Below are 72,089 nucleotides of genomic sequence, written 5' to 3'. Positions count from 1 at the left end.
CCAACTCTCTCCGAGGGTCCTTGAGTTGCTTAGGATTTATCGAGGATTTTTCAAAATGCAATAAAACATGATATGCAATGATGATCTATGTATAACATTCCAAATTGGAAATTTGGGATTTTACAAACCTACCCCCCTTAAGATGAATCTCGCCCTCGAGATTCGGGTTGGCTAGAAAACAGGTGAGAGTGGTCTTTCCGTAGATCTTCCTCTCGCTCCCAGGTGGCTTCATCCTCCGTGTGGTGACTCCACTGAACTTTGCAAAACTTGATAACCTTGCTGCGGGTAACTCGGCTGGCATACTCGAGAATCTTAACTGGTTTCTCCTCATAAGTCAAATCACTTTCCAACTGTATCGCTTCCAGTGGCACAGTATCTCTCAGCGGTATCTCAGCCATCTCTGCGTGGCACTTCTTCAACTGCGAAACGTGAAATACATCATGTACTCCAGACAATCCTTCGGGTAATTCCAACTTGTATGCAACTTCTCCCATACGTTCCACAACTCTGTATGGTCCGATAAAACGGGGCGCTAACTTTCCCTTAACTCCGAAGCGCTTCACTCCTCGAAGGGGTGATACTCGAAGATACACTCTGTCTCCGACTTCGTGAACGGTCTCCTTTCGTTTAGAATCAGCATAACTCTTCTGCCTGGACTGGGCTACTTTGAGCCTATCGCGAATCAACCTCACTTTCTGTTCAGACTCCTTAATCAAATCTGGTCCAAACAACTGACGGTCTCCAACTTCGTCCCATAACAACGGTCTTCTACACCTCCTTCCGTACAAGGCTTCGAAAGGGGCCATCTTCAAACTAGTTTGATAACTGTTGTTATAAGAAAACTCCGCATATGGCAAATTGTCGTCCCAACTAGATCCATAATCTAGTGCACATGCTCTCAACATGTCCTCCAAAATCTGGTTGACTCTCTCGGTCTGTCCATCTGTCTGCGGGTGAAATGCTGTACTAAATTCCAGCCTGGTTCCCAATGTTTCATGTAACTGCTTCCAAAACTTCGAGGTAAATTGGGTTCCTCTGTCTGATACAATGGTCCTCGGAACTCCATGCAAACATACGATCCTGGTCATGTATATCTTTGCCAATTTAGCACTGGTGTAAGTGGTCTTCACTGGAATGAAATGAGCCACTTTCGTCAAACGGTCGACTACAACCCATATCGAGTCATAGCCTGAACGAGTCCTGGGTAATCCCGTGATAAAATCCATGCCTATTTTATCCCACTTCCATTCGGGTATCGGCAATGGCTGTAGCAATCCTGCTGGCTTCTGATGCTCTGCCTTCACTCTCTGACATACATCACAAACTGCTACATACTCTGCAATATCCTTCTTCATTCCGTCCCATCAGAAAGTATTCTTCAAATCCAAATACATCTTGGTATTCCCTGGGTGAATCGAGTACGGTGAATCATGAGCTTCCTGCAAAATCAACTTCCTGATCTCCGGATCATTTGGCACATATACGCGGTCCTCGAACCATAAGGTATCGTGCTCATCCTCACGAAATCCCTTGGCTTTTCCTTTGCTCATCTTCTCCTTTATCTCTTCAATTTCCTTGTCTGTCTTCTGAGCTTCTCTGATCCTTTCCATCAAGGTAGACTGAATCTCCAATGTCGCTAAATAGCCTCTTGGGACTATCTCCAAACATAGCTCGCGTAGGTCCTCGGCTAACTCCTGAGGTAACTCTCCTGTCATGAGGGTGTTGACATGACTCTTGCGGCTCAACGCGTCTGCTACTACGTTAGCCTTTCCAGGGTGATAATGCAATCTCATATCATAATCCTTAATGAGCTCCAACCATCTCCTCTGTCTAAGATTTAACTCCTTCTGCGTGAAAATGTACTTCAAACTCTTGTGATCCGTGTACACCTCACAATGGTTTCCGATGAGAAAATGTCTCCATGTCTTCAATGCATGCACCACGGCTGCTAATTCCAAATCATGTGTAGCATAATTCTTCTCATGGGGTTTAAGTTGTCGTGAAGCATATGACACAACTCTTCCTTCCTGCATAAGCACTGCTCCAAGTCCTCGACGAGAAGCGTCGCAATAAACTTCATAATCCTTGCGTTGATCTAGCAGAATCAACACTGGTGATGTAACCAATCGTTTCTTCAACTCTTGGAAACTAGCTTCACATTCCTCAGTCCAATTGAATTTGGTGTCCTTCTTCAATAGCTCAGTCATGGGCTTAGCAATCCTTGAGAAATTCTCGATGAATCTCCGGTAGTATCCTGCAAGTCCAAGAAAACTCCGGATTTCTCCAACTGTCGTGGGTGATTCCCAACTTGTCACTGTGTCAACCTTGGCAGGGTCTACTGCTATTCCTTCTCCAGAAATAACATGTCCAAGGAATCCAACTTCCTTCAACCAAAACTCACATTTGCTGAACTTGGCATATAACTGGTGTTCTCTGAGCTTTTCAAGTACCAATCGCAAATGCTCCTCATGCTCTTCCTCATCCTTGGAATAGATTAAAATATCATCAATGAACACTACGACGAACTTATCCAAAAACTCCATAAACACTTTGTTCATCAGGTTCATGAAATAGGCAGGTGCGTTAGTCAGTCCAAATGACATAACGGTATACTCATACAATCCATATCTGGTGGTAAATGCCGTCTTGGGTATATCCTGCTCTTGAATCTTTAACTGATGGTATCCCGATCGTAGATCGATCTTGGAAAATACCTTAGCTCCTAGTAGGCGGTCAAACAAATCACTGATCATCGGCAGTGGGTACTTGTTTTTGATGGTCACTTCATTCAATCCTCGGTAATCAACAACCATCCTCAGCGATCCATCTTTCTTCTCCACTAGAAGTACTGGTGATCCCCAAGGTGACGAACTTGGGCGAATATATCCTTTATCCAGTAACTCCTTGATCTGCTTCTTAATTTCCTCCAAATCCTTTGCGGGCATCCTGTACGGTCTCTTAGATATTGGCCCTGTGCCTGGCAAAAGTTCAATCAAGAACTCAATGTCTCTATCCGGTGGCATGCCTGGCAACTCTTCTGGAAATACATCCGGATAATCTTTCACCACTGGTACTTCCTCCTGTACAACTCCTGATAAGGAATTTACTTGGGTCCTCTTCGGCATATGCCGGGATACATACTTGATCCTTTTTCCTTCCGGGGTGGTAAGCAAAATCGTCTTGCTGGCACAATCGATGTTTCCTCCATACAACGATAGCCAATCCATTCCCAAAATCACATCCAAACCTTGCGATTCCAAAACAATGAGGTCTAAGGGGAAAACATGCCTACCAATGGCCAATGGTATCTGAAAACATCCTTGGGTGGCCATATACTCTGCTCCTGGCGAGGTTACTAACATAGGGTTTCTGAGAACTTTGGTGGACATCTTAAACTTATTCACGAATCCCCTTGATATGTATGAATGCGATGCACCAGTATCGAAAAGAACGGTTGTAGTAAATGACTTAACCAAAAACTTACCTATTACTGCATCAGGCTGAGCTTCAACCTCCTCCACACTCACGTGGTTCACGTGTCCTTTGTTGAACGGGTTCGGCTTCTTCCCAGAGCTTCCATTGCCATTTCCATTTTGGGCTTCAGGACATTCATTGGCATAATGTCCATTCTTCTGGCACTTAAAGCAAGTGACTTGGCTCAGGTCCCTCTTGGCTGGGGTAGATGGGTTGGTGCGGTTCTGTCCGTTGCTTCCTCCATTCCCATTACCATTCTTGGAGCCATTATGGTTGTGCGAACTACCTCCTCCATGGGTATGCTGAAACTGTCCTCCCGGCTTCGGGGTAAATCGAGGCTTCTGCTGAGCTCCTGAGTTATACTTCCCTTGTCCATACTTCCTCTTACGGTTTTCAATCTGCTGTTGCTTCCCTTCAATCATGAGAGCTCTATCTACCAACTCCTGGTAGTTGTTGAAGGTTGCTACCATCAACTGCATACTCAGTTCATCATTCAGTCCTTCCAAAAACTTCTCCTGCTTGGCAGCATCTGTAGCAACGTCATCTGGTGCATAACGTGCTAACTTACTGAATTCCTCCACATACTGGCCTACGGTGCGTCCTCCTTGGCGTAGGTTGCGAAACTCACGCTTCTTCATAGCCATAGCTCCTGCTGAAACATGAGCTGTACGGAAAGCTTGCTGAAACTGGTCCCATGTGACAGTGTCAATGGGGTGCGTGGCTGTATAATTCTCCCACCATGATGTTGCGGGTCCATCAAGCTGATGTGCGGCAAAACGCACTCTTTCCGCATCTGTGCATCCTGCAGTGGTCAACTCCCTTCCAACTTTGCGGAGCCAATCATCTGCAACAATCGGCTCGGTGCTACTGGAAAACACCGGCGGGTTTAGCCTCAGGAAATGGGCTAAGTGATCAACAGGTGGTGGTGGCGGTGGGTTGTTGTTGTTGTTGTTGCCTTGGTTCTGAACTAACACTTGCATTAGGACATTCTGTTGCTGAATCAACTGGGTGATCTCTGGCGGGAAAACAAATCCGGTGTCGCGTCTCGGAGGCATCTGATAGGTTTAGAAAAGATGAGAGTTAAGAATAGAATGAGGTCTAGAGAGAAAACACTACCCATATGCTCATGAGACAATTTCAATCAATATCACTCAATCAATTCAAACAAGGCAAAACAATCGATCTAACTAGCGTTACAAAGTGCTTGAACTATACTATTAAAATGGGGGAAAACTACTACTGATATGGTGGTCTACTAAAAATTCTGATCCGTTGAAGACTCCATGATGTCTGCTCCAGCTTCATCAACCCAGTCGTCTTCACTTGGTTCTGAGTCGGTGTCGTCGATGATGATGTAGTTATCCGGACAAGTGCATTCGTCGACTTCTGCTTTTGGCACTGGATTTCCCATGAATACTCCAATCTTCTTCTCCAGGTCGTCATTCTTCCCTACTAGTGCGTTGATTTCCTCCAAATAATCTTCGCGGGTAGCCTTGAGTTCTTCTTGGAGTTCCTTGATCTTCGTTAATGCCTTCTTCAGTTCTTCCTTGTCCGTGCACATCTGATTCTCCTGGCGTCGAATATGTTGGTTTTGCTCCTGGATGAAAGCTGCAATTGATCCATCCTTCTTGGTTCTGATCATCTCCCATTGCGCGTCTCGACGTCCACAAATCTGATAAATTGTATCCTTAAGCTCCTGGTGGTAGACTTCTCCAATGCGTCCCATGGCGATGTGTGCGGCCATGCTCTTCCCTAAACTCCAAGTTGGTGCTTCGAAAACCAATCTCATGGGTTCGGTAATTGGCACAAACGTCCTTCCTGGGATGATAACTTGAATCTTCCAGCTCTCCTCTTCAGGTAATGTGGCGTTGTAGGTTCCGGTGATGCTTGGTATTCCTATGTTCAAGTACTTGGTGACTTCCTTCAAATGTCGACCAAACGGCGTGTCTTCATCGGGTTGCATGAACTTGCTCCTTGCATTCGCCATTCCTAAAAGAGTAGAAAAAGGAGAGGGGTCAGAAATGAGAAGAGAGAAGCTTTCTAGGGCTTAAGCTTAGTGGTCGTGTCCTACAGTCAGCGTGTGCTCTGATACCAACTTTGTAGCGACCAGACCTCAAATGGTCTGTGCTGCTGTGCACCAGTGTCATCCCTGGATCAGTAATGCTGACACGCACAGTACAAATGGAGGATTTATAACAGAGTAGCAATCACACACTTATTACATCGAATATCTCCGAAGAGATTAAGTATGTTAAACATGGCTTAAAGCCATCTAAAACGATAACAGCGGAAGACTTGGAAGATAAGTGAGTCCATCAACTCCAGCGGCATCACTGAGTATAAGACCACGACCTAAGGCACCTTACTCGTCGTCTGAAAAGTCTGCAACATGAAACGTTGCAGCCCGAAAACGGGTCAGCAGATAGAATATGCTGGCAATATAACACATAGAGAATAATGAACAATAATAATGCTATACTACATGCATATATGGCGGGCGGAAAGCTCTATGGTTACATTTTTGCGAAAAGCCAATTTTATCCTACTTCAAAGGAATAAATTTTATTTAACTATCATGGTGGTTGTGAAACATTGAGATGGTTGACAGCATCTCAATCCCAATTAAAAAGTCATTAATAACCCAACAAAATTAATTAGAAGTAACATAGTGATGAGATTCACATGATAATCCAAGTACTAGATACTCAAGTTGTCCATAACCGGGGACACGGCTAACCATGATTAGATTGTACACTCTGCAGAGGTTTGTGCACTTTTCCCCACAAAACTTGATCTCCTCCGTTGGATTACTCGCACTACATGGTGTTTGAGTAACGGATGACCAAGACACAGTCTTTCGGAAGTGTTTGCACCTTACGTATGGGTAGACAGTTACACCTACTTTCCCCTACATCTGCTAGTCTACCACTGTAAGAGTTCACACAACTTAGTCAACTATGCTAGAGCCCATAATAGCTTGCGGCTGCACACGGAAATTTCTAGCATGAATAATCTCATGATCCCTTTGAACCTGGGTGGCGGCCCAAAAGAAAAACAGGCAATCCTGGAATACCCAGGTACCTCAATCCACCCAGATGTGAGTTCAAGTTGCCACCTTAAGTAAACCATTAATTAACAATCTCACATCTGTCATGAATTTCACTCAAACCCAATCCACGTCTACGAGCATAGCATGGCAATAATAAAGCAACGTAGAAGTAACTCCCAAGGGTTTGAATGGAAACAGGTAATAGGTTCTACCTCAACTACTTCCCAATACCCATAATTTAATTAGATCCTAATCATGCAAGTGTTTGAGGAAAACAGATCTAATGCAATAAAAACTGGGTATGAACGGGATATGATCAAAGTGTTACTTGCCTTGCTGATGATCCGCAAAACCTAGCGATTCGAAGTAACAAGCGGCACACTCCAGATACTCTATCGCAAACAAACAAGCATACAATCAGTACTCATCTAATGCATAGGTAAAACTCGAATGAAAGATCCAACCAGAAAGTCCAGCTTAAGAACTCTGGTTTGCAAAAAGAATCAACTCGAAAGAAGCAACGAAAGTCAAACAGCGAAAGAAAGAAACTTCGTTTACTAATCTGGATCTAGGTCAAATTTTACTGTAGCAAAAACTTGTTTGAGTAGGTTAAACGGAAAGAGAATTTCGAAACGAAACTCTAGGCGCTTGAATCGCCTGATTCCGATAAACGAGCGAGAAGTTAAACAGAATCGAAGATTCGATCAGAAATCGAATCTGAGAAAATAACAAGAAAACTCCGACGAAAAAGAAAAATGGACGAACGGTTAAAGAACGGACGTTCGTTAACAGAGAAAAACCAACGAACGCGTTCGTTAAAACGAACGGTTCGGTGAACGCTCGTAAAATAATAAAACCGAAAAAAAACCGATCTAGGTTTATTATTATTATTTTTTAAACGAAGGGTTTTTTTTAAACGAAAACCGGCAAAGTCAACGGGCGGCGGCAGTACCTCGTCGGGCTCCGGCGAGGGGCTCCGGCGGGGCGGCGAGCTCGGGCGGCGGGGTGCGGGGCTCGACGAGGGGGCGGGCGAGGCGGGGGCGGCGGCTCCCGGTGGCGGCAGCGCGAGGCATGTTGCGGGCGGCGGCGGGGCTCGGCGGTGAGGGCTCCGGCGGCGGCGGTGGTGAGAGAAAGAGAGGGGGCTATATATATAGGAGGGGGTCCGGTGCCTTGGGGAGGGGGCAAGGGCGGCGGGCGGCGTAGCCGGCCGGGACTCGGCGGCGATCCCGTCTCCGGGGCGGAGGCGACGGGGCGGCGGGGCTGGGCCGTCGGCTGGGCCTTTGGCCCAGTCGGCGCGCAGGCGGATTTTTTTTTATAAGTTCCGCGAAAAAAAATTACGTAGAAAAATAAATAAAATTCAGAAAAATATGAAATAAATTTCCCCGTCTAGTTAGAAAATCTAGAATAGGGTGAACATTTTTTTAAATCAAAATAAATATTTTGAAAACATGCAATATTTTTAATGCACTAAAAATTGCAAATAACATCCAAATAAATTCCAAATAATGATTTTAACATTTTTCCTCCAGTATTTCAATTGTTTTGGAGAAGTCATATTTTCTCCTCTCGTTTATTTAAAATGAAATATTTTTCCAGAGAGAAAAATAATTTAAACCAAAATCCTCGTCTTATTATTTGATGAAAATCAAATTTGAAAAATTCAAGAAAATCCCCAACTCTCTCCGAGGGTCCTTGAGTTGCTAAGGATTTATCGAGGATTTGTCAAAATGCAATAAAACATGATATGCAATGATGATCTATGTATAACATTCCAAATTGGAAATTTGGGATGTTACATAAGGTTTGTGATTCCTGAAGCATGCACGTATAGTCTCTCGTTATGCTATGAAGTTGGAGTATGATTTATTATTGATTGTCTTCCTTATGAGTGGCGATCGGGGATGAGCGATGGTCTTTTCCTACCAATCTACCCCCCTAGGGGCATGTGTAGTAGTACTTTGCTTCGAGGGCTAATAAACTTTTGCAATAAGTATATGAGTTCTTTATTACTAATGTGAGTCCATGGATTATATGCACTCTTACCTTTCCGCAGTTTGCTAGCCTCTACGGTACCGTGCATCCAAACCCCGTGATATGATACGCTCTATCACACATAAGCCTTATTATATCTTCCTCAAAACAGCCACCATACCTACCTATTATGGCTTTTCCATGGCCATTCCGAGATACATTGCCATGCAACTTCCATCGCTTCCGTTTGATGACTTGAGCATTCATTGTCATATTGCTTTGCATGATCATATAGCTGACGTAGTAGTTGTGGCTCAGCCACCGTTCATCATTTTTCATACATGTTACGCTAGCTCATTGCCAGAGGCATTCATATAGAGTCATACTTTGTCATAGGTATCGAGTTGTATTTTTTATTTCTTTTGAGTTATAAGTAAATAGAAGTGTGATGATCGTTATTATTCATTTTTAGAGCAGTGCCCCAGTGAAGAAAGGATGATGGAGACTATGATTCCCCCACAAGTCGGGAGAGACTCCGGACAATGAGAGAGAAAATATAAAAAAGGAAAAAATAAACAAAGAGAGAAGGGGCATTGTTAGTATCCTTTACCACACTTGTGCTTCAAAGTAGCACCATGTTTTTCATATGGAGAGTCTCCTATGTTGTCACTTTCATATACTAGTGGGAATTTTTCATTATAGGATTAGATGCACACCCACTTAGTTTCATATTGAGCTTTCATACACTTATAGCTCTTAGTGCATTCGTTGCATGGCAATCCCTACTCCTCACGTTGATATCGATTGATGGGCATCTCCATAGCCCGTTGGTTAGCCGCATCGATGTGAGACTTTCTTGCTTTTTGTCTTCTATATATTTACCTCTATCATCATACTCTATTCCACCTGTAGTGCTATGTCCATGGCTTGCGCTCATGTATTGCGTGAGAGTTGAAAAGGCTGAAGCGCGTTAAAAAGTACGAACCAATTGTTCGGCTTGTCATCGGGGTTGTGCATGATAAATACTTTGTGTTAAGAAGACAGAGCATGACAAGACTATATGATTTTGTAGGGATAACTTTCTTTAGCGTTGATATTTTGAAAGAAATGATTGTTTGTTGGGATGCCTGAGTATTGATGTCTTTATGTCAAATTATAGACTATTGCTTTGAATCACTTATGTCTTAATATTCATGCCATGACTAGACATATGATCAAGTTTATGCTAGGTAGCATTCCACATCAAAAATTATCTTCTTTATCATTTACCTGCTCGAGGACGATTAGTAATTAAGCTTGGGGATGCTGATACTGAAGGAAATATGCCCTAGGGGCAATAATAAAGTTATTATTTTATTTCCTTATATCATGATAAATGTTTATTATTCATGCTAGAATTGTATTAACCGGAAACTTGATACATGTGTGAATACATAGACAAAACAAAGTGTCCCTAGCATGCCTCTACTAGACTAGCTCGTTAATCAAAGATGGTTAAGTTTCCTGACCATAGACATGTGTTGTCATTTGATGAACGGGGTCACATCATTAGGAGAATGATGTGATGGACAACACCCATCCGTTAGCTTAGCATAAATGATCGTTTAGTTTTATTGCTATTGCTTTCTTCATGACTTATACATGTTCCTCTGACTATCAGATTATGAAACTCCCGAATACCGAAGGAACACTTAGTGTGCTATCAAACGTCACAACATAACTGGGTATTATAAAGATGCTCTACAAGTGTCTCCGATGGTGTTTGTTGAGTTGGCATAGATCGAGATTAGGATTTGTCACTCCAATTGTCGGAGAGGTATCTCTGGGCCCTCTCGGTAATGCACATCACTATAAGCCTTGCAAGCAATGTGACTAATGATTTAGTTGCGGGATGATGCATTATGGAATGAGTAAAGATACTTGCCGGTAACGAGATTGAACTAGGTATTGAGATACCGACGATCGAATCTCGGGCAAGTAACATACCGATGACAAAGGGAACAACGTATGTTGTTATGCGGTTTGACCGATAAAGATCTTCGTAGAATATGTGGGAGCCAATATGAACATCCAGGTTCCGCTATTGGTTACTGACCGGAGATGAGTCTCGTTCATGTCTACATAGTTCTCGAACCAGTAGGGTATGCACGCTTAACGTTCGATGACGATCGGTATTATGAGTTTATGTGTTTTGATGTACCGAAGGTTGTTCGGAGTCCCGGATGTGATCACGGACATGACGAGGAGTCTCAAAATGGTCGAGACATAAAGATCGATATATTGGAAGGCTACGTTTGGACACCGGAATGGTTCCAGATGAGTTCTGGCATTTTTCGGAGTACCGGGAGGTTACCGGAACCCCCCAGGGAGTCAATGGGCCTTATTGGGCCTTAGTGGAAGAGAGGAGGAGGCGCCAGGTGGAGGACGCCCCCCCCCCCCAAGCCCAATCCAAATTGGGGTGGGGGGCCGGACCCCCTTTCCTTCTCTCCCTCCCCCTCTTCCTTCTTCTCCTACTCCAACTAGGGAAGGGGGGAAACCTACTCCCACTAGGAGTAGGAATCCCCCTTGGGGCGCGCCATAGAAAGGGCCGGCCCTCCACTCCTTTATATACAGGGAGGGGGGCACCCCATAGACACACAAGTTGATCTTAGCCATGTGCGGTGCCCCCTCCACAGATTTCCACCTCGATCATATCGCTGTAGTGCTTAGGCGAAGCCCTGCGTCGGTAACTTCATCATCACCATCATCACGCCGGTGCTGACGAAACTCTCCCTCGGCCTCAGCTAGATCAAGAGTACGAGGGACGTCACTGAGCTGAACATGTGCAGATCGCGGAGGTGTCGTGCGTTCGGTACTTGATCGGTTGGATCACGAAGACGTTCGACTACATCAACCGCGTTACTTAACGCTTACGCTTTCGGTCTACGATGGTACATGGACACACTCTCCCGCTCGTTGTTATGCATCACATAGATAGATCTTGCGTGATCATAGGTAAATTTTTTAAAATACTACGTTCTCCAACAGTGGTATCAGAGCAGGTCTATGCGTAGATGTTATTTGCACGAGTAGAACACAAATAGTTGTGGGCGATAATAGTCATACTGCTTACCAGCATGTCATACTTTGATTCGGCGGTATTGTTGAATGAAGCGGCCCATACTGACATTACATGACCGCGTTCATGAGACTGTTTCTACCAACGTGCTTCGCACACAGGTGGCTAGTGGGTGTCTGTTTCACCAACTTTACTTGAATCGAGTTTGACTACGCCCGGTCCTTGTTGAAGGTTAAAACATCACACTTGACGAAAAATCATTGTGGTTTTGATGCGTAGGTAAGAACGATTCTTGCTAGAAGCCCGTAGCAGCCACGTAAAAACTTGCAACAACAAAGTAGAGGACGTCTAACTTGTTTTTGCAGGGCTTGCTGTGATGTGATATGGTCAAGACGTGATGATATATAAATTGTTGTATGAGATGATCATGTTTTGTAATAGTTATCGGCAACTAGCAGGAGCCATATGGTTGTCGCTTTATTGTATGAAATGCAATCGCCATGTAATTGCTTTACTTTATCACTAAGCAGTAGCGATAGTCGTAGAAGCAATAGTTGGCGAGACGACAACGATGCTTCAATGGAGATCAAGGTGTCAAGCCGATGACGATGGTGATCATGACGGTGCTTTGGAGATGGAGATCAAAGGCATAAGATGATGATGGCCATATCATATCACTTATATTGATTGCATGTGATGTTTATCCTTTATGCATCTTATTTTTCTTAGTACGGCGGTAGCATTATAAGATGATCTCTCACTAAAATTTCAAGATATAAGTGTTCTCCCCAAGTATGCACCATTGCGACAGTTCTTCGTGCTGAGACACCACATGATGATCGGGTGTGATAAGCTCTACGTTCACATACAACGGGTGCAAGCCAGTTTTGCACACGCAGAATACTCGGGTTAAACTTGACGAGCCTAGCATATGCAGATATGGCCTCGAAACACTGAGACCGAAAGGTTGAGCGTGAATCATATAATAGATATGATCAACATAGTGATGTTCACCATTGGAAACTACTCCATCTCACATGATGATCGGACATGGTTTAGTTGATATGGATCACGTGATCATTTAGATGACTAGACGGATTTCTATCTAAGTGGGAGTTCTTAAGCAATATGATTAATTGAACTTTAATTTATCATGAACTTAGTCCTGATAGTATTTGCATAACTACATTGTAGATCAATAGCTCACGATGTAGCTCCCCGTTTATTTTTGATATGTTCCTAGAGAAAAACTATGTTGAAAGATGATAGTAGCAATGATGCGGACTAGGTCCGTGATCTGAGGATTATCCTCATTGCTGCATAGAAGAATTATGTCCTTGATGCACCGCTAGGTGACAGACCTATTGTAGGAGCAGATACAGACATTATGAACGTTTTGGCAAGCTCTGTATGATAACTACTTGATAGTTTAGTGCACCATGCTTTACGGCTTAGAACCGGGACTTCAAAAATGTTTTGAACGCCACGAAGCATATAAGATGTTCCAAGAGCTGAAATTGGTATTTCAGACTCATGCCCGAGTCGAGAGGTATGAGACCTCTGACAAGTACTTTGCCTACAAGATGGAGGAGAATAGCTCAACCAATGAGCATGTGCTCAGATTGTCTCAGTACTACAATCGCTTGAATCAAGTGGGAGTTAATCTTCCAGATAAAATAGTGATTGACAGAGTTCTCTAGTCACTATCACCAAGTTACTAGAACTTCGTGATGAACTATAATATGCAAGGGATGACGAAAACGATTCCTGAGCTCTTCATGATGCTGAAATCAGCGAAGGTAGAAATCAAGAAAAGCATCAAGTGTTGATGGTTGACAAGACCACTAGTTTCAAGTAAAAGGGCAAGGGAAAGAAAAGGAACTTCAAGAAGAATGGCAAGCAAGTTGCCACTCCCATGAAAAAGCCCAAAGCTAGACCCAAGCCTGAAACTGAGTGCTTCTACTGCGAAGGAAATGGTCACTGAAAGCAGAACTGTCCCAAATACTTGGCGGATAAGAAGGATGGCAAGGTGAACAAAAGTATATATGATATACATGTTATTGATGTGTACTTTACTAGTGTTCATGGTAGCCCCTGGGTATTTGATACTGGTTCAGTTGCTATGATTAGTAACTCGAAACAGGAGTTACAAAATGAACAAAGACTAGTTGAGGGCAAGGTGACGATGTGTGTTGGAAGTGATTCCAAGGTTGATAAGATCACCATCGCACACTCCCTTTACCTTCGGGATTAGTGTTGAACCTAAAATAAATGTTATTTGGTGTTTGCGTTGAGCATTAATATGATTGGATCATGTTTATTGCAATACTGTTATTCATTTAAATCAAAGAATAATTGTTGTTCTATTTACATGAATAAAACCTTCTATGGTCATACACTCAATATAAATGGTTTATTGAATCTCGATCGTAGTGATACACATATTCATAATATTAAAGCCAAAAGATGCAAAGTTAATAATGATAGTGCAACTTATATGTGACACTGCCGTTTAGGTCATATTGGTGTAAAGCGCATGAAGAAACTCCATGCTGATGGACTTTTGGAATCACTTGATTATGAATCACTTGATGCTTGCGAACCATGCCTCATGGGAAAGATGACTAAGACTCCGTTCTCTGGAACAATGGAGCGAGCAACTGACTTATTGGAAATAATACATGCCGATGTATGCGGTCCGATGAGTGTTGAGGCTTGCGGCGGGCATCGTTATTTTCTGAACTTCACAGATGATTTGAGAAGATATGGGTATCCCTGCTTGATGAAACATAGGTCTAAAACATTTGAAAAGTTCAAAGAATTTCAGAGTGAAGTGGAAAATCATCGTAACAAGAAAATAAAGTTGTTGGAAATATGCCCTAGAGGCAATAATAAAATGGTTATTATTATATTTCCTTGTTCATTATAATTGTCTATTGTTCATGCTATAATTATGTTATCCGGAAATCGTAATACATGTGTGAATACATAGACCACAACATGTCCCTAGTGAGCCTCAAGTTGACTAGCTCGTTGATCAACAGATAGTCATGGTTTCCTGACTATGGACATTGGATGTCATTGATAACGGGATCACATCATTAGGAGAATGATGTGATGGACAAGACCCAATCCTAAGCATAGCACAAGATCGTGTAGTTCGTTTGCTAGAGCTTTTCCAAATGTCAAGTATCATTTCCTTAGACCATGAGATTGTGCAACTCCCGGATACCATAGGAGTGCTTTGGGTGTGCCAAATGTCACAACATAACTGGGTGGCTATAAAGGTGCACTACGGGTATCTCCGAAAGTGTCTGTTGGGTTGGCACGAATCGAGACTGGGATTTGTCACTCCGTATGACGGAGAGGTATCTCTGGGCCCACTCGGTAATGCATCATCATAATGAGCTCAATGTGACCAGGTGTTTGGTCACGGGATCATGCATTACGGTACGAGTAAAGTGACTTGCCGGTAACGAGATTGAACAAGGTATTGGGATACCGACGATCGAATCTCGGGCAAGTAACGTACCGATTGACAAAGGGAATTGTATACGGGATTGATTGAATCCTCGACATCATGGTTCATCCGATGAGATCATCGTGGACATGTAGGAGCCAACATGGGTATCCAGATCCCGCTGTTGGTTATTGACCGGAGAGTCGTCTCGGTCATGTCTGCATGTCTCCCGAACCCGTAGGGTCTACACACTTAAGGTTCGGTGATGCTAGGGTTGTAGAGATATTAGTATGCGGAAATCCGAAAGTTGTTCGGAGTCCCGGATGAGATCCCGGACGTCACGAGGAGTTCCGGAATGGTCCGGAGGTGAAGAATTGTATATAGGAAGTCCAGTTTCGGCCACCGGGAAAGTTTCGGGGGTCACCGGTATTGTACCGGGACCACCGGAAGGGTCCCGGGGGGTCCACCGGGTGGGGCCACCTATCCCGGAGGGCCCCATGGGCTGAAGTGGGAGGGAACCAGCCCCTGGTGGGCTGGTGCGCCCCCCTTGGGCCTCCCCCTGCGCCTAGGGTTGGAAACCCTAGGGGTGGGGGCGCCCCACTTGGCTTGGGGGCAAGCCACCCCCTTGGCCGCCGCCCCCCTTGGAGATTGGATCTCCTAGGGCTGGTGCCCCCCCAGGGGCCCTATATAAAGAGGGGGGAGGGAGGGCGGCCGCACCCAAGCCCCTGGCGCCTCCCTCTCCCTCCCGTGACACCTCTCCTTCTCGCTGAGCTTGGCGAAGCCTTGCCGAGATCCCCGCTGCTTCCACCACCACGCCGTCGTGCTGCTGGATCTCCATCAACCTCTCCTCCCCCTTGCTGGATCAAGAAGGAGGAGACGTCTTCCCCAACCGTACGTGTGTTGAACGCAGAGGTGTCGTCCGTTCAGCGTTCGGTCATCGGTGATTTGGATCACGACGAGTACGACTCCATCAACCCCGTTCACTTGAACGCTTCCGCTCGCGATCTACAAGGGTATGTAGATGCACCCTTTTCCCTCTCGTTGCTAGAAGACTCCATAGATTGTTCTTGGTGATGCGTAGAAATTTTTTAATTTCTGCAACGATCTCCAACAGTGGTATGAGAGCCAGGTTTATGCGTAGTTTCTATGCACGAGTAGAACACAAACTTGTTGTGGGCGTAGATGTTGTCAATTTTCTTGACACTACTAGTCTTATCTTGTTTCGGCGGCATCGTGGGATGAAGCGGCCTGGACCGACCTTACACGTACGCTTACGTGAGACAGGTTCCACCGACTGACATGCACTAGTTGCATAAGGTGGCTAGCGGGTGTCTGTCTCTCCCACTTTAGTCGAATCGGATTCGATGAAAAGGGTCCTTATGAAGGGTAAATAGAAGTTGGCATATCACGTTGTGGTTTTACGTAGGTAAGAAACGTTCTTGCTAGAAACCTATAGAAGCCAGGTAAAAACATGCAACAACAATTAGAGGACGTCTAACTTGTTTTTGCAGCATATGCCTTGTGATGTGATATGGCCAAAAGGATGTGATGAATGAAATATATGTGATGTATGAGATTGATCATGTTCTTGTAATAGGAATCACGACTTGCATGTCGATGAGTATGACAACCGGCAGGAGCCATAGGAGTTGTCTTTATTTTTTGTATGACCTGCGTGTCATTGAATAACGCCATGTAAATTACTTTACTTTATTGCTAAACACGTTAGCCATAGAAGTAGAGGTAATCGTTGGCGTGACAACTTCATGAAGACACGATGATGGAGATCATGATGATGGACATCATGGTGTCATGCCGGTGACGAAGATGATCATGGCGCCCCGAAGATGGAGATCAAAGGAGCAATATGATACTGGCCATATCATGTCACTATTTGATTGCATGTGATGTTTATCATGTTTTACATCTTATTTGCTTAGAACGACGGTAGCTTAAATAAGATGATCCCTCGCAATAATTTCAAGAAAGTGTTCCCCCTAACTGTGCACCATTGCGAAGGTTCGTTGTTTCGAAGCACCATGTGATGATCGGGTGTGATAGATTCTAACGTTCGAATACAACGGGTGTAAGCCATATTTGCACACGCAATACACTTAGGTTGACTTGACGAGCCTAGCATGTACAGACATGGCCTCGGAACACGGAAGATCGAAAGGTCGAGCATGAGTCGTATAGAAGATACGATCAACATGAAGATGTTCACCGATGTTGACTAGTCCGTCTCACGTGATGTTCGGACACGGCCTAGTTGACTCGGATCATGTTTCACTTAGATGACTAGAGGGATGTCTATCTGAGTGGGAGTTCTTTGAATAATTTGATTAGATGAACTTAATTATCATGAACTTAGTCTAAAATCTTTACAATATGTCTTGTAGATCAAATGGCCCACGCTAATGTTGCCCTCAACTTCAACGCATTCCTAGAGAAAACCAAGCTGAAAGATGATGGCAGCAACTATACGGACTGGGTCCGGAACCTGAGGATCATCCTCATAGCTGCCAAGAAAGATTATGTCCTAGAAGCACCGCTAGGTGACGCACCCATCCCAGAGAACCAAGACGTTATGAACGCTTGGTAGCAGCGTGCTGATGATTACTCCCTCGTTCAGTGCGGCATGCTTTACAGCTTAGAACCGGGGCTCCAAAAGCGTTTTGAGCAACACGGAGCATATGAGATGTTCGAAGAGCTGAAAATGGTTTTCCAAGCTCATGCCCGGGTCGAGAGATATGAAGTCTCTGACAAGTTCTTCAGTTGTAAGATGGAGGAAAATAGTTCTGTCAGTGAGCACATACTCAAAATGTCTGGGTTACACAACCGCTTGACTCAGCTGGGAGTAAATCTCCCGGATGACGCGGTCATTGACAGAATCCTTCAGTCGCTTCCACCGAGCTACAAGAGCTTTGTGATGAACTTCAATATGCAGGGGATGGAAAAGACCATTCCTGAGGTATATTCAATGCTGAAATCAGCGGAGGTGGAGATCAAAAAGGAACATCAAGTGTTGATGGTGAATAAAACCACTAAGTTCAAGAAAGGCAAGGGTAAGAAGAACTTCAAGAAGGACGGCAAGGGAGTTGCCGTGCCCGGTAAGCCAGTTGCCGGGAAGAAGCCAAAGAATGGACCCAAGCCTGAGACTGAGTGCTTTTATTGCAAGGGAAGTGGTCACTGGAAGCGGAACTGCCCCAAGTACTTGGCGGACAAGAAGGCCGGCAACACCAAAGGTATATGTGATATACATGTTATTGATGTGTACCTTACCAGCACTCGTAGTAGCTCCTGGGTATTTGATACCGGTGCGGTTGCTCATATTTGTAACTCAAAGCAGGAGCTGCGGAATAAACGGAGACTGGCAAAGGACGAGGTGACGATGCGCGTCGGGAATGGTTCCAAGGTCGATGTGATCGCCGTCGGCATGCTACCTCTACATTTACCTACGGGATTAGTTTTAAACCTCAATAATTGTTATTTAGTGCCAGCTTTGAGCATGAACATTGTATCAGGATCTCGTTTAATTCGAGATGGCTACTCATTTAAATCCGAGAATAATGGTTGTTCTATTTATATGAGAGATATGTTTTATGGTCATGCCCCGCTGGTTAATGGTTTATTCTTAATGAATCTCGAACGTAGTGTTACACATATTCATAGTGTGAATACCAAAAGATGTAAGGTTGATAATGATAGTCCCACATACTTGTGGCACTGCCGTCTTGGTCACATTGGTGTCAAACGCATGAAGAAGCTCCATGCAGATGGACTTTTGGAGTCTCTTGATTATGAATCATTTGACACGTGCGAACCATGCCTCATGGGTAAGATGACCAAGACTCCGTTCTCCGGAACAATGGAGCGAGCAACCAACTTATTGGAAATCATACATACTGATGTGTGCGGTCCAATGAGTGTTGAGGCTCGCGGTGGCTATCGTTATGTTCTCACTCTCACTGATGACTTGAGTAGATATGGGTATGTCTACCTAATGAAACACAAGTCTGAGACCTTTGAAAAGTTCAAGGAATTTCAGAGTGAGGTTGAGAATCAACGTGACAGGAAAATAAAGTTCTTACGATCAGATCGTGGAGGGGAATATTTGAGTCACGAATTTGGCACACACTTAAGGAAATGTGGAATAGTTTCACAACTCACGCCGCCTGGAACACCTCAGCAAAATGGTGTGTCCGAACGTCGTAATCGCACTCTATTAGATATGGTGCGATCTATGATGTCTCTTACCGATCTAGCGCTCTCATTTTGGGGCTATGCTTTAGAGACTGCCGCATTCACTTTAAATAGGGCTCCGTCGAAATCCGTTGAGACGACACCGTATGAATTATGGTTTGGGAAGAAACCTAAGCTGTCGTTTCTAAAAGTTCGGGGATGCGATGCTTATGTCAAGAAACTTCAACCTGAAAAGCTCGAACCCAAGTCGGAAAAATGCGTCTTCATAGGATACCCTAAGGAAACCATTGGGTATACCTTCTACCTCAGATCCGAAGGCAAGATCTTTGTTGCCAAGAACGGGTCCTTTCTGGAGAAAGAGTTTCTCTCGAAAGAAGTAAGTGGGAGGAAAGTGGAACTTGATGAAGTACTACCTCTTGAACCAGAAAGTAGCGCAGCTCAGGAAGATGTTCCTGTGGTGCCTGCACTGACTATAGAGGAAGCTAATGATGATGATCAAGGTACTTCGGATCAAGTTACTACTGAACTTCGTAGGTCCACGAGGACACGTTCCACACCAGAGTGGTATGGCAACCCTGTCCTGGAAATCATGTTGTTAGACAATGGTGAACCTTCGAACTATGAAGAAGCAATGGCGGGCCCAGATTCCAACAAATGGCTTGAAGCCATGCAATCCGAGATAGGATCCATGTATGAAAACAAAGTGTGGACTTTGACAGACTTGCCCGATGATCGGCGAGCGATAGAAAACAAATGGATCTTTGAGAAGAAGACAGACGCGGATGGTAATGTTACCATCTATAAAGCTCGACTTGTCGCTAAGGGTTATCGACAAGTTCAAAGGGTTGACTACGATGAGACTTTCTCACCCGTAGCGAAGCTGAAGTCCGTCCGAATCATGTTAGCAATTGTCGCATACTATGATTATGAGATATGGCAAATGGACGTCAAAATGGCATTCCTTAACGGCTTTCTTAAGGAAGAATTGTATATGATGCAGCCGGAAGGTTTTGTCGATCCTAAGAATGCTAACAAGGTATGCAAGCTCCAGCGCTCCATCTATGGGCTGGTGCAAGCATCTCAGAGTTGGAACATTCGATTTGATGAGATGATCAAAGCGTTTGGGTTTACACAGACTTATGGAGAAGCCTGTGTTTACAAGAAAGTGAGTGGGAGCTCTGTAGCATTTCTCATATTATATGTGGATGACATACTGTTGATGGGAAATGATATAGAATTCTTGGGAAGCATAAAGGCCTACTTGAACAAGTGTTTTTCAATGAAGGACCTTGGAGAAGCTGCTTATATATTAGGCATCAAGATCTATAGAGATAGATCAAGACGCCTCATTGGTCTTTCACAAAGTACGTACCTTGACAAGATATTGAAGAAGTTCAATATGGATCAGTCCAAGAAGGGGTTCTTGCCTGTATTGCAAGGTGTGCAATTGAGCACGGCTCAATGCCCGACCACGGCAGAAGATAGAGAAAAGATGAGTGTCGTCCCCTATGCCTCGGCCATAGGGTCTATTATGTATGCCATGCTGTGTACCAGACCTGATGTAAACCTTGCCGTAAGTTTGGTAGGAAGGTACCAAAGTAATCCCGGCATGGAACACTGGACAGCGGTCAAGAATATCCTGAAGTACCTGAAGAGGACTAAGGATATGTTTCTCGTTTATGGAGGTGACGAAGAGCTCGTCGTAAAGGGTTACGTCGATGCTAGCTTCGACACAGATCTGGATGACTCTAAGTCACATACCGGATACGTGTATATTTTGAATGGTGGGGCAGTAAGCTGGTGCAGTTGCAAGCAAAGCGTTGTGGCGGGATCTACATGTGAAGTGGAATACATGGCGGCCTCAGAGGCAGCACAAGAAGCAATCTGGGTGAAGGAGTTCATTACCGACCTAGGAGTTATTCCCAATACGTCGGGCCCGATGACTCTCTTCTGTGACAACACTGGAGCTATTGCCCTTGCCAAGGAGCCCGGGTTTCATAGGAAGACCAGGAATATCAAGCGTCGCTTCAACTCCATTCGTGAAATTGTTCAAAATGGAGACATAGATATTTGTAAAGGACATACGGACCTGAATGTAGCAGATCCGTTGACTAAACCTCTCCCTAGAGCAAAACATGATCAACACCAGAACTCTATGGGTGTTCGATTCATCACAATGTAACTAGATTATTGACTCTAGTGCAAGTGGGAGACTGTTGGAAATATGCCCTAGAGGCAATAATAAAATGGTTATTATTATATTTCCTTGTTCATGATAATTGTCTATTGTTCATGCTATAATTGTGTTATCCGGAAATCGTAATACATGTGTGAATACATAGACCACAACATGTCCCTAGTGAGCCTCTAGTTGACTAGCTCGTTGATCAACAGATAGTCATGGTTTCCTGACTATGGACATTGGATGTCATTGATAACGGGATCACATCATTAGGAGAATGATGTGATGGACAAGACCCAATCCTAAGCATAGCACAAGATCGTGTAGTTCATTTGCTAGAGCTTTTCCAAATGTCAAGTATCATTTCCTTAGACCATGAGATTGTGCAACTCCCGGATACCATAGGAGTGCTTTGGGTGTGCCAAACGTCACAACGTAACTGGGTGGCTATAAAGGTGCACTACGGGTATCTCCGAAAGTGTCTGTTGGGTTGGCACGAATCGAGACTGGGATTTGTCACTCCGTATGACGGAGAGGTATCTCTGGGCCCACTCGGTAATGCATCATCATAATGAGCTCAATGTGACCAGGTGTTTGGTCACGGGATCATGCATTACGGTACGAGTAAAGTGACTTGCCGGTAACGAGATTGAACAAGGTATTGGGATACCGACGATCGAATCTCGGGCAAGTAACGTACCGATTGACAAAGGGAATTGTATACGGGATTGATTGAATCCTCGACATCATGGTTCATCCGATGAGATCATCGTGGACATGTAGGAGCCAACATGGGTATCCAGATCCCGCTGTTGGTTATTGACCGGAGAGTCGTCTCGGTCATGTCTGCATGTCTCCCGAACCCGTAGGGTCTACACACTTAAGGTTCGGTGACGCTAGGGTTGTAGAGATATTAGTATGCGGAAATCCAAAAGTTGTTCGGAGTCCCAGATGAGATCCCAGACGTCACGAGGAGTTCCGGAATGGTCTGGAGGTGAAGAATTGTATATAGGAAGTCCAGTTTCGGCCACCGGGAAAGTTTCAGGGGTCACCGGTATTGTACCGGGACCACCGAAAGGGTCCCGGGGGGTCCACCGGGTGGGGCCACCTATCCCGGAGGCCCCATGGGCTGAAGTGGGAGGGAACCAGCCCCTGGTGGGCTGGTGCGCCCCCCTTGGCCCCCCCTGCGCCTAGGGTTGGAAACCTTAGGGGTGGGGGCGCCCCACTTGGCTTGGGGGGCAAGCCACCCCCTTGGCCGCCGCCCCCCCTTGGAGATTGGATCTCCTAGGGCCGGCGCCCCCCCAGGGGCCCTATATAAAGAGGGGGGAGGGAGGGAAGCCGCACCCAAGCCCCTGGCGCCTCCCTCTCCCTCCCGTGAGACCTCTCCTTCTCGCTGAGCTTGGCGAAGCCCTGCCGAGATCCCCGCTGCTTCCACCACCACGCCGTCGTGCTTCTGGATCTCCATCAACCTCTCCCTCCCCCTTGCTGGATCAAGAAGGAGGAGACGTCTTTCCCAACCGTACGTGTGTTGAACGCGGAGGTGCCGTCCGTTCGGCGCTCGGTCATCGGTGATTTGGATCACGACGAGTACGACTCCATCAACCCCGTTCACTTGAACGCTTCCGCTCGCGATCTACAAGGGTATGTAGATGCACCCTTTTCCCTCTCGTTGCTAGAAGACTCCATAGATTGTTCTTGGTGATGCGTAGAAATTTTTTAATTTCTGCAACGATCTCCAACAAAAGTTTCTACGATCTGATCGCGGAGACGAATATTTGAATTACGAGTTTGGTCTTCATTTGAAATGATGTGGAATAGTTTTGCAACTCATGCCACCTGGAACACCACAGCATAATGGTGTGTCCGAACATCATAACTGTACTTTATTAGATATGGTGCGATCTATGATGTCTCTTACCGATTTATCACTATCGTTTTGGGGTTATGCATTAGAGACAGTTGCATTCACGTTAAATAGGGCACCATCTAAATCCATTGAGATGACACCATATGAACTGTGGTTTGGCAAGAAACCTAAGCTCTCATTTCTTAAAGTTTGGGGTGGTGATGCTTATGTGAAAAAGCTTCAACCTGATAAGCTCGAACCCAAATCGGAGAAATGTGTCTTCATAGGATACCCAAAGGAGACTGTTGGGTACACCTTCTATCACAGATCCGAAGGCAAGATATTCGTTGCTAAGAATGGATCCTTTCTAGAGAAGGAGTTTCTCTCGAAAGAAGTGAGTGGGAGGAAAGTAGAACTTGATGAGGTAATTGTACCTTCTCCCAAATTGGAAAGTAGTTCATCACAGAAATCAGTTCCAGTGATGCCTACACCAAATAGTGAGGAAGTTAATGATGATGATCATGAAACTTCAGATCAACTTACTACCGAACCTCATAGGTCAAACAGAATATGTTCCGCACCAGAGTGGTACGGTAATTCTATTCTGGGAGTCATGTTACCAGACCATGACAAACCTACGAACTATGAGGAAGCGATGATGAGCCCAGATTCCGTGAAATGGTTTGAGGCCTTGAAATCTGAGATGGGATCCATGTATGAGAACAAAGTATGGACTTTGATTGACTTGGCCGATGATCGGTGAGCCATTGAGAATAAATGGATCTTCAAGAGGAAGACGGATGATGATAGTAGTGTTACTATCTGATACTTCTCCAACATATCTATAATTTTTTATTGTTCCATGCTATTATATTATTTGTTTTGGATGTTTAGTGGGCTTTATTATGCTCTTTTATATTATTTTTGGGACTAACCTATTAGTCGAAGGCCCAGTGCAAATTGCTGTTCTTTGCCTATTTCAGTGTTTCGCAGAAAAGGAATATCAAACAAAATCCAAACGGAATGAAACCTTCGCGAGGATCGTTTTTGGAACAAACGCCATCCAGGAGACTTGGAGTGGAAGTCAAGGAAGCAGCAAGGAAGCAACGAGGTAGGAGGGCGCGCCCCTCACCCTCGTGGGCCCCTCGCAGCTCCACCGACCTACTTCTTTCGCCTATATATACTCTTATACCCTGAAAACATCCAGGGGAGCCACGAAACCACTTTTCCACCGCCGCAACCTTCTGTACCCGTGAGATCCCATCTTGGGGCCTTTTCCGGCGCTCCGCCGGAGGGGAAATCAATCACGGAGGGCTTCTAAATCAACACCATAGCCTCTCCGATGATGTGTGAGTAGTTTACCACAGACCTTCGGGTCCATAGTTATTATCTAGATGGCTTCTTCTCTCTCTTTGGATCTCAATACAAAGTTCTCCTCGATATTCTTGGAGATCTATTCGATGTAATACTCTTTTGCGGTGTGTTTGCCGAGATCCGATGAATTGTGGGTTTATGAACTTGATTAACTATGAATAATATTTGATTCTTCTCTGAATTCTTATATGCATGATTTGATATCTTTGCAAGTCTCTTTGAATTATCGGTTTAGTTTGGCCTACTAGATTGATATTTCTTGCAATGGGAGAAGTGCTTAACTTTGGGTTTAATCTTGCGGTGCTCGATCCCAGTGACAGAAAGGGAAACGACACGCATTGTATTGTTGCCATCGAGGACAAAAAGATGGGGTTTATATCATATTGCTTGAGTTTATCCCTCTACATCATGTCATCTTGCCTAATGCGTTACTCCGTTCTTATGAACTTAATACTCTAGATGCATGCTGGATAGCGGTCGATGTGTGGAGTAGCAGTAGTAGATGCAGAATCGTTTCGGTCTACTTGACATGGATGTGATGCCTATATTCATGATCATTGCCTTAGATATCATCATAACTATGCGCTTTTCTATCAATTGCTCAGCAGTAATTTGTTCACCCACCGTAATATATGCTATCTTGAGAGAAGCCACTAGTGAAACCTATGGCCCCCGGGTCTATTTTACATCATATTAGTTTCCCGTCAACTAGCCATTTTTGTCGCCGTTTATTTTGCAATCTTTACTTTTCAATCTATACAACAAAAATACCAAAAATATTTATCTTATTATCTTTATCAGATCTCACTTTTGCAAGTGGCCGTGAAGGGATTGACAACCCCTTTATCGCATTGGTTGCAAGGTTCTTGATTGTTTGTGCAGGTGCTAGGCGATTTGCGTGTAGTCCCCTACTGGATTGATACCTTGGTTCTCAAAAACTGAGGGAAATACTTATGCTACTTTGCTGCATCACCCTTTCCTCTTCAAGGGAAAACTAACGCATGCTCAAGAGGTAGCAAGAAGGATTTATGGCGCCGTTGCCGGGGAGATCTACGCACAAGTCAAGACATACCAAGTACCCATCACAAACTCTTCTCCCTCGCATTACATTATTTGCCATTCGCCTCTCGTTTTCCTCTCCCCCACTTCTAAAACGATTTTCGAAAACCGTTGCCTTTTCTTCGCCCTTCTTCCGTTTGATCTTTTGTTTGCTTGTGTTACCATGTACCTTCTTTTTGCTTGCATCTTCGCTTGCTAAAAGTTTATGGATCCTCATCCACTTGCTAATATCTTTAAGAGATCCAATTATGATGAACCTATTGCTAGTGAGTTGAGTGCACGAGATTATCTTTATGAGGTTTTGCTTGAAATTCGTGAATCTGAAAATTGTGATGAAGTACTTTATGAAGTGATTCACGATAGATCTTTTAATAAAAAGCATGATTGCAATGATTTTACTATAAATTCTCTTGATGTCAATTGTGCTAATAATATGCAAAACCCTAAGCTTGGGGATGCTAGTTTTGCTATGTCTACTACTTGTTGCAATGATCATGATTGGGGTGATTCTTCTTATGATCTTGAAAATTTATTTAAGCTGATGAATATGAGATTGATAATAATGTTTCAATAATATTGAAAGTGGGTTTGGAAGAGTGTCAACTTTAGATCCCACATATTTGGAGAATGTTCAATCTTGTGAAGTGTTTGATAAAAGTGGGTTTGGAGAGGTCATGAGTTTAGTTAATGTTAATCCCACTATTTTGGAAGAGTGTCAACTTTGCATACATGTGGACCGTGTTAAGAATATGTTTTGTGATAGCTATATTGTTGAAAATTTTCTTATGATCCTACATGTAATTATTATGAGATAGGAAAATATGGTTGTAGAAATTTTCATGTTACTAAGTTACCTCTCGTTATGTTGAGATTGCTATTGTTTCTTTCCGCTTCCTTGCATATGCTAGTTTTTGCTTGCCTTGATAATTTGTTTGCATATAATATGCCTATGCATAGGAAGTATGTTAGACTTAGATGTGTTTGTCACGTATTTTATGATGCTCTCTTTGTGCTTCAATTCTTGTCTTTCATGTGAGCATCATTGAAATCTCTATGCCTAGCTAGGGGCGTTAAACCATAGCGCTTGTTGGGAGGCAACCCAATTTTATTTTTGTTCTTTGCTTTTTGTTCCTGTTTAGTAATAAATAATTCATCTAGCCTCTGTTTAGATGTGGTTTTATGTTTTAGTTAGTGTTTGTGCCAAGTAGAACCTTTGGGAAGACATGGGTGAAGTCTTTGCAATCTTGCTGTAAAAAAACAGAAAATTTAGCGCTCACGAGATTAGCTGCCATTTTTTACTGGAGAGTGATTTTAGGTTGATTATTTTTGCAGATGATTAATAGACAAATTACTCACGTCCACCAATTTATTTCAGAATTTTTGGAGTTCCAGAAGTATACGTTTGATACAGATTACTACAGACTGTTCTGTTTTTGACAGATTCTGTTTTTCGTGTGTTGTTTGCTTATTTTGATGAATCTATGGCTAGTATCGGGGGGTATGAACCATAGAGAAGTTGGAATACAGTAGGTTTAACACCAATATAAATAAAGAATGAGTTCATTACAGTACCTTAAAGTGGTGGTTTGTTTTCTTACACTAACGGAGCTCATGAGATTTTCTGTTTGAGTTTTGTGTTGTGAAGTTTTCAAGTTTTTGGGTAAAGATTTGATGGATTTTGGAACAAGGAGTGGAAAAAGTCTAAGCTTGGGGATGCCCAAGGCACCCCAAGGTAAAATTCAAGGACAACCAAAATCCTAAGCTTGGGGATGCCCCGGAAGGATCCCATCTTTCGTCTTCGTCTATCGGTAACTTTACTCGAGGCTATATTTTTATTCACCACATGATATGTGTTTTGCTTGGAGCGTCTTGTATGATTGAGTCTTTGCTTTTTAGTTTACCACAATCATCCTTGCTGTACACACCTTTTGGGAGAGACACACATGAATCGGAATTTATTAGAATACTCTATGTGCTTCACTTATATCTTTTGAGCTAGATAATTTTTGCTCTAGTGCTTCACTTATACATTTTTAGAGCACGGTGGTGGTTTTATTTTATAGAAATTATTGATCTCTCATGCTTCACTTATATTATTTTGAGAGTCCTTTAGAACAACATGGTAATTTTCTTTGGCTATAAAATTAGTCTGAATATGATAGGCATCCAAGATGGGTATAATAAAAACTTTCATATAGAGTGCATTAAATATTATGATAAATTTGATACTTGATAGTTGTTTTGAGATATAAAGGTGGTAATGTTAGAGTCATGCTAGTTGGGTAATTGTGGAATTGAGACATACTTGTGTTGAGGATTGCAAATCCCGTAGCATGCACGTATGGTAAACGTTGTGTGACAAATTTGAAGCATGGGGTGTTCTTTGATTGCTTTCCTTATGAGTTGCGGTCGGGGACGAGCGATGGTCTTTTCCTACCAATCTATCCCCCTAGGGGCATGCGTAGTAGTACTTTGCTTCGAGGTCTAATAAACTTTTGCAATAAGTATATGAGTTCTTTATGACTAATGTGAGTCCATGGATTATACGCACTCTTACCTTTTCGCAATTTGCTAGCCTCTACGGTACCGTGCATTACCCTTTCTCACCTCGAGAGTTGGTGCAAACTTCGCCGGTGCATCCAAACCCCGTGATACGATACGCTCCATCACGCATAAGCCTCCTTATATCCTCCTCAAAACAACTACCATACCTACCTATCATGGCATTTCCATAGCCATTCCGAGATATATTGCCATGCAACTTTCCACCGTTCCGTTTATTATGACACGCTCCATCATTGTCATATTGCTTTGCATGATCATGTAGTTGACATCGTATTTGTGGCAAAGCCACCTTCATAATTCTTTCATACATGTCGCTCTTGATTCATTGCATATCCCGGTACACCGCCGGAGGCATTCACATAGAGTCATATTTTGTTCTAAGTATCGAGTTGTAAATAAATAGAAGTGTGATGATTTTCATTATTAGAGCATTGTTCCATGTGAGGAAAGGATGATGGAGACTATGATTCCCCCACAAGTCGGGATGAGACTCCGGACGAAAAAAGAGAGGCCAAAGAAGCCCAAATAAAAAATAGAGAGGCGAAACAAGCCCAAACAAAAAAAAGAAAAAAAAGAAAAAATGAGAGAAAAAGAGAGAAAGGACAATGTTACTATCCTTTTTCCACACTTGTGCTTCAAAATAGCACCATGATCTTTATGATAGAGAGTTTCTTATTTTGTCACTTTCATATACTAGTGGGAATTTTTCATTATAGAACTTGGCTTGTATATTCCAATGATGGGCTTCCTCAAAATGCCCTAGGTCTTCGTGAGCAAGCAAGTTGGATGCACACCCACTTAGTTTCTTTTTGATGAGCTTTCATACATTTATAGCTCTAGTGCATCCGTTTCATGGCAATCCCTACTCCTCGCATTGACATCAATTGATAGGCATCACCATAGCCCGTTGATTAGCCGCGTCAATGTGAGACTTTCTACTTTTTTTGTCTTCTCACATAACCCCTATCATCATACTCTATTCCACCCATAGTGCTATGTCCATGGCTTGCACTCATGTATTGCGTGAGGGTTGAAAAGGCTGAAGCGCGTTAAAAAGTATGAACCAATTGCTCGCTTGTCATCGGGGTTGTGCATGATGGGAGCATTTTGTGTGATGAAAATGAAGCATGGCCAAACTATATGATTTTGTAGGGATAAGCTTTCTTTGGCTATGTTATTTTGATAAGACATAATTGCTTGGTTAGCATGTTTGAAGTATTACTATTTTTATGTCAATAATAAAACTTTGTCTAGAATCTTTTGGATCTAAACATTCACGCCACAATAAAGAGAATTACATTGAAATTATGTTAGGTAGCATTCCACGTCAAAAATTCTGTTTTTTATCATTTACCTACTCGAGGACGAGCAGGAATTAAGCTTGGGGATGCTTGATACGTCTCCAACGTATTTATAATTTTTTATTGTTCCATGCTATTATATTATCTGTTTTGGATGTTTAATGGGCTTTATTATGCTCTTTTATATTATTTTTGGGACTAACCTATTAACTGAAGGCCCAGTGCAAATTGTTGTTTTTTGCCTATTTCAGCGTTTCACAGAAAAGGAATATCAAACGAAATCCAAACGGAATGAAACCTTTGTGAGGATCATTTTTGGAACAAACGCAATCCAGGAGACTTGGAGTGGAAGTCAAGGAAGCAGCGAGGAAGCCACGAGGTAGGAGGGCGCGCCCCCAACCCTCGTGGGCCCCTCGCAGCTCCACCGACCAACTTCTTTCGCCTATATATATACTCTTATACCCTGAAAACATCCAGGGGAGCCACGAAACCACTTTTCCACCGCTGCAACCTTCTGTACCCGTGAGATCCCATCTTGGGGCCTTTTCCGGCGCTCCGCCGGAGGGGGAATCGATCACGGAGGGCTTCTAAATTAACACCATGGCCTCTCCGATGATGTGCGAGTAGTTTACCACAGACCTTCGGGTCCATAGTTATTAGCTAGATGGCTTCTTCTCTCTCTTTGGATCTCAATACAAAGTTCTCCTCGATCTTCTTGGAGATCTATTCGATGTAATACTCTTTTGAGGTGTGTTTGCCGAGATCCAATGAATTGTGGGTTTATGAACTTGATTATCTATGAATAATATTTGATTCTTCTTTGAATTCTTATATGCATGATTTGATATCTTTGCAAGTCTCTTCGAATTATCGGTTTAGTTTGGCCTACTAGATTGATCTTTCTTGCAATGGGAGAAGTGCTTAGCTTTGGGTTCAATCTTGCAGTGCTCGATCCCAGTGACAGAAAGGGAAACGACACGTATTGTATTGTTGCCATCGAGAATAAAAAGATGGGGTTTATATCATATTGCTTGAGTTTATCCCTCTACATCATGTCATCTTGCCTAATGCGTTACTCCGTTCTTATGAACTTAATACTCTAGATGCATGCTGGATAGCGGTCGATGTGTGGAGTAATAGTAGTAGATGCATAATCATTTCGGTCTACTTGACACGGACGTGATGCCTATATTCATGATCATTGCCTTAGATATCATCATAACTATGCGCTTTTCTATCAATTGCTCGGCAGTAATTTGTTCACCCACCGTAATATATGCTATCTTGAGAGAAGCCACTACTGAAACCTATGGCCCCCGGGTCTATTTTACATCATATTAGTTTCCCGTCAACTAGCCATTTCTGTCGCCGTTTATTTTGCAATCTTTACTTTTCAATCTATACAACAAAAATACCAAAAATATTTCTTATTATCTTTATCAGATCTCACTTTTGCAAGTGGCCTGAGGGGATTGACAACCCCTTTATCGCGTTGGTTGCAAGGTTCTTGATTGTTTGTGCAGGTACTAGGCGATTTGCGTGTAGTCTCCTACTGGATTGATACCTTGGTTCTCAAAAACTAAGGGAAATACTTGCGCTACTTTGCTGCATCACCCTTTCCTCTTCAAGGGAAAACCAACGCGTGCTCAAGAGGTAGCACTATCTACAAAGCTCCAATTGTCGCAAAAGGTTTTCGACAAGTTCAAGTTACGATGAGACTTTCTCACTCATAGCGATGCTTAAGTCTGTCCGAATCATGTTTGCAATTGCCGCATTTTATGAAATCTGGCAAAATGGATATCAAAACTGCATTCCTTTATGGATTTATTAAAGAAGAGTTGTATATGATGCAACCAGAAGGTTTTGTCAATCCTAAAGGTGCTAACAAAATGTGCAAGCTCTAGCGATCCATCTATGGACTGGTGCAAGCATCTCGGAGTTGGAATATATGCTTTGATGAGTTGATCAAAGCATGTAGTTTTATACATACTTGCGGTGAAGCCTGTATTTACAAGAAAGTGAGTGGGAGCACTACAGCCTTTCTGATAAGTATATGTGAAAGACATATTGTTGATCGGAAATGATGTAGAATTTTCTGGAAAGCATAAAGGAGTGTTTGAAAGGAGTTTTTTCAAAGAAAGACCTCGGTGAAGCTGCTTACACATTGAGCATCAAGATCTATAGAGATATATCAAAACGCTTGATAAGTTTTTTCAATGAGTACATACCTTGACAAGATTTTGAAGTAGTTCAAAATGGAACAGTCAAAGAAGGAGTTCTTGCCTGTGTTACAAGGTGTGAGATTGAGTAAAGACTCAAAACCCGGCCATGACAGAAAATAGAAAGAGAATGAAATGTCAGCTGTGTACCAGACCTATTGTGTACCTCACCATGAGTTTGGAAAGAGGGTACAATAGTGACCCAGGAGTGGATCACTAGACAGCGGTCAAAATTATCCTTAGTGGAATAAGGATATGTTTCTCGGTTATGGAGGTGATAAAGAGTTCGTCGTAAAGAGCTACGTCAATGCAAGCTTTGACACCGATCTGGATGACTCTGAGTCTCGATCTAGATACATATTGAAAGTGGGAGCAATTAGCTAGAGTAGCTTCGTGCAGAGCATTGTAAACATAGAAATTTGCAAAATACATACGGCTCTGAATGTGGCAGATCCGTTGACTAAATTTATCTCACAAGCAAAACATGATCACACCTTAGTGCTCTTGGGTGTTAATCACATAGCGATGTGAACTAGACTATTGACTCTAGTAAACCCTTTGAGTGTTGGTCACATGGTGATGTAAACTATGGGTGTTAATCACATGGTGATGTGAACTATTGGAGTTAAATCACATGGCGATGTGAACTAGATCATTGACTCTAGTGCAAGTGGGAGACTGGAGGAAACATGCCCTAGAGACAATAATAAAGTTATTATTTTATTTCCTTATATCATCATAAATGTTTATTATTCATGCTAGAATTGTATTAACCGAAAACTTGATACATGTGTGAATACATAGACAGAACAAAGTGTCCCTAGTATGCCTCTACTAGACTAGCTCGTTAATCAAAGATGGTTAAGTTTCCTGACCATAGACATCTGTTGACATTTGATGAACGGGGTCACATCATTAGGAGAATGATGTGATGGACAAGACCCCTCCATTAGCTTAGCATAAATGATCGTTTAGTTTTATTGCTATTGCTTTCTTCATGACTTATACATGTTCCTATGACTATGAGATCATGCAACTCCCAAATACCGGAGGAACACTTAGTGTGCTATCAAACGTCACAACGTAACTGGGTGATTATAAAGATGCTCTACAGGTGTCTTCGATGGTGTTTGTTGAGTTGGCATAGATCGATATTAGGATTTGTCACTCCGATTGTCGGAGAGGTATCTCTGGGCCCTCTCGGTAATGCACATCACTATAAACCTTGCAAGCAATGTGACTAATGAGTTAATTGCGGGATGATGCATTACGGAACGAGTAAAGAGACTTGCCAGTAACGAGATTGAACTAGGTATTGAGATACCGACGATCGAATCTCGGGCAAGTAACATACCGATGACAAAGGGAACAACGTATGTTGTTATGCGGTTTGACCGATAAAGATCTTCCTAGAATATGTGGGAGCCAATATGAACATCTAGGTTCCGCTATTGGTTATTGACCGAAGATGAGTCTCGTTCATGTCTACATAGTTCTCGAACCCATAGGGTCTGCACGCTTAACGTTCGATGACGATCGATATTATGAGTTTATGTGTTTTGATGTACCGAAGTTTATTCAGAGTCCCGGATGTGATCACGGACATGACGAGGAGTCTCAAAATGGTCGAGACATAAAGATCGATATATTGGAGGCTATGTTTGGACACCGGAATGGTTCCGGATGAGTTCCGGCAATTTTCGGAGTATTGGGAGGTTACCGGAACCCCCCGGGGAGTCAATGGGCCTTATTGGGCCTTAGTGGAAGAGAGGAGGAGGCGGCTAGGTGGAGGGCGCCCCCCCAAGCCCAATCTGAATTGGGGTGGGGGGCGGGCCCCCTTTCCTTCTCTCCCTCTCCCTCTTCCTTCTTCTCCTACTCCAACTAGGGAAGGGGGAAACCTGCTCCTACTAGTAGGAATCCCCCTTGGGGCGCACCATAGAAAGGGCCGGCCCTCCCCTCCTCCACTCCTTTACATACGGGGAGGGGGCACCCCATAGACACACAAGTTGATCTTAGCCGTGTCCGGTGCCCCCCTCCACAGATTTCCACTCATATCGTTGTAGTGCTTAGGCGAAGCCCCGCGTCGGTAACTTCATTATCACCGTCATCACGCCGTCGTGCTGACGAAACTCTCCCTCGTCCTCAGCTGGATCAAGAGTACAAGGGACGTCACCGAGCTGAACGTGTGAGATCGTGGAGGTGCCGTGCGTTCGGTACTTGATCGGTTGGATCGCGAAGACGTTCGACTACATCAACCGCGTTACTTAATGCTTCCGCTTTCGGTCTACGGGGGTACGTGGACACACTCTCCCGCTCGTTGCTATGCATCACATAGATAGATCTTGCGTGATCGTAGGTAATTTTTTTGAAATACTGCGTTCTCCAATAGATACGTCTCCGTCGTATCTATAATTTTTGATTGTTTCATGCCAATATTATACAATTTTACATACTTTTGGCAACTTTTTATTTGATTTATTGGACTAAACTATTGATCCAGTGCCCAGTGCCAGTTCCTGTTTTCTGCATGTTTTTTGTATCGCAGAGTATCCATATCAAACGAAGTCCAAATGCAATAAAAAATACGGAGATTTATTTTGGAATATTCGTGATTTTTGGGAGTTGGAATCACCGCAAACGGAGGCCCACACAGGGCACGATACACCAGCGCACGCTCCAGGAGCCTGGCGCGCGATGGTGGGTTGTACCCACCTCGTACGTCGGTTGGAGCTATACTTCGGGCGCAAGGAAGCTTATATTTGGAAAAAAATCGTGTTAAAATCTCAGCGCAATCGGAGTTACGGATCTCTGAGAATATAAGAAACGGTTTTCGGCCAGATCTGGAGAACGTGAAACAGAAGAGAACAGAGAGGGAGATCCAATCTCGAAGGGGCTCCCGCCCCTCCGCCGCCATAGAGACCAAGGACCAGAGGGGGAACTCTCCTCCCCATCTAGGGGGGAGGCCAAAGATGAAGAAGAAGTAGGGGGCTCTCTCCCCCTCGCTTCCGGTGGCGCCGGAGTGCCACCGGGGCAACGATCGGGACGGCGATCTACATCAACAATCTTGCTACCGTCAACACCAACTCTCTCCCCCTCTATGCAGCGGTGTAACACCTCTTCCTCTCGCTGTAATCTCTACTTAAACATGGTGCTCAACTCCATATATTATTTCCCAATGATCTATGGTTATCCTATGATGTTTGAGTAGATCCGTTTTGTCCTATGGGTTAATCGTGATCTTGGTTGGTATGATTGTATATTTTATTTATGGTGTTGTCCTACGGTGCCTTCCGTCTCGCGCAAACATGAGGGGCCCCCGCTGTAGGGTGTTGCAATATGTTCATAATTTGCTTATTGTCAGTGTTGCGAGAGTGACAGAAACTTAAACGCGGATAGGTGGGTTATGGCGTATGGGAGTAAAGAGGACTTGATACTTAATGCTATGGTTGGGTTTCACGACCTTAATGATCTTCGGTAGTTGCGTATGCTTGCTAGAGTTCCAATCATAAGTGCATATGATCCAAGTAGAGAAAGTATGTTAGCTCATGCCTCTCCCTCATATAAAATTACAAGAATGATTACCGATACTTGTTATCAATTGCCTAGGGACAAATGACTTTCTTATTGGCAAAAGCTATCCTCTTTTATTATCTTGCAATTTTCCCGTAGTTTTATTCTCGCAAAGTACTCGTAGTTTTATTCTTGCAAATAGTTTCATACTTGTTTCCGGTAAAGTGAACGTCAAGCGTGCGTAGAGTTGTATCGTGGTCGATAGAACTTGAGGGTATATTTTTTCTACCTTTAGCTCCTCATTGGGTCAACACTCTTATTTATCGAAAAGGCTACAAATGATCCCCTATACTTGTGGGTTATCAGACACCATCACGGATGGGGTTCACCACCTCCATTGGTGCCTCTCCGATGATGCGTGAGTAGTTCTTTGTAGACCTTCGGGTCCGTAGTTAGTAGCTAGATGGCTTCCTCTCTCTCGCTGAATTCTCAATACAATGGTCTCTTGGAGATCCATATGATGTAACTCTTTTTGCGGTGTGTTTGTTGGGATCTGATGAACTTTGAGTTTATGATCAGTTATATCTTTTTATATCCATGAAAGTACTTGAGTCTCTTTGATCTCTTTTATGCATGATCTCTTATAGCCTCGTATTTCTTCTCTGATATTTGGGTTTTTGTTTGGCCAACTTGATCTATTTATCTTGCAATGGGATGAGGTCCTTTGTAGTTGGTTCGATCTTACGGTGCTTGATCCCAGTGACAGAAGGGGAACCGACACGTATGTATCGTTGCTACTAAGGATAAAACGATGGGGTCTATCTCTACATAGATAGATTTTGTCTACATCATGTCATCGTTTATTGCATTACTCCGTTTCTCAATGAACTTAATACACTAGATGCATGCTGGATATCGGTCGATGTGTGGAGTAATAGTAGTAGATGCAGGCAGGAGTCGGTCTACTAATCTTGGACGTGATGCCTATGTAATGATCATTTCCTGGATATCGTCATGATTATTTGAAGTTCAATCAATTGCCCAACAGTAATTTGTTTACCCACCGTTTGCTATTTTTCTCGAGAGAAGCCACTAGTGAAACCTACGGCCCCCGGGTCTCTTTCTCATATATTTGCCTTTGCGATCTACTTTTCCTTTGCATTTATTTCCAGATCTATTAAACCGAAAACACAAAAATACCTCGTTGCGTTTTATTCTTATTTATTTTATTTGGCATTTGATCTATCAATCTACTACAATTTCCTCACGCCTGTTTGCCCATCTTGGGGCGCCGCTACCCGAAAGGGATTGACAACCCCTTTTACACGTCGGGTTGCGAGGATTTGTTATCTGTGTGCAGGGGTTGTTTATGTTGTGTTGCTTGGTTCTCCTCCTGGTTCGATAACCTTGGTTTCTTCACTGAGGGAAATACCTATCGTCGCTGTGCTGCATCATCCATTCCTCTTTGGGGAAATACCGACGTAGCTTCAAGCCGCATCAAAAGGAATTTCTGGCGTCGTTGCTGGGGAGGATCTTCAACATATGCCAGGTTCCTAATCACAAATCTCATCTCCTTGCAATTTACATTATTTGCCATTTGCCTCTCGTTTTCCTCTCCCCCACTTCACAAAAAAATGTCGTTTTATTCGCCCCTCTTTTTTTTCTTCGTTCGCCGCTTTCTCGCCAGATCTATTATTTGCTTGCAATCATGAGTGATTTTGGTATGGCACTAACAGATGATGGCCTAATTCCTAAGATAGGACGTACGGGTAATCTGGATGCTAAAACTTTTATCTTGGGGCAAGGGAACATTATGGGAAAAGAGCGTATCCAAGAGTTTTTCAATTGTGTTGGAAATCTAAGTCTTGATGATGCTCCTATACTTAAAACTACTAGATCTTATGCGGATGCTATTTAAGCACTAGTCCTGAAACTTGAAAGTAAATTTATTCGTACTCACCCTACTTTGCAAAGATTGTTTTTTGAGCTTCCTAAAATAAAGAATCCTAGGGCTAAAAAGTTGTCCACTCTCGTTCTTATGAATGAGTTTGACTACATAATACGGGAAGCTAGGAAATCTTTGATTTTTATGGTATGAATCATGAAAACCCCGTGATAGATGAAATTCTTTACAATAGTGACTATGCACTAAGGCATTTGCTTGGGGATAATAAAATCTTTGATGAAAATCTTAAAAAGGAAGTCCCGTTCTAGATATAATCCAACAAGTTTTCAATAATGTTAATCAACATTACTCTTGGATAGTTGCGGGAAATCAAAGGGGTTATGATGAAAACCAATTTAGGAATGCTAAAGTTTCCATGGATAATATGTTTTATGTTGTGTTTACAAAACCCCATGATGAAAACACCTCAAAGAAAATTAAGAAGAAGGATGACAAAACTTAGATCCTTGCTTTATGCCTAGCTAAGGGCGTAAAACTATAACGCTTATTGGGAGGCAACCCAATGAATAAAATTTATTTTTGCTTTTTGCTTTCTGTTCTTGTGTGTTTGCACAATTGTGCTACTATTATGATTGTGGTTTTTGTGTTTTAATTAGCGTTTGTGCCAAGTAAAGCCTTTAGGATTTTCTTGGGTGATAGTTGTTTGATCTTGCTGAAAATAGAAACTTTTACGCTCACAAAACAATTCTTATTTTTAACCAGAGCGTGATAAAATACCAATTTTTTCGCAGTAGATTAATATACAAATTACCCAGGTCGTCCCGATTTTTCAAATTTTTTGGAGTTCCATAAGTATTCGAACAAATCAGATTGCTACAGACTGTTCTGTTTTGATAGATTCTGTTTTCTTTGCGTTGTGTGCTTATTTTGATGGCTCTATGGTTTTCTTTGATGAGTTTTTGCCATAGAAAAGTTGGAATATAGTATATATAATGCAAAAATAAATTATGAATTGGTATGATACAGTACTTATAGTAGTGATTTATTTTTCTTACACTAACGGATCTCACGAAGGTTTTGTTGAGTTTTGTGTGATTGAAGTTTTCAAGTTCTGGGTTATCTTACGATGGATGAAGGAAGGATAGAAGAGCCTAAGCTTGGGGATGCCCCGGCATCCCAAGCCATTATCCAAAAATGAGCAACCAACTAAGCTTGGGGATGCCCCCGAGTGGCATCCCCTCTTTCTTCTAACGACCATCGATATTTTACTCAAAGCTATATTTTTATTCGTCACATACTATGTGTTTTGCTTGGAGCGTCTTGTATGATATGAGTCTTTACTTGTTTTATTTTGTGTTGTAAGTCTTGATCCCTTGCTGGACACACCTATTTGAGAGAGCCAAAATTATGTCATGACTTGTTAGAATTGCTCTCTATGCTTCACTTAAATTTTTATGAGTTATGGACTTGCTCTAGTGTTTCACTTATATCTTTTTGAGCACCCTGTGCTTTAGTATTTTTGAAGAAATGCTCTCTTGCTTCACTTAGATTTATTTGAGAGTTAGTAAAATTTTCAAGAAATTCTCTCTTGCTTCACTTAAATTATTTTGAGAGAAAGAAAAAAATATGATCATGATCTTCACTTATATTTGTTTGAGCTTATGAAAAGCAACACATGAGAATTAGTCCCAAAGTGGAAGATATCCAAGAAGGATATAATAAATACTTTCATGAAGATCATTGGACAAAATAAACTTGATTCTTAGTAATAGTTTTGAGATATGATGATGTGATATGTGAGTTATGTTGATGAGTAATTATGCTTTAGTAAGAATATTGGTGTTAAGGTTTGTGATTCCCAATGCAAGCACGAAAGTCAATAGTCATGCAATGAAATTATATCCTACTTGTGGTGCATTATTCGGTGTTAATTATGCTTAATCTTGCTTATGAGATTATTCGTTTCTTGGTTGGTCGCTTCTCAATCTTTTGCTAGCCTTCATTTTGCACTAAGTACGATCTCTACTTGTGCATCCAAAATCCTTTAAACCAGTTTTGCCACATGAGTCCACTATATCTACCTATATGCGGTATTCTTTTGCCGTTCTAAGCAAATTTGCATGTGCCATCTCTAATTTTCAAAATAAACTTCTCTTTTGTGTGTTCGTTTCGCTCGCGGAGCGGTGAGGGGTGGCTAATATTTTCCATGCTGGATGTGTTATTCTCATGATGAGTGTTTATTCACTTGTCATTGCACGAGAGTAAGGCAAAGGTTTTAGGGATGCCCAGTCCCGAAATGAAAAAAATGAATTTACTTTATGTTATCAAATAATAAATTCCTTGGAAAGTGTTGGTATGGAGGGCAACTGTGGATACGGCTAGCCATGGAAAGTGAAAGTATGCTGAAAAAGGAATAAACTTTATTTTCTGTTTGGGAACTGCCTATGATATATCTAGCATGGAAAGTGTTGGGAACTCTAAGTCGTTTTCGTTGGTGGGATGGATACACGTCCCAAAATGTTTTTATCTCTAAGTTTTTCGCTTTGAGCTCTGGCACCTCTACAAATCCCTACTTCCCTCTGCGAGGGGCCTTTTTTTACTTTATGCAATTTTTATTTTGAATTTGAGTCTCCATCTTCTCTCACAAAAGCACCAACTAGGAGGCAATATGATCGCACTTAAGTATTGGGTGTAGCTAATATGCGAGTGTGTTTCATGAATGGATCAATGGTTGAGCATGATGGGCTAGGGATAACTTATTTTGGCGTTGATATTTTGAAAGACATGGTTGCTTGTTGATATGCTTGAGTATTTAAATTATCATGTCAAAACTAGACTATTGCTTTGAATCACACAAAAAGTCCAAATGTCCATGCTATAAAGAAAAGAATATGATATGACATGTTAGGTAGCATTCCACATAAAAAATTCTGTTTTTATCACTTACCTACTCAAGGACGAGTAGGAGTTAAGCTTGGGGATGCTGATACGTCTCCAACATATCTATAATTTTTGATTGTTCCATGCTGTTTTATTATAAATCTTGGATGTTTTATAATCATTTTATAGTCATTTTATATCATTTTTTGGTACTAACCTAATGACATAGTGCCAAGTGCCAGTTGCTGTTTTCTGCATGTTTTTTACATCGCAGGAAATCAATATCAGACGGAATCCGAATACAACAAAACTTCACGGAGATTTTTTATGGACCAGAAGACACATAATAGGCCCTGGCTACGCCTGGGGGGTTCTCCGAGGAGAGCACAAACCACCAGGGCGCGCCAGGAGGCCCAGGCGCGCCCTGGTGGGTTGTGCCCACCTCGGGTGCCCCCGGACCGCCTCTTTGCTCTATAAATACCCCAGTATTCCCAAAACCCTAGGGGAGTCGACGAAATATTGATCCAGCCGCCGTAGAGTCCAGAACCACCAGATCCAATCTAGACACCATCACGGATGGGGTTCACCACCTCCATTGGTGCCTCTCCGATGATGCGTGAGTAGTTCTTTGTAAACCTTCGGGTCCGTAGTTAGTAGCTAGATGGCTTCCTCTCTCTCTCGCTGAATTCTCAATACAATGGTCTCTTGGAGATCCATATGATGTAACTCTTTTTGCGATGTGTTTGTTGGGATCTGATGAACTTTGAGTTTATGATCAGTTATATCTTTTTATATCCATGAAAGTATTTGAGTTTCTTTGATCTCTTTTATGCATGATCTCTTATAGTCTCGTATTTCTTCTTCGATATTTGGGTTTTGTTTGGCCAACTTGATCTATTTATCTTGCAATGGGAAGAGGTGCTTTGTAGTGGGTTCGATCTTACGGTGCTTGATCCCAGTGACAGAAGGGGAACCGACACATATGTATCGTTGCTACTAAGGATAAAATGATGGGGTCTATCTCTACATAGATAGATCTTGTCTACATCATGTCATCGTTCTTATTGCATTTCTCCGTTTCTCCATGAACTTAATATACTAGATGCATGCTGGATAGCGGTCGATGTGTGGAGTAATAGTAGTAGATGCAGGCAGAAGTCGGTCTACTAATCTTGGACGTGATGCCTATGTAATGATCATTGCCTGGATATCGTAATTATTATTTGAAGTTCTATCAATTGCCCAACAGTAATTTGTTTACCCACCATTTGCTTTTTTTTCTCGAGAGAAGCCACTAGTGAAACCTACGGCCCCCGGGTCTCTTTCTCATATATTTGCCTTTGCGATCCACTTTTCCTTTGCATTTATTTTCAGATCTATTAAACCAAAAACACAAAAATACCTCGCTGCGTTTTATTCTTATTTATTTTATTTGGCGTTCGATCTATCAATCTACTACAATTTTCTCACGTCTGTTTGCCCATCTTGGGTCGCCGCTACCCGAAAGGGATTGACAACCCCTTTTACACGTCGGGTTGCGAGGATTTGTTATCTGTGTGCAGGGGTTGTTTACATTGTGTTGCTTGGTTCTCCTACTGGTTCGATAACCTTGGTTTCTTCACTGAGGGAAATACCTATCGTCGCTGTGCTGCATCATCCCTTCCTCTTTGGGGAAATACCGACGTAGCTTCAAGCCGCATCAGATACTGAGATGCATGTTTATGTTAACCTGTTTTACCTATATATGAATAAACATGCATCTAGATAATGTTGGCCAAATAAATGCATGCCAAAATAATCGACACAAACACGCCAATCTGCATAGAATCCATCATGCATGGAGACCTTCAAATAAATTTCATATAGTGATAGATGCATCAGGAGATCACCTTCTCAATGCATAGACTCAGCCAAAGACTTTACAATTCAGGAAGACACGACCAGTTGAACAAAATACATGCAGGTTCATAAAACTAACCACAAGTAGATGGATTCAGCATCGTACCATGCATAATTTGCTGGCTAGATTTCACGTGGGCTTGGTCACAAAACAATGGAGGGGACGCACGCACGCACAACAGCTACTCTTGACCCCGTCCTCTTCACCTCGCTAGCCCGTCCCAGCGCCTCCATCTGCACCACCCCACCGGCGTTGACCCCAGCCTGCCATCCTAGGCTGCTCGGCTTCACTCCAAATGGCTTCGCTCCACATCCACGACACCTTGGACGACTGCCGCACTGTGCCGCACCATAGATGACGCTCCAGCTTCTGCATCCTTCTTCTGGAGCCGCCGCCGCCTCCTGACTGCTCTCTCGTTCTCTCGTTTTACTGAGGCCTTGGGTTGAAAGTCAACAACGTCTCTCGATCTTGGTCTCGATTTACCAAGCCCATGGGCTGAAAGTCTGACGGCGTGTTTGGATCGAGGCCAGAGCAAACCAGGGGCTCCTGAACTCCAAAATACAGAAATTTACAAAATTCATAAGAAATAGCTTACTTACTACCTACTGCAAATTCGCAGTTCTTCCCTGGAGTAACAACGAACCTAGATCGAGTGGAAAAAGTAAATGACTGAAAAATATAATATCATACCTAAGAGCAATAGGGTCGTTTCCGGTCTTGGATTACTCCAGCTTCCTGATCCTCGTGCAAGAGAAACACCCTAGCCACCCGTCCCCATGTTCGCTCCTTGCTGCCCTCCTCTTCTCTGCTCAAAGTAATTACTTTTCATTGGTACAATTTAGAGTTTGGGGGGTAAATAAGCATTACTCAAAGTAATTCTTTAGGGAACTACAAAGAGACGAAAATCAAAGCTAAAGTTGTCATGTATTAAGAGATAAAGTAGAAGGCAAGCCAAGATTGAGCTTGAGAGGACCGGTTGCAACTCGCAAAGGGCGCGGAGGATGCGAAGATCATGTTGGCGGACGAAATCCTCTTGGATGAACATGCAAAGAAGTGGCTTGCGGAGAAGAAGAAGGAGATCAACGAACGTAGGGAGTACGAGGCGACGAGGGCGGCTGCGGTAGCAGCGAAGCATGCAGCAAGGATGCAGGCGGAGCAGGACGCAAGGATGCCCTCGGAGCAGGCCGCATGGATGGCGTCCGACGAGTGATTCGACCAGCCAGTGAGGCATACGTCAGGCTCGAACATTGATTTCTTGTTGGCATGTCCGGATTGTTGTTGAACTATGATTTGCTTTCTTTTGTTTTGAAATGTTGAATTCGAACAATTTGTATCATACGATCGATGTATATGGATTGTATGGATTGAAGCTCCGCATTTAAGGTGTTTGGATGTGGCAGCCCATACAAAAAGCCACCTAGCGCTGTCCGCGGACCCGCCCGAACACGCCGCCGCGGGTGTAAGGGGGCCGGATTTGCCGGCCGTAGATGCTCTTAGGAGACAAAGGAAATGGTGTATTCAGCAGTGAGAGCTGCACACACGTTACACGTGCCATTCATAAACTATGTGATAGCTGCAGATATGCAGTATACGATCGGATCATAGTGCATGTGCTAGATTCTATCTGTGGACGCGTCCGGATGTGTTGGCCGTGGGTGTAAGGGGCCGGATTTGACGGCCGTAGATGCTCTTAGGAGACAAAGGAAATGGCGTATCCAACGGTAAAAGCTGCACACATGTTACACGTGCTATTCATAAACTATGTGAAAGCTGCAGATATGCAGTATACGATCGGATCATAATGCATGTGCTAGATTCTGTCTGTGGACGTGTCCGGATGTGTTGGCCGTGGGCGTAAGGGGCCGGATTTGCCGGCTGTAGATGTTCTTAAAGAGACACAGGAAATGGCGTATTCGACATTGAGAGCCGCACACATGCTACATGTGCCATTCATAATAAACTATATGAAAGCTGCGGATATGTACATTATACAATCAGATCACAGCGCATGTGCCTGGAGACCTGTGTTGTATGCCAATCATGTTTCATTGTTCCCCGTAGTCTCTACTTACTGAGCTCGAGGGCCCAGCTGATTTTGACCGGCAACGGTAGGTAAACGGCGCAGGCGAGAAAACACGCACGACAACGGCCTCGGCCGATCGGCAACGAGCAGCAACCACGTCCTTCCTCGGCCACCACCACCGGCGCCACGGCGTGAGCCCAATAACTGCCTCCGAGCTAACCACGCGGCCCGCCCGTCCAATCGCGGGGCGGGAAAGGGTTCGGGGACCACGCCCGAAAAAGCGCGGCCCCACCGCACCACGCCCCCCACTTCTCTTTTCCGTTCCGCCTCATGCGTCGCTTCGCGGGGCTCCCTGGCGCGCACCCACCACTCCACCCCCCGATCGTTGGGGTTTTTACCCCGGATGCCCCGGCCTAATTACCGCCACCGCCCCGTCCTTTTGCATTTCGAGTCGGCTCGTGTCTCTCTCTCCCTCTGTTTGTGTCTGTCTCTCTCCCTCTCCCTCCACCTCGCTCGCTGTACTCTCCCCACGCGCTCGTGGTCGTACACCAACTCGACCTACCCGCGCGGATTGGGCCGCGGCGACGGGGTGGAGAGGCTTTGCCCGCGAGGTTCAGCCTCGCTGCTAGGGTTAGGGTTTTTGCCCTGGATTCGCGCGAGGCCCCTGCTGACCCATGGACGCGGGGCAGATGCTCTCCCCCGGCGAGGCAGAGTGGCCCCCCGAGCTTCGCCTCCCGCCGCCTCCTCCCATGCCGGACCCCGCTCCCCCGCCGCAGCCCAGCCAGCCGTCTCCAGCGCCACCAGCGGGGTCGCCTCACCCTCACCGTCTCACTGCGTGGCTGCAGGCTCCTGCCTCGAACAAGGAGCCGTCCCCGCCTCGTCATACCGAGGGGTTTGATGATTCGCACTTCCTCGGTTCGATCATGGAGGCCGCGGCCCCGGTCCAGCAGCAGCAGCAGCAGCAGCAGGAGGAACCAGCCGTGGCTGAGGCACCGGTGAAGAGGAAGAGAGGGAGGCCGCGGAAGAACAGGGACGGAGCGGTTGCTGCGCCTGCGCCTCCCAAGCCAGTGAAGAAGAATGACGACGAGGAGGTGGTGTGCTTTATCTGCTTCGACGGGGGCAGCCTCGTGGTTTGCGACCGCAGGTGCGCGCGCGATTACTAGCTTTATTATTTATTACTATTTATTATCTTCCTCTGTATTCTGTGCGCGCCAGTGCGGGTTGGACTCATCGCTTCGACTAGGCTGAAAACCCTGTTCTGTGGCTGCAGGGGTTGCTCCAAGGTGTACCATCCTGCCTGCATCAAGCGTGACGAGTCGTTTTTCCGCTCCCGTGGCAAGTGGAATTGTGGTATGTCTTAGTCATTATAGTATTTGCATGGAGTATAACTACAATATCAATGCTGCAGTGTGTTGGATATTCATGTAGTATTTGGCATATTAATACTTCTGATAATGGCAGACAAAAGTTCTATTGAAAGAAACTGGTAACATTTGAAAGAACCTGATTTACCTAAGAGCAGCGTTGATCTTCTTCCATACCCCTTCAGTAAAGTAATTTGGATATGTAGTCTTGCCTTCCTGAACCTCCAGCATGAATGCCCGATCACATTCATTAGACGTAGAGTTTGTAGAAGATGCTTTTTTCCGCAATATAGCTTATGCCCAGTTAGTGTTGAATCATTTCCACTTTTTTTACTACACATTTGTCTTCATGATCAGTTGTCTGTTGATGTGTACATGCCCTGTTATAAGGCTGTTTATATAGTGAAGTCGAAACAGATTTACGTGTTGAGTTTATGTAGGAGAACTGGATATGCTCGGTTGGCATTACACCATATGGGGCAAGAAGCACCATGACGATAAATAGCTGCTTTTTAGTTATCGTACACGATTACATTGTATGTGGCTATGTGCATGCGCCAACCCTTTAACTTCAGAAACGATAGTTCAATCTGACCTGTCCTGTATCTTGATGCCACACATGCCAGGTTGGCACATTTGCAGCAGCTGTGAAAAGGCAGCACAGTACATGTGCTATACTTGTACTTACTCCCTCTGCAAGGCATGCGTCAAACAGGGCAAATTCTTTGGTGTTAGAGGGAACAAGGGCTTCTGTGACACTTGCTATGCCACTATATTGTTGATAGAGTCCAAAGACCAAGATGCTACAAAGGTATTGTACTGTTGGCCCTTAAATTGTATACCACGTTCCATTTTTCTGAAGCACAGAAGCATCTGTATGCAAACACTAAAACATGTGCATCTCTATGGAACCAGAGTGTTCATACATCCTGCTCTCATTCCTTGGGCAAACCACCACTACATTTTAGTCAACTCAGCAGCACAGTAAATGTATAATTATGAAAATACCATCCATCGTGAGGGTGACACGTGTGACTCAGGTCATCGTCACACTGACATTTTCCTAACTATGCATCTTCGACAGTGCTGAGCTATTAAATGAATATATCGCCATTGGCCCCAAACTTTAATCAAAGTAAAGTTGGGCACACATACATCCTAATTTTTCCAGTTGAGTCCCTAAACACCGCCATTTTGGTTCAGTTAGGCTATTTCAATCAGAAAAATAATGTGGCACTAAAAAGTCGAGTTAGCACTGCAAGTCATGAGTCAGCAAGTGCATAGATTGCGTCCTCGGTTTCTGTAAGGAAAATGCTCCTCCATTCCAACGAATACCGCACACATGTATTCCAAAATTGAACTTGGACTATCAATTTAAACAACTAAATGTGGGGTATGTGTGACAAAAGTTATTATACTAATGAATTCATATTTGGAAGAACTTTTCAATGGTATAATTTTTAAGTCGCATAACTTATGTTTGTTGGTTAAATTGACGGACAAAGTTAAATTTTGAAATGCGTGCATGCTTTATTCACCGGAATGGAGGTAGTAATAAGTTTTGAATGCCAATTCATGGAATATGGGAACATTTCCCGTAGTCCCCATGTTATTTTCTTAGTAATTTCTTTTATCATATATATATTTTTGTATCAGGTCTCCTGATTACGTTGCATGTTTTATTGCGTGATCTAAATCCTAGCCCTTCTACCGAGGTTGTAATATTGTTATATGAGCTGCAGGCCTGTAGCTATGGATTTCTGTGCATGCTAAGTTGGTAGCTTTTGCTGAGTCAATTTATCCACTGTATTGCCTTTAAGTTTAGCCACATGCGTCTTTGCCTGTGTTGAAATTGCATTATAAAATTACGCTACTAGCTTGAATCAGATATGCAACCACGGAACTCTGATGTCACCTTCAAAAGGCACAATACATAATGATCGTGTGACCTAATTTCCATTCTGATGCATTTGAATAAACTAGATACTAAGTATAAGTACTGATACGATCATACCTAAATTGCCGAATCGGCACACCATCGTCATATGATGGCTAAATTTGGTTGTGCTCATTCATTATCCGTTTTAGTATGCAACTTTGCTCGCACTGTTATTTGTAATATCTACACTTTGTTTGCTGATATTTGAACATATGGTGATTCTCCTTTTTTTACCTTAGATGACTGAGATTTACTGCACCTAACTTTAATGCCCTTAAGAAGTTCCGTGCGGGTATATGCTTGATAATTGTTCACTTTCTTGGGGCCTTGTTGGTACTGCATTTGGCCATCGTCTAGTCTTTTGCAGTGCGGAAATCTTCTGTTTTGGCTTTGGCAGAGGCCTACCTGCAACATGCAATACTATTAAAGTTGAAATCTGCTTTGTTTGGGACGAAGATTGTATAGATAGATGCTAGGAACAAGCAATACTTCCATTCTAGGTTTGATTTGCATAAATCATGAAATGGTCTATTCTTGTTTCCTTTTTGATTGATTATGTGCCTGTGATGTGTCATATGGACTTGTTATCATATTTTTTCTCGATGCCAGGTGATGGTTGATTTTGATGATAAAAATAGTTGGGAATATCTCTTCAAGTTATATTGGCTGGATGTAAAAGGGAAGCATTTATTAACATTGGAAGAACTAATCAGTGCCAAAAGCAATTGGACTGTTCGAAGCATTTCTGCTAGGAGAGAAAAAGAGGAGTCATCTGGTGAGCGATATGAAGCAAACAATGACCATAATGTCAGTTCTGACAACTCTTCGAGGAAACGAAGTCGGGGTACTTCTTTAAGGAAAAGGGGGCGGAAGCGTCAAAATCATAGTCTTAATACTGCAAGGAACTGTGAAATTTCAATTAAAGATTCCGAAAGCTTAGCCAAGGGAGCACCATTTGAAGGCATGGATTTGTCGGGTGACACGAAATGGGCCTCACCGGAGCTGCTGGAATTCATTGGGCACATGAGAAATGGTGATGTGTCTCAAATTTCCCAATTTGATGTTCAGGTTCTGTTGCTTGAGTACATAAAGCAAAATAATCTTCGTGACCCTCGCAAAAAAAGTCAAATTATTTGTGATGCAAGGCTTAGTAGTCTGTTTAGGAAACCACGTGTTGGTCATTTCGAGATGTTAAAACTTTTGGAGATTCATCTTCATGTGAAAGAGACTCCAGCATTAAATGGTGATACCCAATTAGCCCGTGAGCCAGATTCAGCACAAGTAGATAGTGGAGGACATAGTGAGATGGGAACTAAGTTAAGCTCTGATAAGAGGAGGAAGACTCATAAGAAGCTTGAAAGAGATCTACCAGCTAATCTAGAGGATTATGCAGCCATTGACATGCATAATATCAATTTAATATACTTGCGCCGCAGCTTGATGGAGGATATCATTGATGATGTTGCTGCATTCTCTGAGAAGATTACTGGTGCTTTTGTGAGGATAAGAATTCCGGGTTCTGGCCAAAAGCAAGATATGTATCGCCTAGTCAAAGTTCTTGGTAAGATTTTTACTCCTGACTGATTTACCGATATTAGCTACTCAATTGTAAAACTAAAATGATTTTGTATGCAGGTACACATAAAGTTGCAGAACGATACAGTGTTGGTAAGAAGACAACAGACTGTGCACTTGAGATATCAAACTTAGATAAGAAGGAAGTGATCACAATGGATACGATCTCAAATCAGGATTTCACGCAGGTAATGCATGCAAGGACACATGTTGCTTATACATTTATTTATTTGATACCTATAATACGGGTGAGCCTTCACTGACCAGAAATGCTGTTAGGTGTTGGCATGTTTTTGTTGGCTAACTAACTTAGTATACACTTTCAGTGAAACATACATTTGATTGTAAAAATACATTATGACTGACTATAACTGGCAACTATTTTCACATTTTAGATCATCAATGCACAATTTTAATGTTTAGTTAAGGTGTTAAGCTACAAAATCGTTGTTTTAATTTTTAAGAAACATGCTTTGTTGTTGTGCTAGAATCACGAGAAACAACTATTCATAATGGATCTTACTAATTACTATAGTCTATAGTAAATGACACACACCATCAAAGGTTGATGCTGTGTCTCAATACTGCCTTCTCGAATTTGTTAGTGATTATGTCTAATTTTGACACTGGATTTGGACATCTTTTATTTGATCATGTGTATCGTGCAATAAGGGGCTATTGTTGATCATTTACAAACCCATTTGTCTCTTTTTCGCAAGCTTTTAACATCTTTAGTGTCTTGTGTCTTATCTGCTTTCCAAGAATCAATCTAGTATTTGAGTTTGATTGTTGGATTTGGATCTTGATGCAACAATATTCTTGTTTGTAGACCTTATGATTCAGTATCACCACTGTATATGTTGTCCAATCTCATCTCCCCCTTTTTTTCACTAGCTCTTAGATGTAATTTTCCGACTGCTGAATGTGGGGGTAGTGTTAGATGAGTGTCTCTTACGTTTTGTTGTATCTAACTGGCTTGTTTGCTTGTATAATGTAGGATGAATGCAAACGCTTACGCCAGAGCATGAAGTATGGTCTAATTCCTCGACTTAAAGTGGTACTGCTGATCAAGATCCAATTTATGATGATCCGTCTGATACCTAAGTTACCAAATTGTGTATGTCTGAATTATTTTCTTCATCTTGTTAATTCAGGGAGACATATATGAGATAGCCAAAAGCTTCCAATCTCTGCAAATTAATGATGTAAGTACTACACTAACAAATAAAAGCTGGCGATGTGATGAGGTTGCTTATTTGGTAATAACCGATAGGTTCTCTAGCTTGATCTAACAGCACTTATTGTGTGTTAAATCCTTTTCAGTGGTTGGTAAATGAAAAGCAGAGGCTGAGCCATCTCCGTGACCGTGCTAGCGAAACTGGACGCCGAAAAGAATATCCTTCTAACTTACCATGTTGAGCTATTGTTATATTTTTTTATCTTAGCGTTGGTGTTGGTGTTTCTGTGGGTCGTATAGTTTGAAGATCTTGTTTTGGTCCTTGATTGTTTAGTCATGGCTTGGCATGCATATGCTCACCATAGCTGAACCTTTAAAGCTATCAAATAAACTACCATTGTGCACATATTTGTTGGCCCGAGGACACATTTATTCTGGCAAACTTTAACTCGTAACATTTATGACCAAGGACGGTGCTATTGTAGGGTTTAGAATTTGTAGGTTTTTTTGAGAGTTTCTTATAACCTCTCTGGAGAACGAAGATATTACATGGGATTGCTAGGTACCGGGTTTAGCTCACAACCTCTTTGGCGGTTATTTTTCGTTTTATGTTGTTTTGTCTTCAATTGGAGTTTCTTATCTCCGAACTTTGTTTCTCGCACATACCGGCCTTATTGAGGGTTATCTTTATGAAGAGAACACAATATTTTGTGACCCTCATTTAATGGAGATAAACAACTTTTGTATTGTTCTCATCCTTCCTTTATTTTGTGTTACATAAAATGATATGGTGGAAACCATCTTTCATCTTTAAACCCGAGCTATCATTCAGTGTTCTAAAGATGTTGCATGTGCATCTATCCTGTCATATAATCTCAATTAATTTATTTGAGTGTTGTTATTGGTGCTACCTTCATTTGATGATCCTTAACTATGTCATACACTAAGAGAGTGCGTAGAGAAGTTACAACTTCTGAACACTCCTGAAGAAATAGCACGCAAGATTAATGAAGTTCCAGAAGTACATGTTGAGCCCCATATGGCTCCTACTTATGAATCTGCTGAAGAATGGAATGATGAAACAACTGGTACTTCACCTGTTGACTGTTAATCATATTCTACAACTGTGTGTTCCACTAGTAAATATTATTTTTCTGAGAACTTATTGACTTTTATGCAGTTGATTTGACCATAAATAGGAATGGACCAGATCTTCTCTTTCCTGGAAGAGAAGCGGCAGAATCAAACGCTGTGCAGTACCTGTCACAAAAATGTCCCAATGCTAGTCGTCACTCTAGTTTAAATCTTCCTACGGAGGGCGTAACACATATACCAGGAGCAGGAAGTATCACTAATTTGCAGGCAGCAAATGGATCGAATATTCCTCGGCCTCGCATTGATTTAAATAATACAGCGGGTGATGCTGCATCAGTTCCGTCATCTGGGGTTGTATCAAGTGACACGGAGCCAGAAAAAGTATGGCACTACAAGGACCCTTCTGGAAATGTTCAGGGCCCGTTTACTCTTTCACAGCTATCCAAGTGGACTACTTATTTCCCAAGTGGCATGAAGATATGGCTCACATTTGAGAGTGAAGAGAACTCATTGTTGCTGACTGAAGTGCTCTCAACACAGCAGAAAGATATCATTCAACCTACGCCAGTTATTAACAATAGTAAATCTGCATGGGCAGGCTCTGGGCAAGATAGAATTAACCCAAGTATGACTGGAAACATTACTTCCCCTATTGGCTATAATGTTGTCTACTCTTCTGGATTACCCAGCCAGTCTTCTGACCGTCCTCCTCTGAGAAGAGAAAGTCCAAACTTTATGGGTGAAGCTTTGCCATCAACAACATGCTGGGAGCCACTGGCTTCTAGTGTCCAGATTCAGCATCAGGCTAACTGTTCAAGCACCATTCCATTATTTGCTGGTTCATATAGATCAACAGGATCTCATGGTGATGGGGTCCCCCGAGAAAAGATTGGGGAACACAACAATCGCCAAGAAACCGGTGGTTTGTGTAGTCCAACCCCACCACCAAAGAGTCACAACAGCCAGAGTAACATGAAGCCTGAGAGCTGTTCAAGGTCAAATCTTGTTGATGGAAGAGAATCCAATTCAGCCTTGGGCATTCCTAGTCAGTCAAGAGCTCCTGCCTGCGGTGCACAATCAACTTCATTTACATGCACTTCTAGTTCAAGCAAGACCAAGGAGATCATGAATCTGCAGAAACCATGCCCCCCTGATGCATCAAATGCTTCAGTTAATCAACTTTTTGAGCCTAAAATTGATTCAGTGTTATCCCCTGGCACTCAAGATCAATATCCCAGTCCAAATCCAAAATTTGAGAGGAAGCAGCCTGTGATGAACAAGTCAGGGTCAACATCAGTAGCACCTGAAGATTCAGCTACAAAGGCATATGACCACTCTTCAATAGCTTTCTTGTCAGAAACATCTGGTCCGCCTTCAAGTAAATTTGTTGGCTTGCAATTACTTAAGGAAACACAAACATCATGTGTAGAAGAAAGAGATCTAAAAGATGGAGGCTGTGTCACTCAAACAGCGCCACTAAAAGGAGATGCCACATCAGCTAAGAGAGATAACATAACTGTTAGTTCTGTCTCTGATGCTGGAGTTTGTGATGTGCTGGGATCTTTGACAGAACCAAACTGTGGAACTTATAATGTGCATGCTGGAATGCCTTTGGAAAATGTCAACCCAGCTTCAGCTGAGGAAGAAAGGCCGCAGTGCTCTAGCCCTATTGCGCTATCTCCTTGGGGTGAACCTAGTTACTATCAAGGCGGAGCTGTTGATTCTGCTCTGTGGGGTGTTCAAGATGACCCAAGCAATGACATGTGGTCATTGTCTTCACCAACACCTGCTCTCCAACCCTCCTCAGGTAATGAAATGATAGTCTTTTCCTTTTTTTGTTGTTAACTTGACAGAGAATCTTACACCATCTTCTACAGATCTTGGAGCTGATGGAAAAGATACTTCATGCATTATAGAGGAGGCAGTAGTAGCCCGAGGAAATAGCGCTGTTGGTGAAATACCACCAACACCAGAGGAAAAGATGGAAAAAGGCAACCCAAGTGCTTCCACAGATTGTGGAGTGCCAGAGCAGGTAATCCTTATTTGTAATATCTAGGGCTTGAGGTCCAAGCGTGATGTGTCTTTCAAAAAGAGAAATCCTAGCAACATGATCCTCTAAATATCTGAGGATTGAAGTCCCAACTAAACATGTTACTTCTGACTTGATTAGGTAAAACTAAAACCAAGTGCTGCATTGTTGAACTCATCTCTCAAGAGCACAGAAGCTTCAGGCGGGCAACCATTAGGTTCATCTTTGGAGGGGAGCACAAAAGCTTCAGGTCGGCAACCGGTAGGCTCATTCCTGGACGGGAACACAAAAGTTTCAGGCAGGCAAGCAGTAGGCCAATTTCTCGAGGGGAGCACAAAGGCTTCAGGATGGCAATCAGGTTCATCTCTAGAGACAAGCGCTAAAGGTTCAGGCTGGGGTTCATCTGTAGATGGAAGCACAAAAGGTTCAGGCTGGGGTTCATCTGTAGATGGAAGCACAAAAGGTTCAGGGCGGGGTTTATCTCTAGAGGTAAACACAAAAGGTTCATCTCTAGAGGGAGGCACAAAAGGTTCAGGTTGGGGTTCATCTCTAGAGGGAGGCACAAAAGGTTCAGGTTGGGGTTCATCTCTAGAGGGAAGCACACAAGCCTCAGGCTGGTTACGATCAAGTTCATCTCCGGAGGGGAGAAAAACTCCAGGTCGGCATTCGTCAGCCCGTGAGAGTTCAAAGGTGAATTTCAAGAGTGGCAGCCAAAACCGTAACTCGTCTTCAGGTCACCAAACAACACCAACAGCTAAAAGCTCTTCAGAAGCACAAAGGAGACAGGGAAGCACCAATTCAAATTCTGCTGGCTGGGGAGAGGCACCAGGGAGCAACAAGAGCTGGCATCCATCTTCTGGCAGTGCTAGTCGAGGCAGCCAGTCGAATCAACACCATGATAGGCACTGTCACGGCAACGAATCACGGCGGGGTAGCTATCAGGGCAATGATTCACGGCGTGGTAGCTCGAACCACTCTAGGAGGTCGTCTGATCATCGTCAAGATCATGGCAGCGGTATGTCATCAAGATCATCGTCAAGAGGGCAGTCTCAACGAGGAATATGCAAATATTATGAGAATGGCCACTGCTGGAAGGGGCCATCTTGCTCTTTTGTACACCGTTGACCATCGTGGTAGGAAACACATTGTGAAGGTACCACGCCTTACCCCACATTTTTGTATAGCCTGACAAGCCACTTTGTAGTCAGCTTAGAACAGAGCTCTTGGCGCCGCTCAGATGCTAGTACATATATCCATACGATTGGATAGCATTTTACGCTTAAAAGACCACTGATGATGAGTATGAAGGCAGATTCTCTGCTTTTGGACCCCGATTTATTCCACTCAGTTCAGTTCAATGGAGTTGACTTCAATTTTCCCATGACCAGGAAAAAATGTTTCTGTGTGGATATGGAGTTTCTAATCCTGGGCTCAAATGCACCCTTGTGAATAGTTATAATTATTCAGCACTTCATACGCCGGCGACAATTAGCCTTGATGAACAACTTAGAGTGAGTATCGCCTGCCCGAAGCCACTGCAGCCTCCATCGCTGTATGATGCGGATCCTCTGAATCGCAGCCAGGCCGAGAAGCTTGTGTCTTAGGCGCGCACGCAGCCCGATCTTGGCGATGGTGAGGTCCGGGTTGTCCTGTGCATGATCAAGTCCCAAGATGATCTGATCGGCAATGTAACTGAGCAGATTAATGCTGCCCACGTGAGAGCGACTCTAGCTGCGAAGAGCGCGGGCGAGCCAGTAGTGGAGAATCTACATAGCATTTCCATGTGTCACAGTAGCAGACCATGAATTGACGACGATGTCCTGAAACCCACGAAGCTTGAGCCAATAGTCCTCAAGTCAGAATTCCCTGTAATTACTGACGTTGGAGTTGCCTTGTTTGGTTGCGAGGGTGCATATTTCCAGGGAAAGGGCGGCCAGGGTTGATTACTCCTGGCAAAACTAAAATCCCGTGGAAAATTCACATGACCCTTTGGGGGAGATGGGAATAGTAGTGGCAAATCAGAGGAACGCATCCCCGAACTCTTTTCCAGATCTTGTTCTCGGTGAGCCCCCTTTGGACCTGCATCCCCGTCTTCATGGCCACCACCACCACCACCAGTCATCATCGCCGGCAGCCTCACTTGTGGGCAGGAGAGAACTCCACCTACTGGTAGGTACGTTTGCAGCGGCGGCCGCCGGTGAGGATGGAGGCGGAGGTGTGAGTACAAGGTGCATGTGGAGATTGAGGAGGAAAGGAGAGGCGTGGCAGTGTAGGGAGGCGGCGGCCTCGCATCAGCAGGTCAGAGACAAGCGCCGCGAGCGAGCGAGACGGGGGATTCTCTCCCGATGTCGCGAGGCGGGGGCGCTATCCCGGGGAAATCATGCGGATCGGGCCGAAAAAAACTCGTGGCTCCGAGCGTCCAAATGTCCAGAAATATTGGCCCGGGTCATATCTTCCGCGCGGGCTTCCCACCCAGGGAATGGGCCGGGATCCCAAATGAGCCCAATGTTCTATTAAATCCCTCCTTAAGGACAAGAGGGGGGTAGATCTCTAAAGTTCTCAACCGAATCGAACAAGGAGATCGCTGCATTGGCATCAAAATTTTCCTCCTTCAACGCAAATAAAGACCTGACCCATGATTTGAGATGTTTTCTCAGGATCTTCAATTTAGCATCAATCCTCTTAGCAACATCTGTATAATGTGTGGGCTGCAGCCATACAGGGACAAACAATTCTCATGCTCAACCCACCCAATTTTCAAACCTGACAATGTTGCTCCTAACCACAAGGAATGCGATCCGATCTTGAGTTGAATAGTTTGATCCGGCATAAAATGACATATCTTCTAAACTCACGGTGTCAGCTTTTTACTCGCATGTGTATTTCGCTAGTCAAACATTTCTATGAAAATGCTGAGACTTATGGATAAAACGGACTACAAGTACCCTGATCGTTTTTTCCTTTCCCTTACAACAAAAGTTTCCTTTATTAGCTACAGCCTTTGGTGACTACATTCATCACAGATAACACCGTTCCTGAGTAGCAGAAGTTCATCGCGGTTATTTCGATCTGGGCGTGCTGGACCTGGGCGTGGAGGGGGAGAACACCGGGTAGTAAGTATTCAGCTCCAGCTGCTCCAGGATCTGCTGCATGAGTCCCAGGTAGGAGGAGTGCCCGACGACGAGCTCGCTAACGTCAACCTGCGTGAGTCGAGCAGCAACCTAGTCAAGAAAAGTACTCCGAGTTCACTCAGTCGAGTGCGCCAAGCAAGCAAGCAGACGTACATTTTCAACTCCGGGGACTTGGACCGCCTGGATGCCAGCCAAGCCTTGCGTGAGCAGACTGCACGAGAGGCTAGTTTGTCAGAGCGTTCAGAGGGCTGCGTGCATCGCTCGATGCAGAGGCCGAGGTTTTTCCCCCTCTCTTTTCCACGAAAAACAAAGAGCATTCAGGGTTACGAGTTACCTCGCCCGGAAAGTGACGCCGAGGATCCAGTCCTTGGTGGAGTACACGTTCACAAGCCTTCCAGCAACCATCTACACATACGTACATATGGGTTCAGCTGTGTAGGATTTCACATATAAGAACCATTGGTTGCGGTTTCCTGGGAGAAGAAGGTCAGAATAACTTCTGCCCTTACCTTCCTGGCAGGCCCCCACAACTCGTCATTAACTGAAATCGGTGCACCTATCAGCACAGCCCTCTCGACGATTCCCTCTGTTCATGTTCAATTTGTCAGCTGAATAAACAACTAACTCCATATTGGCAGACATTTAGCGCCCAGGGCTCGTTTCGAATGAGAAGCTTTCGCAAAATGTTCATATAAACCAGAAAAGTTCCTCAGCTCCAAGCGGTCCATATGGGCTAACATTTACAGTATGTACTTAATTATGCTCCTGCATGGTCTAGAAAAAAACACAGGATACATACCGTTATTGCCCGAAAGAGCTAATTCCTGCAAACATTTGAACACGACACGCGCACCGAGTGAAAAACCTATGAGAGTGACAGGCCTGGAAATGATTGTGATATGGGGGGAGAAAATTAGCTCCATGCAGACACAAGGGTTTACTGAATTATTTAGATTGCAGGTATGATTCAGGTATAGGTACCTGCTTCCTTGCAGTCCATTGAGCAACACTTCAGCAAGCATTATCCCAACCTTATCTGATCTGGAATCATCTACTAGATTTATCAGGTAGAAAAGATTACAAGAACGCAGGCTAAGTTAGAAAGGATAATAAACTACGAAATAGTGGAGGAAGGCACCTGTCAATAGCAACGGACCATGTGCTGTCAATAAAATCTGCAGCAGCTACCAAGGTAGCAGGCCATGCAAATGCTGAAATTATACCGCTTAACACAGTCTGCATCGCGCCTTCCCTCATCAGCTCCATTGCAAATCCTGCAGTGATAACCGCAACTCTTAATAAAATTATTTAAAGCGTGGGCGCAATGCACATTATGCATGATGAATCAAGAACATTACTTGATGCGAGAAAATCCTGTATTGCTGTACTCAAGGCAATTATATGCTTAGTCTCCCACTGAAGAATGTACCTGCCAATTGCCAGTGAGAATTGCAAAGGGTGTCTAGTTATGCATGGTAAGATTCTTCTTGAAAACAATTACTCAATGCAAGCTTGTTGCTAAAAAATGAATTACGCGGAACTCACCTCTATCCATGTTATCTGAATTTCTTCTATCATAAATCTAATTTCTGGTGTTTGTTTACTTGTTGCAACATTAAAGCATAAGAATATGCTGCTATGGGCATATAAATAAGAAGAGCTGTGCTCAGCAACTACTACTGTATTAGAAAAAAGTACCTCTCTAAGTTAGTTTTCCATCCTTCCCACGGCTTTAAAAAATCGTCTTCATTAAAAGCGAATCCAGAAACCATGATGCAGACTGCTAGGCGCTGCAAGAGAAAAAAAAAAAACCCATGAAACCCAGTTCATCTTATCAGTAAACAGCATTGTACCCCCTCAATAAAGAAATATAAGAGCGTTTAGCTCACTAAAGTGGTGATCTAAATGCTCTTATATTTCTTTACGGAGGGAGTAATTGTTAAGGAAAATACAGCAAGACAGTGCATTGGATGGACCAGTGTACAACTGAAAGAGAACAAACACCTACACCCTGGTTATGGTTCTGGCCGAGGGCTTTGAACTCGAATTCTTTCACATTCCCAATTCTTTTGGCCATTTTGGAACCAGTTAACCCAGCTCCAGCAGCTGATTCCAACCAAAGATGACGATTAGTTACTGTGGACGATTAAAGACTTGTGGATCATCATCTAATCTAATGGAGCAAAATGTGGAAGGCACACCTCCAAATGATGCAGCAACTGCTACTGAGCCAGCGGTGTGTCCAGCAGCAGTGGCTATAGCAGCAAATCCGCTAGCCCCAATAACAGGGACAAGTGCGTGCAACGTCGGAGCAAGAGCAGTGAACCCTGCAGCAATCGCTGGAGCAGCTAGACCTGTAAAAAGATTCAGCCAACTAGTTCAGCAGATCGCGGAGCAATCTCATCAAGATTGCTTTTGACAGTGTTTAACATATCATCACCCCCGGAGATGGCCATGAGCGTCCCTCCGGTCAAGGCGGCGGCGCCGATGATCCCCCCGCGCCTCCATTTCTGCCACCTGCTTCTCGGCGACGTACTTTCACGCGATTTCTCTTCCTCTTTCGCTGCAGCCATAGCAGAGCAAGCAACCATTATCTCGATAGCTTCCTACAATGCCAAAGGTGTTCGATGCCAAAGGCAAATTCAGCACGGTTGGAACTAGCTAGCACGCTGCTTCATTATGCGCATTCTGGAGGAATGGAGGTTGCTTACCATCTTGATCCACTTGACGTCGAGCCAAGTCGCGATCAGCCGGAGCGCAACGCGGTGGCGGGCGTCGTAGCCCTTCCTGATGCGGGGGGATCCCATGCCGTCCTCGTCCATGTTCACGTCCGCCACGCAGGCTGAGAGGAGCATGTACAGCACCGCCATCTTCCGGTAGTCCTTGGAGCGCCCGCCGCCGCCCGGCGACGACGGCGACCCGTCGTCAGCCGGTTCTTCGTCATTGTCGGCGCCGAACACGTGTTGTTTGAACAAGTTGCCCGCTGCAACGTCGTTCTCCAGGCCCATCGCCATCGCGTCGACGGCTTTGGCGAGCGCGAGCTCGAGGTCGGACCTATCGGCGGCGGCCTTCTCGCCGTCGTCTTCGTCCTCGAACACTTTCCGGAGGAACTGCGCGCGCGAGGAAACGTCACACGATACGTCGAAATGGGGGCGGAATTCAACACGGACGATGCGGCATTGTTGGCACGTACGGCTCCAATGTGGTGCTTGGGCTCGGATGTCGCCGCCGTCTTCTCCACGCCCGGCCAGGCCTTGGGGTCGATCTCGAGAAACCTGAGAATTAAAACGCGACGCGCGCACCATGACACGCCGGATCAAGAGACGGAGCATGCATGTGAGAGGTAGGGGGTGAGGGGTGACCTGAGGACGGGGCGGAGGAGGCCGCGGGAGTCGTGGGTCCAGAGGTCGCGGCCGTCGGGGTCGTCGCTGGAGAGGACGGCCGTCTCAGGGTCCGGGCCCTCGTCGAGGCCGTGGGAGCCGAGAAGGACGCGCTGGTGGATCTGCGCCTGGCGGAGCGCGAGCGCGAGGAGCGCACCCGCAGCGTACCGCTGCGTCTGGCTCAGCGTCGACGACGTGGCCATTGCCCGGCGGTGTCCACTGCGCCGAGAGCGCTGCGGGGCCAACGAAATCCGCGACCTTGCCGATGTTGGCAGCCTTTAGCCGCGCGTGCGGCCGAATCGGCTCCGGGCGATATTGCGTGCAACCGACTGGCTTCGGAGGATCGGAGGTGCGGCGCGGAGAACGAACTCCCGAACGAACGCTCACATGCACGTACGTCAGCCCGCACCCATCATGCAACATGGAAACCTTCCACGGAATAACTTTTTTTTAATATTTACTTTTAAAAAAAGTGACCAACCCGGGCTAGACTAGCCTGTTGGCATTTTTTTTATAGAAGAAAACTCCGTGAGCACCACGCACTCAAGCCGAGACTTGAACCCTGATGGGCTGGCCGCGAACTCCGGCGCCTTGCCGACTGAGCTACGCTCAATTCTCATTAATATTTACTTGCAAAAGAGCCCAACGTGATATAAAAGAAAATACTATACTCCCCTAACCTAATAACCATGACCTACACCATGTGACGAGTGCTATCAAGATTTGGAGTCGTGACTCTTTTGGGTCTATTCGCAAGCAGATTTTAAAGTTGAAACACCGCTAGGTACCATTAGATCTGCACCGGTCACTGCGACTTCTTTAGCGGATGAAAGATCAATTGAATCACTACTCTGTAAGGAGATTAAGGCGAGGCAACGCTCCAGGATGGGCTGGCTCCGTGAGGGAGACCGGGATACAAATTTCTTCCATGCTCGTGCTACAGCTCGGAAATGTACTAACAAAGTTCACTGTTTTGTCCGGGATGATGGTTCTCTTTGTGATTCACAAATGGAGATTAAAAGTATGATGCATAAATCTTATGAGAACCTTTTCACTTCCGATCCTTGTGATGATGCTAACGTTGTTTTTTATGCTATTTCGCATAAATTTACTAATGAGATGATTGTTGATTTATGTAAACCCTACAGTAATGAAGAGATCAAGACAACTCTTTTTCACATGGGGCCTACAAAGGCTCATGGTCCGGATGGCCTTCCCGCCCTATTCTACCACTCATTGGAATTTTTTTGGGCGACGGCGGTCAGAAGTTTATTGGAGGGAAGGTCCATTGCTGATGCTTTTTGTGACTCAGTGATTATGCTTATTCCAAAAATTGCAAGAGCCAATCATTTAAAGAATTTTCATCCGATTAGTCTGTGTAATTTTCTTTATAAGATTGCCTCCAAAGTTTTGGCTAATCGTCTGAAGTTACTTCTACCCGTTGTCATTTTTGAGTTTCAGAGTGCCTTTGTGCCTGACAGACTTATTATTGATAATACTCTGATTGCTTATGAATCTCTCCACACTATTAAACAACAGAGGGCTATCCGGACCATGTTGTGTACCAGATCTATTGTATACAAGAAGAAGGTTGCGTAGTAGACATCAGGGAGCACTACAACCTTTTTGATAAGTATATGTAAATGACATATTGTCGATCGGAAATGATGTAGAATTTTTTGGAAATCACTAGTACAAATGCCCGTGCGTTGCACCGGGCGAAAAATGAAATATAACCTGCTCCAGTGGCATTATGCAATATTTTGTTGATCTAATTTTGTAAAAGTCAGAAATAAGGTTACACTGAGTATTTTTTGTAAATCAATGTATTATTTCTTAATTTATACATGGCAGGTGGAAGGAGATAATGATGAACTCACCTGATGGCTTGTTGTCTTTGCTGCCAGCGCTGATGCTGGCGGACGAGGTGACAGCGGCGATGCCCGCAAAGCGACGTGCAAAGTTGAGTTGCTAAGTAGCTTATTTGACCAAAAGACTTACTACGTTATAAGAGTGTTGTATATGTATATATTTATATAAGTACAAATGCCCGTGGAAAAAATGACTTGAATGGAACTGTAGTACAATACTTGAACAACATCATCAAAAGTGTTTTGCATCATCGCAAGTGTACTACTATTATCATACATACACATTGCATGTGGTAATATTCAGAAAATTCATTCATAGACGAATGCTTTATAAATGAGCACCGAAACATCACCATGGGTGTACATATATTCAAAAATTCAGATAACAAATAGTTGTATCATATCAGTGATTCCCTACACACAAAAAAGGGTATCACTGAACATATTGGATCGCATCTTCACCAAGTGGTAGCTCAGACTGCCTTGTACAAAGTTTGCACCCAGTAATCGGAAATCCTATATAGAAGTAAAATGTACAAGGAATTGCATACCAGCACACCAATCCAATAGCATTGGGCTCTGCTTTGTATGCTGAAGCTTATTGTTTGTGAGTGACTGAAAGTATTACCATCAGCACTGGAGTGTATCCAGATTCAGGCATGTGTATCTATTACAATTCAAATATAAAATTAGCTTCCATGCAAAAGAAAAACTTAGATATAAAATTAGCTTCCATGCAAAAGAAAAACTTAGCTTAAAGAAATTGTACTCTAAAATGCCTGATATTGTACTATTTTGAAGATCTCTGGAGACGATCTTTCCTTCCTTGGTCGTGTGTCTAAGTGTACAGATTAATTAGGTCATACCACTCAATAATAAGGGTGGGAGGGAAGTGCCACTCACCGAAGCATAGGAACGGCTCGGCTAATGACGACCTTGATAAACTGCAAATCACAATGTCAAATCACACCCGGGATCAGCGCATTTGCCTGCACACTAATTGAAGTGTGCCCTTCGCTGCAGCATACAGTGGCCACCAGGACGCGGAGGGCTATTGTCATAACATTCAGATATCAAAATCCTTGAATGGTGACCTCCAATAGTCTTATTATCCTCCTTATTTCTGCATGTAAGCCAACACAAACATGAACACCACGTCTAGTGATCCCTCTACCAGCTCAAAAGGCCATTCTTTGTTTCGGACCTCTATTGGAAGCCCGCCTCAGCTCGTCGATGCATCGGCTGAGACTGTTGCTCGTCAGTGCTTCCCATGGCGCCTCCATCTTTTTGGCCAATAGAAATCTTCGTCTCCGCTTCCTCCAAAAAGCTCACCGCCTATCAGCTAAGCTTCTGCGATGATGGTTATTGTGCTGCATAAAGGAAAAGTAAAATAGTATGATAAACTTTTGGGTGCCAACAGAAGCAGATTCAACTAAATATCTTAAAGATGTGATATGAAAAACAAAGTAAATATTCATATTCTATGAAAGGTAAGTGCAATACGACTAATCTAGTAAAGTAATTTGGAATGTCGGCTTCACTAACTCTTTACCATCAACTAAATTGTGAGGAACCCATTTGTTTCACCATAAATAGAAACCAAAAAACTTTCAATCTATTAGATAAAGTAAACTGATTAGGCGGCCTAATCAAAGATGTACGTCTATATCTGTTTAGGATTCATCAAAGAACACACTTGATGCGGTTAGAAATGCTATGCAAAATAAGTTAGCAAACCGCCGTAAAAGAGATGGATAATTTGATATATTATTCAGCAGAATATAATATAAATGGATGCAGTATTCAACTTTTACCAGGTCTAACTGATAAGGTTTACCATGAGACAAACCTGAATCCTTATAGCCGCAATTAAATTTTGCACAGCTGAATTATAATACTGGTAAAACAACTATACCACCATAAGTATTCTACCTAAACGGTTTCAATGGAGAGAACCTATACGCTCAAGGATTCCTGGGAGCAAGATGCAAGGAAAAGGACTAAAATACTGGGGGTAATGAAAGTTCCAATGTATAAAAACTTGCCCTTCTCATGTTCTTTGGTAAACACATATCTTACTCGAGCAATAAAATCGTTCCTACAAAATCGAAGGTCTGAATCTTTTCCATTATTAGATGAACATACAAAAACTTGCCCTCAGGCAAGAACTGCTTCAGTGAACAGATAACTTCAAATAGTCAGCCATGAAAACAACAGAGAAAGGGAAGTAAGAAAATATAGAATTTTTTCTCAGGTAATTAAATTAAAAGGAAAATGATTCCACCAAAAGACAGAAGCGTTGTCGTCCCACATACTTTAACAAAATAACCGTTGCCACAAGTAGCAACACAGCCAGCAATCGCACAGCAGCAGTCCAACACACATATCAGGCAGGACATGCACCAACATCAAACAAAAAAGTAGGTTTGATGTTCATGTAAACGAAAAGGGCATTTCTTGAGATTTATTACCGCATAAGGGAGAGTGTGGCTGGTGAAGAACAGGGGCGGGTCGTCATATTCTCCGCACATATGCACATGAAGCAGAGTGAAGCGATGGAGAACCGATAGGATAGGTCATGCTGGATCTGACAGCAGCAGGCGACGAAGACCAGCAGTGCAGCCACTGGCGGCGGAAACCTCCACATGCCCCTCCTCCTCGAGCTCTTAAACTGTGACTTCCGTGGTCGGCTCCAAACCTGCATTGAGCAGAACATCTCAGCAAAATGCAATACTGTACTCCATTAACTCAAGCAAGGAGAGAAAAAGAATATGTTCCATCAATGTTATTCTAATTTGATATTAATAAGAAATAATGTCAGAAGTACATCGGTCCTTGATTTTGTTTTCTTAGCTAGGGTCTCTTGTAGGTTGCAGTAGATGTATTAAGGAACTGAAACAAATCAAGTATGCATTTTTGTGCCGGCTGGAGACCTTCTGCTTTTGTATCTTGTTGTATACAATTCAAATGATGCAGAAATTACGAACTTGAGACTGAGACACCATGTAGTAGATTGGACATTGTTTGACATCAAACACATATTGAGGACTTACAACAATCTCTTGTGACAGGGCCACTAACAGCAATGGGGGAGTAATGCAACAGAAGTTCTATGCAAGGAGATTAATATAAATTAATAGAATTATAAAAAGCAAGGCAGCAGACCTCTTTAGAGAAGGCTAATGTTTATTTCTTAACTGGGGTACTAAAACCACACAAAAACTTATAAATACTACTCCCTCCGTCTCATAATGTAAGACGCTTTTTTACTCTAGTGTAGTGTCAAAAAACGTCTTATATTATGGGACGGAGGGAGTAATTCTGAAGAGTGAACAATATGAGATCAGTCTCCCTAGAATTAGTACGTACTACACAATGCGTCGACAGTATATGGAAAACAAAGACATGTGCATAATCTAGAAGACAACCATGCTAGCATATTCATGAGGCAGGGAAGACAACATATGAAATCTGAACTTGCATCATTGTACTGTTTAGGCTGTCCTTATACCACGTCTTTTGTTCAACATGTTCCTCTGCATTTTCACTTGAACAACTCTCTGTTGAACCAAAAGACAATACCACCAATGCCAATTACCAAGATGACAATAAACAAAAATTGTTAGCGACCTGTGAGAGTTTAGCCAACATATTCTGTAGCTGATGGTCCATCTTTGCAAGTAAAAATTCAGAATAGAGGTGTGTCTTTGTCAGCGGCTCGTCTAACCTGCAGAATCGTGCATCATTCTATCATTCCCTTGCTTATAGAAGCACTACTCACTGGACCACTCAACAATCACACAATTAAACTGCCCATGTAAGATTTGCCACACAATTTAATTAGCGAGATGAGTGTCCTCAACTGAAAGTGCATATATTAGTTCAAAAGGGAGGTGTGATAACTGAATTAATCAAGTAGATATTGAGGTTAATGTACATGTGTATTCCTACCTGAGCCTCTTGTAGGATTTGGGGAAGCTTTTTGGTGAGCCACTCGTCAAAGTCCTCCTGCAATGACGGCGGTTGGGTGGAGAGGATCTGGAGGATCTTGGCTGGCATGGGGCAGCTGTTGTACTCCTCGATGAGGCGTCGTACGGCAGGAGGCCCGGTCGGATCCGGGCGGATCTGGCCGGGGTGGATCCATTTTCGGCGGATTTGGCGTGGAGGCGGCCGGATCCGGCGAGATTGAGGGCCGGCGGCGCCATGGCCCTCGTGGAGGTCCCTGTTCAGCGAGAAAGAGGGAGAGATGTGAGAGGAGATCGAGAGGAAGGAGGAGAAGGAGGAGAAGGCAGAGGGGCGAGGCGGCGGAGTGGCCGGAGGTCCGGCGGTGAAGGTCGCCGGCGGCGGGGCGTGGCAGAGGTGTGGATCGCCGGCGACGCGACTTGCGGGCGCGAGGGGAGCGAGGGCAGGAGGGAGCTGCGGGAGGCGGTGCGGTTCGGGCCCGGGCGGGTTTATAGGGTTATTTTTGTAAAAGTGAAACGTTTTTTCAGAGTGCCACTAAAATAGGGAGTGCGGGTTGATTTCACGTAAACTCAGGAGCGTTTTTGCAAAATTGTCACGACGACGGACGGCCAGAAGCAACCGCTAGTTTATTAGTAGGTCGAGATAAACGAGTGTTTGAAAGGAGTTTTTTAAAGAAAGACCTCGGTGAAGCTGCATACATATTGAGCATCAAGATCTATAAAGATAAATCAAGACGCTTGATAAGTTTTTTCAATGAGTACATACCTTGACAAGTTTTTGAAGTAGTTCAAAATGGGACAGTCAAAGAAAGAGTTCTTGCCTGTGTTGCAAGGTGTGAAGCTGAGTAAGACTCAAAGCCCGACCACGGCAGAAGATAGAGAGAGAATGAAAGTCATTCCCTATGCCTCAGCCATAGGTTCTATAAAGTATGCCATGCTGTGTACCAGACCTATTGTATACCCTGCCCTGAGTTTGGCAAGGGAGTACAATTTTGATCTAGGAGTAGATCACTGGACAACGGTCAAAAATATCCTTAGAGGACTAAGGAAATATTTCTCGGTCATGGAGGTGATAAAGAGTTCGTCGTAAAGATTTACGTCGATGCAAGTTTTGACACCGATCTGGATGACTCTAAGTCACAATCCGGATACATATTGAAAGTGGGAGCAAGTAGCTAAAGTAGCTCCGTGCAGAGCATTGTAGACATAGAAATTTGCAAAATACATACGGATCTAAATTTGGCAGACCCGTTGACTAAACTTCTCTCGCAAGCAAAACATGATCACACCTTAGTACTCTTTGGGTGTTAATCACATGGCGATGTGGACTAGATTACTGATTCTAGTAAACCCTTTGAGTATTGGTCACATGGCGATGTGAACTATTGGTGTTAAATCACATGGCAATGTGAACTAGATTATTGACTCTAGTGCAAGTGGGAGACTAAAGGAAATATGCCCTAGATGCAATAATAAAGTTATTATTTATTTCCTTATTTCATGATAAATGTTTATTATTCATGCTAGAATTGTATTAACCGGAAACTTGATACATGTGTGAATACATAGACAAAACAGAGTGTCCCTAGTATGCCTCTACTTGACTAGCTCGTTAATCAAAGATGGTTAAGTTTCCTAGCCATAGACATGTGTGGTCATTTGATGAACGGGATCACATCATTAGAGAATGATGTGATGGACAAGACCCATCCGTTAGCATAGCATAATGATCGTTTAGTTTTATTGCTATTGCTTTCTTCATGACTTATACATGTTTCTCTGACTATGAGATTATGCAACTCCCGAATACCGGAGGAACACCTTGTGTGCTATCAAACGTCGCAACGTAACTGGGTGATTATAAAGATGCTCTACAGGTGTCTCCGAAGGTGTTTGTTGAGTTGGCATAGATCGAGATTAGGATTTGTCACTCCGTGTATCGGAGAGGTATCTCTGGGCCCTCTTGGTAATGCACATCACTATAAGCCTTGCAAGCATTGTGACCAATGAGTTATTTGCGGGATGATGCATTACAGAACGAGTAAAGAGGCTTGCCGGTAACGAGATTGAACTAGGTATGTTGATACCGATGATCGAATCTCGGGCAAGTAACATACCGATGACAAAGGAAACAACGTATGTTGTTATGCGGTTTGACCGATAAAGATCTTCGTAGAATATGTAGGAGCCAATATGAGCATCCAGGTTCCGCTATTGGTTATTGACCGGAGATGTGTCTCGGTCATGTCTAGATAGTTCTCGAGCCCGTAGGGTCCGCACGCTTAACGTTCGATGACGATTTGTATTATGAGTTATGTGATTTGATGTACCAAAGATTGTTCGGAGTCCCGTATGAGATCACGGACATGACGAGGAGTCTTGAAATGGTCGAGACGTAAAGATCGATATATCGGAAGGCTATATTCGGACATCGGGAAGGTTCCGATAGATTCGGGTATTTTTCGGAGTACCGAAGAGTTACGGGAATTCGCCGGGAGAAGTAATGGGCCTTATTGGGATTTAGTGGAGAAGGGGAGAAGGGCCAAGAGGTGGTGCACGCCTCCGCCTGCCCAAACCGAATTGGACAAGGGGTGGGGGTGCGCCCCCCTTTCCTTCTCCCTTTCCCTCTCTTTCCTTCTCTCCTACTCCGAATAGGAAAGAGGAGGGGAATCCTACTTGGACTGGGGAGTCCTAGTAGGATTCCCCACACCTGGCGCGCCCCCTTGAGCCGACCACCTCTTCCCTTCCCTCCTTTATATACGTGGCCAGGGGGCACTCAAGATTTGTCTTAGTCGTGTGCGGTGCCCCCTCCACAGTTACACACCTCGGTCATATCGTCGTAGTGCTTAGGCGAAGCCTTGCGCCGGTAACTTCATCATCACCATTGCCACGCCGTCGTGCTGAAGGAACTCTCCCTCGACCTCAACTGGATCAAAAGCACGAGGGACGTCATCGAGCTGAACGTGTGCTGAACACGGTGGTGCTGTATGTTCGGTGCTAGGATCGGTCGGATCATGAAGACGTACGACTACATCAACCACGTTGATATAACGCTTCCGCTTTCGTTCTACGAGTGTATGTGGACACACTCTCCCCGCTCGTTGTTATGCATCACCTAGATAGATCTTGTGTAATCGTAGGCAAATTTTTGAAATTACTGCGTTTCCCAACATCTAGGTCTTCCACAATTGTAGCAATTACGGTCAGGACTTGATGATCTTTGCTCATAGTGTCTTGAATTGGAGCGTCTCTCTTTGCTCCTATTTTTGTAGAACTTGTTGAAGTTCTTCACCATTAGGCTTATCTCCTCATTGGATACTAGCTTGTCGCTTGATGTTGTAGGAGCATCACTTGAAGCATTGTATGCACCACTTGACTTGTTGTGGAGCTCCTCCTTATCCTTAAGTAACATCTCATGAGCAACAATCCTTCCAGTGACTTCCATGGTTTTGAGTTATTTGTAATTGGGCATCATTTGGATCAGTGTGCACATGGTATCATATTTTCCATCCAAGTCTCTAAGGATCTTCTTGATGATGAACTTATCGGTCATCTCTTCACTTCCTAAGCCGGCAATCTCATTTGTGATGTGAGCAAGCCTAGAGTATCGGCGACTCCTTCACCATCCTCCATCTTGAACTTGTAAGTTGACTTTGAAGCACGTCCAAATTGGATTCCTTGACGAACTCGGTACCTTCGTTCATATCAACCAAATTATCCCAGATTTCCTTTGCATTCTTGAGGCGGCTAATCTTGTTGAACTCCTCGGGGCACAAACCGTTGAAGAGAATGTCACAAGCTTGATCATTCTATTGCAACATCTTGAATTTTTTTCGTGGTTGCTTCACTATCCGGTTCCATTTCATCCTAAAAGAATTCACCTTGTAAGCCAACACGAACAACATCCCAAACAACTAGGTTATGACCAAGAAATATGCATTTTCATCTCATGTTTCTGTTGGGAATCGTTGCATGGAAAACAAAAAAAAATCTACGCACACACAATGATCTATCCATGGAGACATAGCAACGAGGGGGAGAGTGTGTCTACGTACCCTCGTAGACCGTAAGCGGAAGCGTTTAACAAGTGGTTGATGTAGTCGAACTTATTCACGCTCCAACCGATCAAGTACCGAACATACGACACCTCTGTGTTCTGCACACGTTCAGCTTGGTGATGTCCTCCGCCTTCTTGATCCAGCAAGACGGCGAGGTAGTAGATGAGTTCCGGCAGCACAACGGCATGGTGATAGTGATGTGATCTTCGCAGGGCTTCGCCTAAGCAGTACGAAAATATGACCGGGGGTGTAAACGGTGGAGGGGGGCGCCGCACATGGCTAGGCAATTGTCTGTTATGTGCTAGGCACCCCTCCCATATATATATATATATATATATATATATATATATATATATATATATATATATATATATATATATATAGGTGGGAGGGAGGGAGGAGCAGCCAAAGGAGGCACCCAAGTAGGAGGAATCTGTTGGGGAACGCAACATGCAATTTCAAAAAAATTCCTACGCTCACGCAAGATCTATCTAGGAGATGCATAGCCACGAGAGGGGGAGAGTGTGTCCACGTACCCTCGTAGACCGAAAGTGGAAGCATTAGTTTAACGTGGTTGATGTAGTCGAACGTCTTCATGATCCAACCGATCAAGTACCGAACGTACGTCACCTCCCAGTTCAGCACACGTTCAGCTCGATGACGTCCCTCGAACTCTTGATCCAGCAGAGGGTTGAGGGAGAGTTTCATCAGCACGACGGTGTGGTGATGGTGATGGTGATGTGATCCGCGCAGGGCTTCGCCTAAGCACTACGACGCTATGACCAGAGGAGTAAACTGTGGAGGGGGGCACCGCACACGGCTAAGAACAATTGATGTGCTATGGGGTGCCCCCTGCCCCCGTATATAAAGGAGGCCTAGATGGGGCACGCCATGGGGGGAAACCGAATAGGACTCCAAGTCCTATTCGACCCCTTCCTTTCTTACGGAGGGGGAAATGGAAAGGGGGACGGAAGAGGAGAAGGAAAGGGGGGCGCTGTTGGAGAACATAGCAGAAATTCAAAATTTTCTACGCATCACCAAGATGAATCTATGGAGTAATCTAGCAACGAGGGGAAGGGGAGTGCATCTACATACCATTGTAGATCGCGATGCGGAAGCGTTGCAAGAACGCGGATGAAGGAGTCGTACTCGTAGCGATTCAGATCGCGGTTGATTCCGATCTAAGCGCCGAACCACGGCGCCTCCGCGTTCAACACATGTGTAGCCCGGTGACGTCTCCCACGCCTTGATCCAGCAAGGATAGAGGGAGAGGTTGGAGAAGACTCCGCCCAGCAGCAGCACGATGGCGTGGTGGTGATGGAGGAGCGTGGCAGTCCTGCAGGGCTTCGCCAAGCACCGCAGGAGAGGAGGAAGACATGGAAGAGGGAGAGGGCTGCGCCAGAACATGGGTTGCTGCTGCCCTCCCACCCCCCACATATATATAGGGGCAAGGGAGAGGGGGGGCCGGCCCCCTCAGATCCAATCTGAGGAGGGGGCGGCGGCCAGGGGGGTTGCCTTGCCCCCCAAGGCAAGGGGGGCGCCTCCCCTTAGGGTTCCCCCAAACCCCCAGGCGCATGGGCCCTGGGAGGGAAGGCGCCCAGCCCACTAAGGGGCTGGTCCCTCTCCACATACAGCCCATAGGGCCCTCCGGGGCTGGTGGCCCCTCCCGGTGGACCCCGGAACCCTTCGGTGGTCCCGGTACATTACCGGTGACGCCCGAAACTCTTCCAGTGGCCAAAACGGGACTTCCCATATATAAATCTTTACCTCCAGACCATTCCGGAACTCTCGTGACGTCCGGGATCTCATCCGGGACTTCGAACAACATTCAGTAACCACGTATATGTATTCCCTATAACCCTAGCGTCATCGAACCTTAAGTGTGTAGACCCTACGGGTTCGGGAACCATGCAGACATGACCTAGACGTTCTCCAGCCAATAACCAACAGCGGGATCTGGATAACCATGTTGGCTCCCACATGTTCCACGATGAACTCATCGGATGAACCACGATGTCGGGGATTCAATCAATCCCGTATACAATTCCCTTTGTCAATCGGTATGTTACTTGCCCGAGATTCGATCGTCGGTATCCCGATACCTTGTTCAATCTCGTTACCGGCAAGTCTCTTTAATCGTTCCGTAACACATCATCCCGTGATCAACTCCTTGGTCACATTGTGCACATTATGATGATGTCCTACCGAGTGGGCCCAGAGATACCTCTCCGTTTACACGGAGTGACAAATCCCATAACTCGATTCGTGCCAACCCAACAGACACTTTCGGAGATACCTGTAGTGCACCTTTATAGCCACCCAGTTACGTTGTGACGTTTGGTACACCCAAAGCATTCCTACGGTATCCGGGAGTTGCACAATCTCATGGTCTAAGGAAATGATACTTGACATTAGAAAAGCTCTTAGCAAACGAACTACACGATCTTGTGCTAGGCTTAGGATTGGGTCTTGTCCATCACATCATTCTCCTAATGATGTGATCCCGTTATCAACGACATCCAATGTCC

The 72,089-nt window shown here is 44.0% G+C and overlaps 2 protein-coding genes across 2 annotated transcripts; one reads left to right on the top strand and one right to left on the bottom strand.

The window, feature by feature from the left end:
- Positions 1–44,413: 44,413 nt before the first annotated feature.
- On the top strand, positions 44,414–55,028 carry LOC109738100 (uncharacterized). The gene is given in 14 exon segments (XM_073495925.1): positions 44,414–45,124; positions 45,251–45,330; positions 45,971–46,155; positions 47,893–48,844; positions 48,919–49,046; positions 49,856–49,915; positions 50,013–50,063; positions 50,182–50,253; positions 50,979–51,123; positions 51,216–52,937; positions 53,008–53,162; positions 53,301–54,034; positions 54,036–54,312; positions 54,548–55,028. Coding segments are annotated over 14 exon segments (5,247 nt in total). The 5' UTR covers positions 44,414–44,654; the 3' UTR covers positions 54,764–55,028.
- An 848-nt stretch (positions 55,029–55,876) lies between these two features.
- On the bottom strand, positions 55,877–66,016 carry LOC109746511 (uncharacterized). The gene is made up of 20 exons (XM_020305636.4): positions 65,493–66,016; positions 65,172–65,268; positions 64,013–64,239; positions 62,746–62,911; positions 62,445–62,664; positions 59,653–62,208; positions 59,484–59,565; positions 59,002–59,400; positions 58,731–58,896; positions 58,492–58,644; positions 58,299–58,396; positions 57,989–58,080; positions 57,649–57,719; positions 57,429–57,564; positions 57,272–57,331; positions 57,090–57,172; positions 56,800–56,876; positions 56,625–56,695; positions 56,444–56,501; positions 55,877–56,359 (listed from the first exon to the last, which is right to left on the bottom strand). The coding sequence occupies exons 6-20, from the start codon at positions 59,871–59,873 to the stop codon at positions 56,219–56,221; spliced, it is 1,908 nt and encodes a 635-aa protein (XP_020161225.1). The 5' UTR covers positions 59,874–62,208; positions 62,445–62,664; positions 62,746–62,911; positions 64,013–64,239; positions 65,172–65,268; positions 65,493–66,016; the 3' UTR covers positions 55,877–56,218.
- Positions 66,017–72,089: the final 6,073 nt, after the last annotated feature.

The sequence above is a fragment of the Aegilops tauschii genome, chromosome 1 (assembly GCF_002575655.3).
Source record: "Aegilops tauschii subsp. strangulata cultivar AL8/78 chromosome 1, Aet v6.0, whole genome shotgun sequence".
Lineage (NCBI taxonomy): Eukaryota > Viridiplantae > Streptophyta > Magnoliopsida > Poales > Poaceae > Aegilops > Aegilops tauschii.
This window is presented reverse-complemented; position numbering and strand designations above follow the sequence as displayed.

Coding starts and splice junctions, on each gene's coding strand:
- LOC109746511 (XM_020305636.4), bottom strand. CDS start 59,873: ATGGCCACGTCGTCGACGCTGAGCCAGACGCAGCGGTACGCTGCGGGT. Junction 58,897..59,001: donor ACGTCAAGTGGATCAAGATG/GTAAGCAACCTC, acceptor TTGGCATTGTAG/GAAGCTATCGAGATAATGGT. Junction 56,502..56,624: donor GGCGTCACTTTCCGGGCGAG/GTAACTCGTAAC, acceptor CCTCTCGTGCAG/TCTGCTCACGCAAGGCTTGG.